Raw genomic sequence first — 72,089 nt, 5'->3', positions numbered from 1 at the left:
CATGTTTGGTTCTCTTCCAAACCACAAAATGGCACCAAGATTTTAGGTCCCTGTAGAAAAAAGGGAACTCCTGAAAGAGGAGAAATGTACTGATTGTTAGGTGATTGTGAGTCCCTTTTGTTTTCTCTGCTCTTCTAAGTCTTTTGCATCTTCAGCATTTTTATAGGAAGAAAGTCTGTCCTTTGCATGATATTTGCTCTATTTGGCTTCTTACCTTGAGTGCTTATATCAGATTTGGGGGACCCCATAACCGACATCTGTAGTTCTAGGTACAAATCATATTCTGTGATTTCTCAGAACAATTGTTGGGTAAGGGAAGTATGAGTTCAAGAAAGTGATATTTCTGGAGGGTATCTCAGATTATATTTTATTCACCAAAACCCAGGCCACAGATTAAATTTACAAAGTATACATCATCATAAGCTTGTCCATATAGAGTGTCACAGTATGTCAGATATACTAATATGTATAAAGCAATGTTTTTTATCTTCTATTCCTCAAAGGGGAGCCTCCTGTGATGAGCTACCAAATTCACTTTCTTGAAATCGATCCTGACAATTACCCCTACATCAAAAAGCAATGCCTCCTTTGGTTTTTGTAATTTCCAATTATTTTCAGAGTTAGAAAAATCTCAAGTTCTAATAGATGTCATTTTTTGCTGATTTATACCCTGCTGTAAGAAATAATTGAGGTGGTAAACCCATATTCTCCTGTAGGTTGTTGAGGAATAGTTGAGCCAATATCTGATTCTGATTTCAAACATAAATTGCATCTGCAATACAGAACATAAGGTACTAGAAATCATCATCCAAAAATACAATCTCTACAATTTCATAGCCTAAGGCAGAGGTGTCAAACTTGACTCAAAAAACTTCCAAATGTGGTATACATCCTAGAAAGTGTTAATTTGTGGCTTTACAAGTCCATATGTGACCCAGCCAGGTTTTTAATTGAGTTTGCTACTGTTGATCTATAGGGTATCTTCCAGATTTAAATCCTTTAAGCCCATGAGCTACAATATTAACAATGACTGTGTTACTCAGTTTTCCTATAACAAGAGATATGGAATAATAATAATTCATCCAATAGAGTCTATCTCTACTACCTCACTGTGCCATGGAAGTAACATTAGGCTCTTTGCCCTACCCAGATCCTGGCTGTACTCATCTCTGAACCCATAGGTCATTTTCTCTCATATCTTAAAGAATTCAGCTACTTCTCTGCAGTTTTCTCCACCTCAAATACACACGTTGACATCCCTTCAAAAACTTATCTTTAGGGTCATTACCTTCCTCTCCCCTCATGATCCTCACTTTCATTCTATATCATTCTAGACAAATGCCTTTAATCTCACCATCACCATCACCATCACCATCACCATCACCAGTTCTAACTAATGATCTAGAACTTTGAAACTCTTCTTCTAACTGCAGCTGCCTTTCTTTCTAGCTATTTCTCGACCTCGCTCTTCCTATAGCCATCCTTCTTGGATTGCTCTACCTTTCTCTGTTCTCCTAATCCATTATCCTTGTTCTTGTCTTTTCATTTTCCTTCCTTCAAATGTTAATTCAGAATTAAGTTCATTTTGTACTATTCTCTACTCCCAACTCCTTGCCACCTTGAACATCCATTCCTTGCCAAACTCCAACTCATGGCCTGGGCTTTGGTGAATATAATCTGATATAATTACCCTCCAACTTGCCAAACTCCAATCTCCTGGCCCTAGGACCTGCTTTCTCCATTCCTTCATTTATGGTGCCAAATGCCACTGGCAGGGTTCTTAACCTCAGCTCTAGGAATTTTAAAAACATATATTTTAATCATTTCATTTTAACACAATTAGTTTCATTTGTGACCCTATATTTATTATTTCATGCATTTAAAAAAATTATTCTGATAAAGAACCCATAAGCTTCACCAGACTCCAAGAAGGGTCCATCACACAAAAAAAGTTAAGAGGGAATCTCATACTTATGCCAACTGGGGTTACTGCCAATTTATATCATTATACTCAGATGAGCTCTCAATGTGCATAGAAAATTTTTTTGTCTTTAATTGACTATCACATCCCCCAAATTCTCTCTTTTCCACTGAAACCTCCCACACAACCCTCTTTATCAACAAAGGACTGCCTTTCCTACTTTTTCAAAAAAGACAGGGGATATCATTTGTGAACATCCCCTTCTTCCCTATTCTATATCTAAAACCCCTCAACATCATTCCCTATTCTCTCTGCCTTTGCACTAAATTCTGACCATAAGGTCTCTCTTTGCCCTGCTAAGTCTAATCATTTCTCTACATTTGCCCTTGATTCCATCCCTCCCATGTTCTCTAGTAACTTTCCCCTTCTATCATTCTCTCCCCACCTCAAATCTTCATTTCCTCCTATGGGATCTCTATAAGCACTCCCATGTCTCCCACATTTAACTAAAAAGTTCCTTCAAGTTAGTGATTTGTAGTTTTCCTCCCTTTCAAAACAAAAGTACTAGAAAAGTCCCTTACTAATGACTATGAAGGATTCAGAAAAAACTTGTCAACACATGTATATATAAACTGAATGCATAGTGAAAGGAGAACTATTTACCACATAATTACAATAATGTGAAGGAAAATAACATTGAAAGACTTCAAAGATCTGGTTAACTCAGTAACCAATTATGACAACAAAAGATTTGTGATGAAATGTGCAAGAATAAAAGTAATACACTAGAGAGATTGGGAATAAAACATATTTTCAGACATGGCTACTAGGTTGATGAAGGTTTTTTTTAACTATAATTAATTGTTTCAAGGGAGGACTTTGTAGGTTTAGAGAGAAGAAATCATGAAATAGATTTTTTTAAAGAAAGAAAACATTTTAAAAATAAACAGATGAAAACAGACATTCGGAAAAATACATGAACAGTGCAATTTTGTCATTCCCTTGTTAAATTGATTTTATTAAATACAAATTAGAAATAACAGAAATGTACAATTTCATATGTAATCTTTTTTGCTCTTTGTATGATAAAGTGTTTGCATATACCGGTGGTAGTTAACATTTAAAATCAAAGAGAAAATTATTAAAAATGCATCTACTTTTATTTCTTCCATTTCCTTTCTTCCCTCTTACTTTTCAGCTCTTCACAATCTGGCTGCTGACCTGATCACTAAATTGAAATTGCTGTCTCTAAGGTTACCAACAATCTCTTAATTGCTGAATCCAATGTTCCCTTCTCATCTTCCACCTATTCAACCTTTGAAAAATGTCACACTGTTGGCCACTTCATCTCCTTTGATTCTCTGCCCCTTTGTTTCTCCTGATACTGTTCTCTTATGGTTCTATTCCTACCTGACTCATTCTTATCCATCTCCTAAACACGGATATCCTGTTATCCTCTTTCCTGGGAGCTCTTCTCAATCTATAATTTCTCTCAGTGATCTCTTTAATTTTCAACACTTTATTAGCTCTATGTGGATGATTCCCATATTTCTCTTCCAATCTTTAGTTCTGTACTATATGTTGGATTTATCTAACTGACTGTCCTCTAGGCACCTCAAATTCAATATGTACAAAATGAAGAGGGAGATTTCACTCTTCCAAGGATAATGAACTATAATCTTAATTTCATTCCTGATTTTGAAATAGGATGTTCAGTCATTTTCAGTTATGTCCAACTCTATGATATTATTTGGATTTTCTTGGCAGAGACACTGGTAGAGAGTGATTTGCCATTATCCTCTCAGTTCATTTTGCAGAGGAGGAAACGGAAGCAGAGTTAAATGTCTAAGGCCAGATTTGAACTCAGAAAGGCGAGTCTTCCTGACGTCCAGGCATGGTACTCTAACCACTGCACCACTTAGCTGCTCCCCTTGAAATAGAATACTCACTCCCAATTTAATATTTTGAAAAACAAAAACATGGCTACTTATTTACTCTAGTTTCCCAGTAAAAGTTTTAGAACTCCTCTCAAACTTAATCCAGGGAGACTTCTCATTACCTTTGTAAAGCTATAGATCTTTTTAGCAGGATAATTTCAGAAAAGAAAGACTTACATGAATCGATGCTAAGTGAAGTGAGCAGAATCAGGAGATCATTATACATGGAAATAGCAAAATTATACGATAATCAATTCTGATAAATTAATAAATGACTCTTTTCAACAATGAGAGGATTCAGGTCAGTTCTAAATGCTCTTATGATGGAGAGAGCCGTCTACACCCAAAGAGACAATTGTGGGGACTGAGTGTGGATCACAAAATAGCATTTTTATTCTTTTTGTTGTTGTATGCTTGCATTTTGTTTTCTTTCTAATTTTTTTTGCTTTTTGATCTGATTTCTCTTGTGCAGCATGATATTTGTAGAAATATGTATAGAAAATTGCACATGTTTAACATATATTGTATTATTTGTTCGCTAGGGAAGGGGATAGGGTAAGAAAGGGAGAAAAAATTGGAATATAAGGTTTTATTATATTTTTATCATTATTATATTTATTTTGAGTGAATGTTGAAAACTATCTATGCATATGTTTTGAAAATAAAAAGCTTTCTAAATAAAAGAATTAAAAAGCTATAGATCTTTGCAAAGACACCTATAGTCCTCAAAAATCATAGCTGTCCTCTATACCTATACCATTAAACTATTAATGCACCCAGGGTTGACCCTCCTTCCCTTACCTGTCTCCATCAAAGTAAGATTCTACAACCTGTGTTTATGGATTCAAAAGAGCTTACAATCTATTATTACATTCAAAATACTACAACGAGAAAACATTATAAAGACATTCATTTAACATTTAGAGTGAACTGAAGAGAAGATTCAAAATTTAGATAAGGTCCATATTCTGCCCTCATGAATCTTGTAGTCTAGTGGAGCCATGGAGTAAAACACATATGAAGATCATTATAATATCAAATCCTAGAGAAAATTATATATAACAGGCTAATTAACACATTATAAGTGTCTCAACAGAGGTGTAAAACAAAATGAGGTAGGGAAGGAACAAAGTAAAACTGTTATAATGGACAAAATCTTAGTATATTTTAGACAATTTCTCAGCTTCTTTCCAGCTCTAAATTCTACAATCTTATTTGCAGTAAATGTTGAATAATTTGAGCTTTAAGTTATGTGTAAAATTCAGCTCTGGAAGTACCTTTATAAAGTAGTTTTATAAAAAAAAAAAATGTGGCTACAAGCTACTGGTCTTGCCAAGCAATATATTATCCTAAACACCTGCATCTATTTAAAAAAAAGTGTGCTTTGAATCAATTCCAAAGTAGATTTCTTTTAAAAATTTATCCCTTCACACATTTGCTTCAGCAGAACAATTAAAATACATTCCCCAATGATAAAAGTCCATAATTAATTCAAACTTATACACAACAAAAAATATTCTCCCTTACAGTTATCAGAGATTCTTTTTTCCCATCTGGGGTTCAGGAAAAAATAAATGTTCAAAACTTCCTTCTTTGACAATGTTATCCTTTCTTTAGAGATTACATACTTTATTCCAGAAAATAAATTTAAATAATCTGTCTTTGGGAGAGTACAAAAGTCAGACTTTGTCTGAAAGGTTATCCCTTCATATTTGCCACCAAATAATGTTATACTATCAGCACCATTTTAGCTCAAGTTCAATATTGGGACAAAATGAGGTACTCACAAGTCAGTGAACATTTAACAATGGAAGTTTACTTTGCCTTAATATAGAAAAAATATATGACAAGGATACAATGGAACTTAACTTTTTTGGATGTGTACTACCCTCATCTCCATCTGGAAACATGTTTAATCGATAAGTTGTCAGCACATGGTAACTCATATGGTCTTAAGTACTGACCAAGTATAAGAGACCCAGACTTTACACCACAAAGATTTTTGATGCTTCTTGGCCAGGAAGCTGTATCAAGGAAACTGGACCAATGAGGTTTCATGAAGGGAGAAATATGGGGCCATCAGGGAAAATGGAGCTAACAGAATTTGTAGTGGAAAACACTGGTCCTATCACATGACAGATTCTAGAGATGGAGAAAGAATATAACTGATGCATTTCTATCAATTAAAAGGTTTATTTGATGTGTCACCTCCATATAGTCATTCTTTCAAGCGTGCATGCATCTTTACAGTTGTCACAAGTGGTTGGACTAATTTGAGTCACTAATTTGAGTCAAAGAAATATAATACCTGTTTAAAATCTAAAACTCCTAAATTCTGCTCCCATCTTCTCCACTGTAACTTTCTTCTATTGTTCTTTTTCCTGAGTTTCACTAAGCCCAAAAGGCTGACATTTAAAAATAAATAATTGTTTTGATGGGAGACTTCTTATCTAAGGTTACATTTCATGGACTCTGTATATATCTTGTACATATTTAACTATTTCCATCTTATCTTCCCTATTAAAATGTGAGTCCCTTAAAAGCAAGGTCTGTTTTTGTTCTTCTTTGCATCCCAGTGTCCAGCACATAGCAAGTGCTTAAGAAATGCTTAATTAGTCAGTCAATCAATCTTATTATCAATTAATTGTTCATTGTCACAATTTAATAGTCTTTATACCACAGGACCTTCATGCATAGGTCAATTCTTTAATACTTCAAAAGGTTTGTGAAACTTTAGTAGACAGCTTAACAAGTTACTGTGGCCCAAGAAGATTCAGTACTTAGTAATAAGACTCTCAAAATTTAAAACTAAACAGGGTTTCAAATAACAGGTACAAGCCTTTCAAGTTTGGTGACTGAGTTTTACATATAGCACTTAAAAATCTACAAGGTTCTTTGCGTAAATCATCTCATTTTGATCCTCCAAATACCCTACAAGGTAAACTCTAAGGGTATTTTTATCCTCATTTTGTAGATTAAGAAGCTGAAAAATAACCTTAATGATTTATCTGGGGCCCAGAATTAGTAAGCAGTGAGATTTGGAACCAGGTTTTCTTTACTTTAGGTCTGACACTTTGGTCACTATGCCATACAACCTCCTCCCAGAAGTAAGTGCTGGTTTGCCAGCAAGTATTATTACCAACAGGTATTATTCAGTGCTTAATATGTACCACCTACTGGGCTAAATATTGGAAAGGTTAAAAAAAAAATTACTTACCCTGAAGGAGCTCACATACTAATAGGAGAGATGACATGTCAATAACCAGGTATACAAGATGTAGAGAGAATAAATAGAAGGTAAACCCAGAGTAAATAAAGGGAACAAGAAAAGGCCTTAGTAAAGGGTGAGATTTCAGCCATGAGGTCAAGGTGAGCAGGAAGCCCACTCTAGTTAGGCAGGACCAACAGCCAGTGTAAAGGATGTAACTGAGAGATATAGTATTATTTTTGAGGGGCAGCAAGGAGGCTAATTTCCCTGTGTGTAGAGGAGAATGTAAGAAGCTTGGAAGAGGAAGAAAGGACAAGGGGATGAAGAGTTTAATAACAGACAGGGTTATATTTGATCCTGAGAAAAGAGAGAATCAGTGGAGTTTATTGAGTAGATAAGGGGATAAAATGATCAGAAATACTTTAGAAATCACTTTGGCATCTGAGTAGATTGCAGTGGAAAGAGAGAAGCCAATTCAAAGGCTGCTGTTGCAATAATCCAAACAAGAGATAATGAAGACTTGGGGAAGGGTAGCGGCTGAGTGAGTGGAGAGAATCACAATGAAATATCGGTAATCATGGAGTCCCAGAGAACAAATTTTAGTGCAGGTTTTCCTAGGAAATGCTTCAGACCATTTGCTTATATACATTGAAGTATTCATTTTATAAGCATACAGTTTTGCTCTCTGTAACATTTTCTTTGCTCCCTTCAGTAATTTCTCACTTTGACTTGCTTATATGCTCATGCTTGGTTCATACCACTATTCTTTTTGTTTTTTAATTAAAAATCTTTCTGGCTGGATGAATCAGGTTTACCCAGGAATAATGACTTTACAATGAATGATTACTTTCTGTACCAGTCCTGTGATTGGGATTACAATAAATAAACATTGCTTTAGTCAGGATGATCAATCACCTATTAATGACCAGTACCTGTTTGCATTATTGTCGCTGTTCCAAGAACCACTCAGAACCTAGACCTGAACTGGAAGCTTTCTCTGTGCACTAGGATAGGGTATTTTTCATCCCCATCCTGCTGGGCATTCCAGGAGATGAGGCAGCTCCTGCTAGCTTCTTCCTCTTACTCCCCACTCCCTGACATTAGATAACAATAACACACATTTCTATAATGCTAATGAGAACATGTAGGTTATGGGAAGTGAATTAATTTGTCCACAGGTCACAAAAGGAACAAATCCCAGAATCAAAATTAAAATTTAGGTCTTTCAATTCCAAGATGAATGCTCTTTTCTCTCCAGTTGGATGACTTTTCTGGAGTGGCTGACTTGCCAAACCGGCAATAAAAATCTTGTCTCCAAGACCTAGAAACTTGTTCTCTTAGTAAGGACCCCTTAAATTCAACAAATCTGTTTTCAACATCTAAAACATAGAAAGCTCTGTACTAGGCTCAAAGATACACTTTTAAAGGCAACAGAGTATACCTAAGTCCCCAGTCTAATGAAAATAAAGACGTGTACAAAAATAATGATGAAAGAAGAGAGAGAAGGCCCTGTCAATTACTATGAGATATCATTTTCCCTGAAGAAGGTTCAATAATGAAGGCAGAAAGGAGGAGGGTCAAAGAAGGTATAATACAGAAGATGAGAAAATGAGAGGGAGGGACTCCAAGACTGATACTGGCTCAGCAGTCACAGTTTCACAAATTTCCTGTATTCTTGAACAGTTTGTTAAAACCTGATGACAAACTCATTAAGAGCCATTCTCTTCTTACATATATTGTTTTCCTGGTTCTCCTCACTTCATTTTACAACTCGACAGACTGCTCAGAATTCTTTAAAATCATCTCTTATAGTGCAAGAGTATATTTTTATGGTACAATCACATGCTTATATACTAAAATTTGTTCGATTCCTCAGTTGATGGGATAGCTTCCTTAATTTCTAACTCTTTGCTTTCATATTTTTTTTCCAATTCCCCTTTCAGGATCTGGAAATTACTTTTGCTTTATTGTTAACTCCCTCTTAACTGCTCCCTCTCCCATCTCTGCTTTTTTTCCCTGTAGAATTTGATGGATTTCTATGCCAAATTGTATATGTTCAATCTCCCTTCATACATTTTAGGTAAGAGTGAGTTTCATTTGATTTTACTTCATCCGATCTCTTCTTTCACATTTATAGACACCTTCTAATGCAGTCCCACTTATAAAAAAATAATTTTGTTTCTTTCTCCTTTTTATACTCTGGTATTTTTGGTTTTTACCTTCCCTTCTTTTTTTCCTCTTAAAACCTCAGAACAGAACAAATACACCCTAGGATCTCTATTTTTCTCATTCAATTCCTTCAAAAACATTTGAAGACATTTAGATTCGGAAAGAACACTTGTTCTCCCCTTTTAGAATATTAATATTATCTTATCATACAATTGTTCAAATAAATATACATTTTAGTTTATATTGACTTTTGTATTTAGAATTTCCTTTCTGATCCTTTCATCAGAAAATGAATGAATTCTATTCCATTAAATATACATTCCCAGGGATCCACATGTGCAAAAATGTCTGTGGCAGCCTTTTTTGTAGAGGGAAGAAACTGGAACTGAGTGGATGCCCATCAGTTGGAGAATGGCTGAACAAGTTATAGTATATGAATGTTATGGAATATTACTGTTCTGTAAGAAATGATCAGGAGGATAATTTCAGAGAGGCCTGAACTGATGCTGAGTGAAATGAGCAGAATCAGGAGATCATAGTACACAGTAACAAGAATGATTATATGATGATCAATTCTGATGGACAGTTTCTTTTCAACAATGAGGTGATTCAGGTCAGTTCCAATGATCTTATGATAAGAGCCATCAGCACCCAGAGAAAAGAACTGAGTGTGGATCACAACATAGCATTTCACTCTTTTTGTTATGGTTTGCTTGAATTTTATTTTCTTTTTCATTTTTTTTTTTTTACTTTTTGATCTCATTTTTCTTGTGCAACAAGATAATTATATAAATATGTATGCATATTTTGGATTTAACATGTATTTTTATCATGTTTAACATATATTGGATTACATGCCATCTAGAGGTGGGAGTGGGAGGAAGGCGGGGGAAATTGGAATATAAGGTTTTTCAAGGGTCATTGTTGAAAAAATTATCCTTATATAACTTTTGAAAATAAAAAACTTCAATTAAAAAAAATGAAGCTACATTTCCCTGTCACTCTGAGATCATATTCAGCTTCTCCATACACACACACACACACACACACACACACACACACACACAAACAACCTTATTCTAGGTTTTAGGCAGATTTTTTTTTTTTTTTTTGGTTTTAGAAATTATATTGGAAGCTTCTAGGTCTTCTGTGACTCCAGCTCTAATTTCTTAGTACTTAACTGCTACAATGTCTTTTAACCTGGAAGCTTGGAGGCTGCTGGGTACAGTGGATAGAGTGCTACGCCTGAAATCAGGAAAAATCATTTTTTAATTGAAATCTGGCCTCAGAATTCCAATAGACTTGTGATGAAGAGATCCATCTGCATCCAGAAAAAGGACTGTAGGCTCTGAATGTGGATCACAACATAGCATTTTCAACTTTTGTTGTTTGCTTGGGGTTTTTTTTTTTTTCTCATTTTTTTTTTCATTTTTGATCTGATTTTTCTTGTGCAGCATAATAAATGTGGAAATATGTATAGAATAATTGCGTATGTTTAACATGCATTGGATTCTAGTTGTCTAGGGGAGCAGTGGAGAGAAGGAAAGGAGAAAAATTGGGACCTCAAAGTTTTGCAAGGATGAATGTTGAAAACTATCTTTGTACTGGATTACTTGTCATTTAGAGGAGGGGGTGGGGGTTGGGGGGCAAATTGGAACACAAGGTTTTGCAAGGGTCAATGTTGACAAATTATCCATGCATGTGCTATGTAAATAAAAAGCTTTAATAAAAAAAGAAAACTATCTTTGCAGTTATTTGAGTGTTTTTATATAAAGCTTTTTATTTTCAAAACACACGCATAAACGAGATCAACCAAATCATTTCTAATGGAGCAGTAATGAACTGAACTAGCTATACCCAGAAAAAGAACTCTGGGAGATGACTAAAAACCATTACATTGAATTCCCAATCCCTATATTTATGCACACCTGCATTTTTGATTTCCTTCACAAGCTAATTGTACAATAATTCAGAGTATGATTCTTTTTGTACAGCAAAATAATGTTTTGGTCATGTATACTTATTGTGTATCTAAGTTATATTTTAATATATTTAACATCTACTGGTCATCCTGACATTTAGGGGAGGGGGTGGGGAGGGGGTAAGAGGTGAAAAATTGGAACAAGAGGTTTGGCAATTGTTAATGCTGTAAAGTTACCCATGTATATATCCTGTAAATAAAAGGCTATTAAATAAAAAAAAAAAAAAAAAAAACACGCATAGTTTTCAATATTCATCCTTGAAAAACCTTGTGTTCCAAATTTTTTTTCTCCTTCCTCCCCACTCCCTTCCCTAAATGGCAAGAAATGCAATATAGGTTAAACATGTGCAATTCTTCTATATGTATTTTCACTATTATCATGCTGCACAAGAAAAATCATATCAAAAAGAAAAAAAAAGAGAAAGAAAACTAAATTTTGCATTTATTTTAAAAATAAAAAGCTGTTATGTAGAAAAAAATTTTTAAAAAGAAACCTAGCTTCAAGACACTTATTACCTATATGACTAGGCAAATCATTTTAGCCCCACACATTTGTCTCAGTTCTTCATCTGTAAAGTGAACTGGAAAGAGAATTGGCAAATCAATATAGTATCTTTCCCAGGAAAACCTCAAGTGGGATCACAAAAAATCAAATACAACTTAAATAACTGAACAACAACTGGATTTTTGTTATAACATTCCAGGGTCCTTTCCTATATAGGGGTTTCTTTCAGGTGGTTAATAGATTCCTTCTATCTTTACCTTATTCCTTTGTTCTAATAGATCTAGGCAGTTTTCTTTTTATGATTTCTTTAAATTTAGTGTACAAGCTTCTTTTTAACTGCAGCTTTCAGGGAGGCCAATAATTCCTAGATTATTCTTCTTAACTTGTTTTCCAGGTAAATTGTTTTTATAACAGACTTTTTATTTTCTTCCACATTTAATTTTTTTTATTTTGTTCTAATATTTCTTCTTATTTAATGGAGTCATTGATTTCTTGTTCATCTACTTTAGTTTTCAGGGAGTTTAGTGCCTGTGTAAGGTACTAGTTTTTATTCTAAGCTATTGATTTTTCTTTCCAATTTCTTGTTCCAAGGTTTTATCTCATTTTTTTTATTTCTTGATTCACTTCTTATAGGTATTCATACAGTTCTGGTAGAAAATTCATTTTTTCCATTAAGGGTCTGCTTGCAGTCATTATGAAGCTATTTTCTCCTTCTGGGTTTGATTTTACAGTACTTCTAGACCCATTATAATTCTTTATAATGGTCAGTGTCTTAAATATCTAGTTACTCTGCATTTTAAGGATCTTTGGATCTTCAATAATTTTTGTACTGGTTCATGTTTACTTTATGTCTCCAGCTTCAGCTCCTGCATTTGGGGCACTGGATCAAGGCTGATTTTCTCCCTTTTCTAGATTTTAGATCTCAGACTGAAATCCACGGGTTTGGGAGAATCCACCACCTGAAGCTAAATACTCCCAGGCTAGATCTTTGAGGTTCAGTGTACTTTCTCTTCAGGGCTCTTTATGGTGTCTTGGAACAGAATTCTTGGGACCTCAGACACAAGGTTGCCTGGGTCACTCAGTCTGAGAGGGCTGCCATGCTATTCTGATTATTACTATTCTCTGGGACTTCCAAGGTCCTTGACCTGTCTTTCTCGGGGTGCTCTTACTCTCAGTGTCACTAGACTCAGAGTTTTCATGTTATGTGGGTCTCCAGTCTATTGCTGAACACCTAGGCTGTCTCTATTTTACAAATAAAGAACCTATAGCCCTGAGAATTTAAATGACTTACCCAAAGTCATACAAATGGATATTAAAATAGAATTTGAACCCAGACTCTCTGATTATTGATCCAGTTCTTTTTCTATTATAGTCTACTTTCCAAAGATGATCCCTGAGAAATTAAAATAATTTCAATAGGACTAGAGATGGGGAAGGAAGGTATTCTTTGCCTAATGGTCCTGAATGAAAACAAAGAAACAGGAAAGGCAGGATGAACTTGAGAAATAGTTCAGAGAGCAACTTCACTAGAATGTAATTTCTATTCTAGTGCCTTCCACATTATAAACACCTACTAACACAATCTGAATAGAGCACACAAGCAGAAATAAGGTGAATTCAATGTCACAAATATTCATTAAATACCTACTCTGCACAAGATTGTGATAGGTATTAGAGATATAAGAGATTGATCAGATAGGTGAAGTAAAATTGGGAAGGTAGATTGGCTCTTAAGATATTTAATTTTAACCTATGTACAATAGAGAACTAAGAAGGGTTCTCAAGCAGGGAAATAATATGGTCAGAACTGAATGTTAGAAAGATAATCGGGATCAACTATATGAAGAATATATTGGAGATGAAAAAAGATAAAAAATGAGGCAAAGGAACATTAGGAGGTTAGTTCTAAGGAGGGAAGTAATGAGTCTAAATTAGGGTTCTGGAAGTGGAAGTGAAGAAGTGACTGATGAAATATTGTTCAATATTGTTATAAATAATAGAGCTTTCTTCAGCTTTGCCTTCTGAAACTAAGGAATTCTCCTGTATTCAAAACTCAGTTTGCTGTGATTATGCATTAAGAAATGTTTATTTAATGACTTACAAATGATGTTAAAGGAAGATACATGAAGGTCATAACCTGCTGTTTTCCTGTCTGTTATTTCTCTTTTCACATCCTTCTGAGAGAAGCTCATTAGCCAGTTTTAAAAGGAAGTTCATTTATAAGGAACAATCAGAAAGTCATGGGAGGTTCTTACCTCATATCAACATTTAAAATATCAACATTTTAAGTCAACTGTTCTTTCCTCCTTTTAATCTTTTCCTATTTGATGTGCAATTATTTGTTTTTACTTTAAAATAAAAATGTTAGGGAAAGAAAATTCTCATCTTGAATATAGGTGTATTACTTTTGTTCCCTTTTGGAACCTAAATAAAAAGAAGCATTTTAATTGGTCTTCCACAAAAGCCTTTCTCTGATGCTTGATCATTTAATAAAGGTATCCCTGGGCCTTAAAAGTTAAGATGGACAACACACACTTTGATCTGTGACAGAGTCTTCAATGTTCAAAGGTCAAGATTATTACTGTTATTGATGATGATCTTTCATTTTTGAAGATCACTGATATTATCGATGGTGTCTTGACTTATGTATAAATTGGATTTAAGTGAGGCAGAGTGGTACAAAATCATCAGACATACACTTTCTTCCTGAGCCATCAAAGTCTCCTGGCAGGACAAAAGTCAAGACAAATGGCAATGAGCCAAGGTGCAGTGGATGACTTTGACATTTTCAATGTCTGACCAAACTCTACGGGCTCCACGGCACCTACTTCAGCCGCCTTCAAGAATGTTAGAACAAATTTTCTCATCCATTCATTCTGCTAGGAAAAGTCTTCCCATGTTTGGGGTCAACATCACTCTAATTCATTAGATAAACTTGGGTGAGCCCATCTGTCAAGACAGTTGATTGAAGTATGGTCACTGTGGTGATTGCAGCTTCTTGGAGCCACAGGTGAGAGTTCAAAGGCCAGTTTAGGCTAAGTCAAGAGAAACATGACCACAACTAGTTAATGAATTAGATTATGGTATGAGGTGAAGATGTGAGCATCCTCTAAGCACTTGCTGTGTGTCCAGTACAGTGTTAAAAGTTGGAGATGCCCCAAAGAGATCAAGGGAAACGGAAATAAAACACTATGTACATGGAATTCTTTTTATGGTGGTGGAAACTGAGAAGAAGCTCATCAATTAGGAAATGGTTTGAACTGAGATGGCGTTCTATAAGAAATTACAAGGGTCTCAGAATAAAAACAATGCAAAATGAAATTAAGAAGAACTGAGGGATCAGTGTGGACAATAACAGCAAAGTTGAAATAATGATCCTTTGTGAAAGATTTGACTACTTTGATTAATGTAATGATTCAAGACAATTTTGTAGGACTCATGATAAAAAAATGATGTCTATCTCCAGAGAGATGAACTCTAAGTGCAAATTGAAGTGTAATTTTTTTCACTTTCTTTTTTTGTGACACAGCAAATGTGGAAAAATGTTTTACATGATATCACATGTGTAATTGATAACATTTTGCATTATTTCTCAGTGAGTGGAGGAAAAAAGGGAGAGAATTTGGAACTCAAAATTTATTTTTTAATTAAAACTTTTTATTTTCAAAATGTATACATGGATAATTTTCAGCATTCACCTTTACAAAACCTTGTGTTCTAATTCTTTCCTTCTCTTCCTCCCACCCTTCCCCAGAAGGCAAGTGATCCAATATATAGTAAACATGTGCAATTCTTCTATATATATTTCCACAAATATCCTGCTGCATAAGAAAAATCAGATCAAAAAGAAAAAAAAGAAAACAAAATGCAAGTAAACAACAAAAAGAGTGAAAATACTATGTTATGATCCACATTCAGTTCCCACTGTATTCTCTCTAAGTGCAGCTGGCTCTCTTCATCACAAGACCATTGGAATTGGCCTCAAACATGTCATTGTTGAAGAGAGCCATGTCCATCAGAACTGATCATCATATAATCTTGCTGTTGCCATGTATAATGATCTCCTGGTTCTTCTCATTTCACTCAAGTCTCTGCAAGAGACTTGAAATCATTCTGCTGATCATTTCTCATAGAATAATCATATTCCATAACAATTCATATAGAATAATTTATTCAGCCATTCTCCAACTGATGGGCATCCACTCAGTTTCCAGTTTGTGGCCACTACAAAAAGGGCTGCCAAACATTTTTGCACATGTGGGTCCCTTTCCCTCCTTTAAGATCTCTTTGGGATATAAGTCCAGCAGAAAACATTGCTGGATCAAAGGGTATGCACAGTTTGATAGCCCTTTCTCTTTCTATTTCTTGCTGGTGGGCTTTGTCAGTAATATATAGAAATGATGATGATTTGTGTGGGTTTGTTTTATATCCTGCAACTTTGCTAAAGCTGTGAATTATTTGCAATAGGTTTTTAGGTTATTTTCTAGAATTCTCTCTATATATCATCATAACATCTACAAAAAAAATGATTGCTTTATTTCCTCATTGCCTATTCTAACTCTTTTCATTTCTTTTTCTTTTCTTATTGCTAAAGTTGACATTTCTAGTATAATGTTGAATAATAGTGGTGATAATGGGCATCCTTGTTTCACCCTTGATCTTATTGAGAATATGTCCAGTGAAGTCCTAATACATAAAAGTTAAGTTTTGAGCCCTTTTCCAAAAACAGTTTTTCTTACTTTCATTATCCATCTTCTTGTTCTGTCACCCTAAATCCTCACTCTCTGATTCATGACTCTTATAATCATGTGGTCTCTTTTTTTTTTCACTTTTCCTTTTACAATCAAGGTTTTCAAGATATCTATTCTAGATTCTACCATCAAGGTGCTTTCTGCCACTGATTTGAAGGCCTTACCCCATGAATTTTCCTTTTCCACTATGCCTCCTTCTCAGATAATGGCTATTATTCCAACTATCAGAGAGATATTGCTCTGTTAGTATTCCACACACACACACTGGTCTTGATCCTTTCTGGTTAATCTTTTTTTTTTCTCTATTTGCCTGGAAATCTCATGCTCCTTTATGTGTCAGCGACCCTCAGTGGCTCCAATTTCCCCTCTTCCAGAAAAAAATAGACTTTTCAGGTACTAAATTTCCAGATCTCATCCAGTATAAGGTTCTCATCTCCCTTCACTCATAGGAGTGAATTTCTCCTACCTTCAAAGTAAGGCCTTCTCTCTTTCTTCACTCTTTTTAAATTTCTGCTGTTAAAAGGACCTGATTAGGGAAAACAGCATCCTGAAAGTGAAGAACTAGCTGTCCTTGTCCACGTTGCCTGGAAATTTTTACCAACCTAAGAAGTTTTTTAAGTGAACTCTGCTTTGTTGTCTAACGACATTGAGAGCTGAATGGACAACTTGACACTGACCAGAGAACAAACCCAAAGAGCTCTGCCGTTCCTAGATTAATGAAACCAGTTACCATCACTTCCTCAGCAACCTTTTTAAGGGTGACCGTGAAATAAAATAGCTTATCACTCTTTCATTACTTTGAGATTAGAGCAGTAGCAGATTTGACTTAAGGAGAGTGATAATGGCCAGAAGGGGAGCAAATAGCAAAGAAGAGGCTTTGTAAGGTGAAGGTTATTTGTGAAGAGACCAAGAACACCGAAGTTTGCAGTTCAGAGCTGTGGGCTGCCCCAAGCACTCGGACTGACCTTCCTCATGTGTGTCTCTGCTAGGTTTCTTTAAATATGTGCCCGATTGATGGGAGAATGCATCCAAGGTTTAAGGGCTTAACTGTAATGCAATGATTATTCCTAATTTGTTTATATTGAACAACCTTAATGTATTGATTATTATTTATTTTATCTCATTTTTAAAAGTGTTCCATGTTTGAGAGTTTAGTGTCACCATTGTGAATTACTGATTTTATGTATGGGAAGCATGTTGTGGGTGCTTAGGGACCACAGTGGAGAGAAGGCAGAATGTTATCCACCCTTTACAATGTTTTCCTAGGACCTTGAGAGAGTTTAAATTATAACTGTGTGGTAGTGATCCTTCTCTGGGATCCAAGACTTGCCAGTAAGCAAGAACAGAGAAAGAGAATAGGGGAGAAACTTGGGAGGGGGGGGAAATGGGACACCATATACCTGTTACTACATGATTCAGAAGAAAGGAATAAAAATACCAAAGGCTTGCAGGTTATTCAAAAATTCTACACTTCTCTGAAGGCATTTGAACATGATGAACACCAAACAAAAAGACAAACACACACAAAATGAAGTTGACTATATTTAATAGATGAAATTACTATTTATAATGTGTCACAGCATATAAATAATAATTTCCTCTATTTTTTTCTAAATCTTTCAATAACTTTGTGGCATCAATCAGGTTTTTCATCTGCGGCATCAGGTTATTCAACCCTTCCAATGTGGAGTGTATTATTATTTATTATTATTCAAAGGCCAATAGAGAAAATGTCTGCTGAGTGAAAGCCCACCATAGCATATGTTGGAGGAAGTCCTAACATTATCATTTTCTTAGTTCAGGTCAATTGTGAGGTGAAATGAGTCACTCATAAAACAATTTATAACTGACAAAAAAAAGGAGATTTATTTTGCCCTAACACAGCAAGAATATGCAACAAAGATGCAGTGGCACTTATCTTTAGTGTAAGTAACTACACTAAAGCCCCCCTTACCTTCCTTCTCACAGAAATGCCTCTGGTCAGAAGCTAGCAGAGTACAGCAAGTTGTGTAGTCTCAGTCACCTTCCAAGAGTGAGAAACCTAGACTCCACATGGCTGAAATTCCTTAATAGCTAATAAAAAAGCTTCCTCAGGGAAACTGAGGTTGGTCATATATTGTGGAGTTTTGTCTCCTTTTAGTGAAAACCACTATAGGTCACAGGAGAGGAGGAAGGGCTTTGTAAGGAGGGAGGAAACAGTGGCGTATCATTTGCATAATCAATCATAGCATATTGCTAAAATGACTTGTGCACAAGAACTAGGAAAAGGGGAGGGAATGAATATTTATTAAGCTGCTACCACATGCCAAGCATTATGCTAAGAACTTTATAAATATTATCTTATTTGAAATAACAAAAAATAAAATATTGAGAAACTAAAAACTTTGGAATAAAGATGAATTTACAATTTCCAAATGTCAATAATCACTCAGCTTGTATTATCTCATTTGTTCCTCATGACAGCCTTTTGAGACAAGTACTGTTATCATCCCCTTTTTTTCAGAGAAGGAAATTGAGGCAGATAAATGTTTAGTGATATCATAGATTTAGACCTGAGAGAAACCTTAGAGGCCTTGGCCCTCCCCCTTTATTTTATAGAATTTAAATGATGTGTCCTAACTAAATGCCCAAATTTGGCATTATGCAAATAAAATGAACAAATGGTCTATGTCCTTTGAACCAGAAACTCCATTGCTGGGTTATACCACAAGGAAGTCACTGATAAAGAAAAGTCCTGATATATTCCAAAATATTTATAGCAGCACTTTTTGTGATAGCTAAGAATTAAAAGGAAAGTAGATTCTAACAACTGGGGAAAGACTAAACAAATTTGTAGTACATGAATGTAAGCTCACAAGCTCACACAGATAGCAAATGTCTAAGCTGATATTTGAACCCAGGTTTTCTGATTCCAAATCCCATGTTATTTTACACCTTACACAGCCAGAAGCAATTCAAAGATACTTTCAAAGTTTCTCTAGAAAACTCTGAAATTGTTTGCAGGACATGGGAGATATCAGCAAAAGATCATCTCACATGACATACCCTCAATAGAGAAGGTGCTGTGCTCTATAAACAAAAGTGAATTGAAGTAACTCCAAAAAAAAAAAAATGACATGCACAAATTTAAAGAATCCACCCCAAAATTTCACATGGATCATGTGTGCCCAACTGTGGTGCTAGAGCATTCCAAGTTCATGTTGGTCGGATCAGACATAATCAGACACACTATAACTTGACTCTTAACATTTTGGTCCTTCTGGAAAACAAAGGACAACAAATTGTGTGTATATAAATATAAATAATAACCATTCCTCAATAGATAAATGGTCAAAAAGATAATTATCAAAAGAAAAACAGTAAAATATTCATAATCACTAAAAAAAGTAAAGTTCTAAATCATTAATAAGAGAAATACAAATCAAAACAGCCCTGAAGTTTTGCTTCATACCTTTAAAATTGCCCAAAATGACTAGTTAGTATTGAGATTAAAAAAAAAAAAATAGATACACTAATACATAGTTGACGGAGCTGTGAAGTAGTTTGGAAGGCAATTTGGATTTATGAAAATAAAGTGAAGAAATTGTCCCTACCCTTTGAACCAGAAAGTCCATGACTGAGTTATACACAAGAAAGTCACTGATAAAAGAAAAGTCCTGATATATTCCAAAATATTTATAGCAGCACTTTTTGTGATAGCTAAAAATTAGAAAGAAAGTAGATGTCCAACAACTGGAGGAAGGCTAAACAAATTGTAGAACATGAATGTAATGAAATGTTACTGTGCTAAAAGAAATGATTTGTGTGATAAATACAGAGAAGCATGGAAAGATCTATATGAACTGATGCAGTGAAGCTAGGAGAGCCAAGAAAACAATATATATAGTAACTACAATGTAAATGGAAAGAGCAATCCATAAACACACACAAAATCAAAACCAAACATAACAAAATTATTATAAATATCTAGGAAAACTCAGATGAAGAGTCATGAGAATACATACCTCCTCTTTCATAGATGGGGGAGGTCTAGAAGTATTACATACCGAATATGTTTTCAGACTTTTTCAATATATTATCAGTTATGCTAACTTTTTTTCCTCTCCAAAAAAATCCCTATTTGTCATATTGAATGCTTCTCTGAAAGTGGAAGAGAGAGAAATATATGGAATACTATTGTGATGTAAGAAACAGAAAGTATCAATAAAAATATTTTTTTAACTTTTTTATTGGCAGCAGGGATCACAAACACTGGACAAAAGTTGCAAAGTAGCAATTTTAGGTTTGATGGAAGGTAAAATTTCTTAACAATTAAAAAAAATCCTAAAACAGAATTTCACAGGGTTGTGAGTGAAACTTTGCAAGATTGTGGTGAAAATCAAATGAGATAAAGTTTGTTTAAAAATAAATAAATAAAATAAAATAAAGCACTTAACACAGTGCCTGGCACATAGCAGGTGTTTATTCTTTTCCCTTTCCTTTTTTAGAAAGTAAGATCATTAATGCATATCATTTAAAATTGATATAGTTACTATTTAAGAAATTTAATAAATCTTTAACAATAGCTGATATTTACATAAGCACTTTAAAGTTTCCAAATGCACCACTATGACATATAGTGGTCTAAGAATTATAGTCTCAAGAACCATTACATTGAATTCCCAATCCCTATATTTATGCCCACCTGCATTTTTTATTTCCTTCACAGGCTAATTGTACAATATTTCAGAGTCTGATTCTTTTTGTACAGCAAAATAACGGTTTGGTCATGTATACTTATTGTGTATCTAAGTTATATTTTAATATATTTAACATATACTGGTCATTCTGCCATCTGGGGGAGGGGATGGGGGGAAGAAGGGGAAAAATTGGAACAAGAGGTTTGGCAGTTGTTAATGCTGTAAAGTTACCCGTGCATATAACCTGTAAATAAAAGGCTATTAAAATAAATTTTTAAAAAAATTGTAGTCTCAGAAGTGTTAGTGGGGAGCTTAGACCTAAAACTAAAATTTGCCATTCTTGTCTATGATTCATTACTTCTATAGTCAGTCAGAAAAAAATTATTTTTTAAAATAAGCTTTTATTTATATTTTCAACTCCTACCTAAAAGAGGAATCCTTTCTAGAATATCCCAAACAAGAAACAAATAAACAAATCAATCCATTCTATTAACCAAGCACCTACTAGGTGCCAGGTGCTCAGACACCAAAACAAAAAGGCAACAAACCCAGTCTTCAAGGAGCTTACATTCTACCAGGGCAGATAACAAATGTTAAGTACATAAAAAAATCTGTTCAAAGTAAATGTAATGTGAAGGGAGGGGGACATTAGCAACCAAGGTAATAAGGAAAGACCTGCAGATAAAACCAGGGAGGGACTTTTCTTTTGCATTTGGGTCCCCATTAGTAAAGTGCATGATACATGATGAGAACTTAAGAAATATTTTTTCATTCACTCAGAAATTTGCACAGCCAAAAAGTATTGTTAAAATTCCAGTTGTCCTGAATTCACTAGTATTCTGCTGATTTGGTCAAAGGAAGTAATGATCTCTTCCAAAGCAGAGTTGGACACCAGTTTCCTCGTTAAGAGGCATTTGAGAATACACAGCAAGTCAACAGGAAAATGATACCTCTCACTTTTGGAGAGGCATACTACAGTCTCTTTTGTGATGACATATTTTTGAAATATAACCTCTAGAATGAAAATCTTCCATAAAAATCACTATTTTCAATTTTGTTTGTGCAGCTAAGGGAGGGTTCAAGTTAAATATTCATCTTTGCTCTCTGCCTTTACAGTATGTTATCCTTTAGAGAATGGGTTTTGAGAGGCCTGATTTACCACCTCTGGTGGTAAAACCTACAATTCATTCTTTTATTTGTTTCTTCCTGCCTGCAATCATTCATTCAACACACCCAGAGAATGAATTAGCTGAAATCCATAGCATCACATCACCGCCAAGCCGACAGATTTCTCTAATCACTAATTATCTCCTCCACTTTGCATCCCCTGAGATTGCCTTCCACCTGCCTGGCATTTACCTTATATACACAGTCATTTACATGTTGTCTCCCCCAAGAGAATCTGAGTTCCTTAAGGTCAGGAATCGTGTTTTTTGTCTTTCTTCACACCTCCAGCATTTAGTACCTTTATAGCAATAGTAAGGGCTTAATAAATTAAAAAATTTGCTGATTAATCTTCATGTTTGGTGCTCATAATTACCACCCTAGGCACAAATTGACCTCATGTTCTCCCTCCCACTCCTTATCCCTACCTAATTTAGCCTTATCCCTATACAGGCCAACTCCATTCCTATTCATCCTTCACTCCATGATCCAGCTTCTCAAACTGTGTGGCAAATGGGGTCTCATAACTGCCTAACTGGTTTATTATCTGCAAATGTTTGATTTGTACACCTATTTTATTAAGCTATATACCCGGGATCGTATAAAAAATTCTTGGGTAAAAAAGGGTTGTTAAGTGAAAAAAAGTTTAAGAAGTCCTGCTGGATGGAACATATAATCTATTCTAAGTAAACTTTCCTAGATCCTCCACCTTATCAATAGACTGTCTTACCACTCTGTGAACCTTTCTGAAAATGAAAACTAGTTTTCTCCTGGTGACAATAAATACCTTATCATATGGTTCAGGGGAAGTTATTTCTCCACTTTACAATCTTCCTACTCCATCCTCAGTCCCTCCCACACACCAAGAAATATTGTTAGGTATTCCTTAATTTTCTGCTTCTTTACAAACACTGACCTAATAAGCTCTTCTTTTTTGAAGCTTGTGTTACAGACTGCTAGCTGGTGCATCACAAAGAGAATTAGATCTGGAAGATTTGAAATCAAATTAAATCTGGGCCCAGGCACTTACTGTTAGATTCTAGGCAAGTCACTTACCTTCCGGCACCTACGCCACAGGGCCATTGTGACCATCAGATGAGATAAGAGTTGTAAAGAGCTTAGTACAGTGCCTGGCACAAAGTGGGTACTTTATTATTTGTACCACTACAGTTAATGTTATTATCTACTGGCCTCCAGAGCACTTTCTCCCTTTCTAAATGATTTTAGCATCTAACTCATTATCTTTCCCACTCAATACTTTCCCTCCATCCACAGTGACTTCAGTATCTCATTAACTGTATCATCACTAACAATTCTTTCAAAAATCTGGTTCTACACCAAAATAACAGTTTGGACATGTATACTAATATTGTATTTAATTTATACTTTAACATATTTAACATGTATTGGTCAACCTGCTATCTGGGGAGGGGGTGGGGGGAATGAGGGGAAAAATTAGAACAAAAGGTTTGGCAATTGTCGATGCTGTAAAATTACCCTTGCATATAACTTCTAAATGAAAAGCTATAATCATTTTTAAAATCTGGTTCTATAGCATCTGAGCTCCTCCCTTTTATGTATCCCATTCCACATTGGGCCTCCACTGGAATAGTCTTATCTTGGACCTCTACAAAGGGATAAATAAAACAGTTAATATACCATACAGGAAACAAACATGGGTCTAATGAAACAGATTACATGAAGAGAAATTTCGAGAAAAGGGGATAGATAATATAGATAAAACTCAGAAACGGGAAAAGGAGTGTCATTTGTATTGTAGGCAGGCCATATGAACAATAGAGTATGTGAAGGGGGTAATAGAGAATAAGGCTGAAAGGGCAGGCTGGTACCAGGTGACAAAGGCTTTAAATGCTAAACAGAGTAGTAGAGAGGACCTAGAACTTTTTAAGCACAGTATGGCATAATCAAATACTGGAAGGGATGCAGAAAATGCATAATAAAAAGTTTTTCATTGCACATGTTTAATTTCTATTGGATTGCTTGCTGTCTTGGGAAGGAGGGAGAGGGGAAGAGAGGAAGAAACATTTAGAACACAAATTTTTGCAAAGGTGAATGTTGAAAACTATCTTTGCATGTATTTAGAAAATAAAATACTATTTAAAACAAAAAAAAGTGTTAAAATCATAGGGAATTGGAGTCAGAAGTAAACATCTAATAATCACTTAATATTGTCAAAGGATTGTGGTAAGCTCTAAGGATACAAAGAAAGGTATCAAGACAATCCTTGTTCTCAAAGAATGTAAAGATCAAAGAAGACCCAAGCTATGGCTTGTCTAAATGAAAAATGAAGATAGCAGTGATAAAAAATAAGTAAAGAGGGAAATAATGTGTTTAGTTATAGACATGTAGAGTTTGAGGTAGAGACAAACTTTGAAGTGCACAAGTCTATTAGAATACTGGAGATTTAGAACAAATTTGGAACCCTAGTAAGGACTAAAAAATAAATTTATTAATAATCCAAGTAGAGAGAGTAGTTGAAGCCATGTAAATAGGTCAATCATCCTGAAAAAGGAAATACACAAAATGAAAAACAGAGATCCTGTAATGAAAAAATGTAATTTTGGGGAAAACCCAAAATTAGGGAGCAGAAAGAATAGCAGCAAAGGAAACAGAGTGAGAGTTATTCTATTCTTAAAGAAAAAGAGGATATTGCCTTATTACAAAGGCCAACAGAGAAGAGAATTTCAAGGAGGAAGGGGTAATCCCTTTGGTGTCAAATGCAGCAGAGAAGTTGAAGAAACTGAGTACAAGCAATGAGTCATTGGGTTTTACAATTAGAAAGACATTTTATCAATAAAAAATCATTTGTTTTTTTCTTACAACATTTTTGTTACTGCTGTTTTCTACTCTGCAAGACCAGCAGCTAGCTGGCATAGTGGATAAAGTTCCAGGCCTGGAATTAGGAAGACCTGAGAACAAATATGACCTCAGGTACTAACTAGCTATGTAAGGTTTCATCAGACACTTAATCCTATCTGCTTTAATTTTCTCATCTGTATGATGAACTGGACAAGGAAATGGCAAACTATTCTACTATATTAGTCCAGAAAAGCCCAAATGGAGTAACAGAGTCAGACACTAGTAAAGTAACTGACCAACAACATCTAAGAACCAAAGATATGAATATATAGAATTGTTTTAGGAACATGGAACAACAAAAGAAGAATAATGATGTAGTCAAGGTTGGTGGCTCTTGCCTGTCATTTCTGCTGCAGCTAAAGTGGCTGAGATTGGTGGATCAAACCTTAAACTCAGGAGTTCTGAGATCCAGTAGGGCTATGGAGTGTCCACATGACGTTCAGCACCAATATGGCAAGCCCTAGGAACAGGGAGGTCACCAGGCTAAGAATGGGTGAACTGGACCAGAACCTCAATGCTCCTGTGACCATCAGCAGTGGGACTGGGCCCATGAGTGGCTACTGTACTTTCAACTTGGCAAGATTAGGAAATCCAGTTCCTTCATCCCCCCCAAAAAAAAAAAATAATGGTCAGTTTCTATTCCATTTGCCTTCCAAAAAGAATTTGGCAACTCAGGAAACAGTCAGATGTTGATAATTGTTTGTTAATAGCTATCAACAATAATGTACTTATGTGCTTTGCTATAATGGTTTTATCATTCTTATATCTTGAGGTCATGATTTATTTGATTTATTTATTTAAAATTTGTAGGAAGAAAAATATTGAGATGTTTAAAGATTTATGTTTATAGACAATCAAAACAACTTTAGAGATAATAGAACAAATATTTTTCAAACATTATTGAAATAATAGCTCTTCTAGCTAGAAGATATAAACAATAGAAACCAAATAATTTGATCAACATTTCCTAAGCAAAACAGGTTTTTCACCAAAGAGCTGTCCATACATAAAGAAATTTGAGATAAGTCTTTCCAATAGGAGATATCTCCACCTCAGACAGTATCTCAAAGGCAGACTTTTAACTGAAATAAGTATTTCCTTTAAAAATTAAATTTGAAATGGGCATGGGGATTTTTTTTCAATTTTTGTTTGCTTAGCAGAAGTGGATAATTCTGAAAGAATTCTTGGTATTTGAAGTTAAATAGCATTTAAGAAACTGTAATCACAGTTTTTAAAACTTAAAATTTGTTTTTTAAAGTTTTATACCCCAGTCATTTTCTCATCTCCTTCACTGAGCCTTCCATTTTATCAAAAAAAAAAAAAGTGACCCATCAAGCCAGTCCATCAGCTCAGGATATGCCACATTTATCACACTTCTGTTTTTATGTATGTTTTATCATCTATCCTTAGAAATAAAGGACAGAATGGTTCTATAGCTCAGTGGGAAGAGGACTAGGTTTTTGGTGAGAGTACCAAGGTTCAGATCTTATCTTTATAACTTTGGGCCACTTTCTTTATGACTTTGGTTAAGTCCTTCAATCTGTCTTGAGCCACGGTTTCCTCACCTTTAAAAAGAAGGAGACTGGATAATTTCTAAAGTCCTCTCAACTCTGTCTATGAACCCACGCAACTTAAAAAAAAACTCAATTCAATAAACATGCATTAAAGCCCTACTATGAGCCAAGAACTGTGCTAAACTCTCGTTCAAAGGCACAGAGATGGCAGATGGACCATTATATATGAGGAAGAATAGTAAGAAATATAAAGTACATCCAGTACTTTTTGTCCAGTACCTAAATGTCCAATAAGCAGTTGAATTTATAAAACTGTAGCTCAAAAGACAGACTAAAGCCACTTGGGATTATCAGCATAGAAATGAGAATTTAAAATGAGCAAATGATGTCACTAGATAAGACTATAGAGAAAAGGTGTGAGGACTTAGGAAAAAAAAAAAAACTTGAGTGACTTCCATAGTTAGAGAGCAAAGAGCAAATGAAAATGAGGTGAGGTCACACAATTTGGAAGAGAAGTTAGAAAACAACGAGAGAAAAACCCAGAGGGAAGAAAATATCAATAGGAAATTGGTCAAAACAGTGCAAATGCTTCAGAGTAGTTGAGAAGGATGAGGAATGAGGAAAGTGCATTATATTTGGCAATTGAGAGAGATCAATGGTAACTTTGAAGAGAGATGTTTCAATTGAATGATGAGGTTGGAAGCCAGTTTGTAAAGTTGAAGAACATGTGATGAGAGAGGAAGCTGATCACACTGAGAAAAAAGAAAAGAGACAGTAATTTGAGGGGACAATAGGATCGAGTGAGTATTTTTCCAAGGATAAAGGAGACTCTCTCTCTCTCTCTCTCTCTCTCTCTCTCTCTGTGTGTGTGTGTGTGTGTGTGTGTGTGTGTGTGTGTGTGTGCAGATATTTAGATAGATAAGTAGGTGGTAGGGGAGGAATTATTATATAGGATGAGCTTAAAGAGGAGAAAGGAGAATGAGTGAAAACAATACTCTAGGGAAGTTAGTTTAGCTTTGGTAAGACAAAAGAAAAACTTTTTACCAAAGGCCAGAATAAAGGAAGAGAGATTAAGACTTCAAGATGTATAGGACCTGAAAAAAAGGACCTAAAGTGAAAGATGAATCCATCAGGTACATAATATCCAGTAATAAATGACCCTAGTAATCTAGTATTTGATAAACTCAAATATTTAATCTATTGGGGGTCAGAATTCCTCATTTGACTGTTGAGAAAACTGCTAAGCATATTAGCAGAAATGAGGCATAAATCTGTATATCACAGCATATGCTAATATATGCTGATATCATAAGTAAATTAAAAGAGAATGGGAAAATGTACCTGTCAGATCTATGGATGAGGGAAGAATTTATGACTAAACAACTAGCCCAGAAAACCATGGAAAGAAAATCATAATTTTGAATACATGAAATTTAAAAGCTCTTGCACAAACAAAACCAATTTAGCCAAAAATAGAAATAAAAAAATTGGGGAAAGTTTTAATAGCATGTGCCTTTGATAAAGGCCATGCAATAAGTGGCGCATAATAGGCACTTAATAAGTGTTTTTGATGTTTCTTTAAAAATAAAAATATAAGTAAATGATTTTCTGAAAGGGTAGACTTGAGGTTTAGTATTGGAGGAAGAATAAAAAGGAAACTTTGGAATAGCCCCTGTAGAAGGATAATCTACCTTTTGATCTCACTGAGATTGACAATACTTTGGTCTCTCCTTATTTTATTTATCCCTTAAAGCTATTATATAATCTTCCTCTTTCCTTTCACTGCCAAATTTCTTGCAGTGACTATTGCCTTACCATCGCCAACACCCCCTCACTTCATAATATCTCTCCACTAAAATTGATTTTTCTACAATTACCATTCACCTCTTTGTTGCCCTATCCAGTGACCTTTTCTTAATTATCCTTCTTGATCCCCAAATCATTTCCACATATTGGCCCCTCCCTCCCTCTTGAGATTGTCTTGCCCTTTGTCTTCCATGGAATTTCAGTCTTCTTGTACTATTACTGCCCCCTTGATTGGTCTGCCTTTTTCTTTCATACCTTTTCCCTTTCTAACACTAGCCTTTATATGTGGGAACATCATAGAGCTCTGTCCTCAGTCCCATTTTCTTCTTTCTCTACATCCCCTTGCTGATGTCAGCCCTATCTACAACTTTAGTTACTCTTACTAGGTAAATGATGCCCAGCTCTCTAATTTTAAACACTGTGCTGACTGGAAGACTTTCCTCTCTTTCTAATTATTCATGAAACATGCATGAATGTCCCACAAGCACTAAACCAAATTTACTAACTTTTCCTAAAAGTCTTAACCTCCTTTATATCTCCCTCTTCCAATGGTACTTTTAGGCTTGAAACATCAATCACCTTTAAATTCTTGTTTCCTTCCATAGAATCAATCTTTTGATACTTCCTGTGACTCCTCCCTCTGCAAATTTCTTTGCATTCCCTCCTTTGCATTCCCATTATTATGACCCTAATTTGGACCCAAGTCCTTTTTCATAGGTCTCACCATTCCCAGTCTTCCACCTCCAAGCTACCCTACATATTTCTATCAAATCATTCTTCTTAATGCAGAGGTCTGCTCAAAAGCTCTTTGTTGTCCCAATGGATCTTATCCAAACTTCTAAACTTGGTATCTAAGATATTCCATGACTTGATCCCAACCTACTTTTCTAGTCTAATATCCTTGGGTATACTGACAAACTGCCTTTTTGGGGAAAGCAAAAAAAAAAAAAAATATATATATATATATATATATACATATATATATATACACACACACATCATACTAAGGTTATATTATTTACACTCTACCACATACATATGATATACTAAGTTTTCTCTCCTGCTTCCTTAACTCTAAACAATAAACAAAATGAATCGAGCCTTGATCTTTAATGTTTGCTATTTTCTAAAGTATAAATGCTCACAATAAAAGTGTATTAGCTCTCTTGAGCCAGTTTGAGCTGCTCCAGCATACTTCTACTTATATGCCACTTTTGCCTTTCAAGGGAAATACCCCAAATTCCTAACCAACTGTATTTTCTAATACTAGCTTTACCTTCACTCATTCTCCTTGCCTCACTGGTCAAGGTGGGAGAGTTGAAAAGCTTCCCCTTGCCACTTCCAGTTTCTCCCCCACCTCCATCACTGAGAAACTTCTATAAAGTTCATACTACTCATAACTACCCCCAGTGAGAATCCACATGAGTGCTATCTATGGCCCCAAAGGCCACTCCCCTTCCTTCCTCAGTGAGGTCCGTGGAGGGCTCACAACAGGTCTCTCCTTCCTACTCTTGCCCCCCTCCTAGGGGCCTTCACCAAACACACTTATTCTCCTTGAGACACCCTAGCCACTCAGTTCCTCAACTACTCACTTCCCATGAGCAGCTCCTCCACCCTACCTTGGTCACACAAGACAATCATCCTCTTGATCTTCCCACCCAAAAATACACCATTTCTCTCTCCAAGAACTCCAAAATCTCCTTTTCCAACCATAATCTACTGGCTTTTCACCTCCCCCTCTGCCAAACACTAGCCTTCTTCCACATGTATCCTCCAATCTCTTGATCCCCCCATTGTCTCTCTGGCCATTTCCTCCACACTGCCCACTCTTTTCTCTTTCCCCCATCTTGAATCTTTGATGAACTAATTCAATATATTGACAAATGTTTCTAAGGGGATGTCCAATAGACATCTTAAACTCAAAACAGAAGTCATTCTTTCCCCCAAACCTTCGCTATAACTTAGAGGTTGAGACCATCCTCCCAGGCCCTCAAGGTCTCAGTTGTGAAGTCATCCTGAACTGTTTGGTGAGTCTGCCTGCCTCAACTCTCTCGCTTCAAATGATCTCTATTCAGTCACTAAAGTGATTTTCCTAAAACACGGGGCCAATCATCATCGCCCCCTTACACCAGTGGCCCCCTCTCAATTCCAGTATCCAATACAAAACATTAATAACTCAGCCCCCTCCAACCTCTCCAGGCTTCTTACACCTAACTCCCTAATATGTGCTCCGTGATCCCAAGACTGTGGCCTCCTGGCTGTTCCTCAAACAAGAGGCATTTCTCCGGCTGTCTCCTATACCTGGAATATTCTACTTTCTCCAATCTGTCTACTGACCCCCCTCTTTTTTAAGTCTTAGCTAAAATCTCAGCATTTACTGGAAGACTTCCCCAATATTTTTAAATTATTTTCTATTTATTCTATAAATAGTTTGATATACACACACAGAGAGAGGAGAGAATGTGTGTGCATTTGTTTGCATGTTGAATTCTCCCATTAAGAATTTGAGAAATCATTTTTTTCATTTGATCTTAATTTTCTTGTACAGCAAGATAATTATATAAATATGTATGCATACAGTGGATTTAGCATATATTTCCACCATGTTTAATGTAAATTGGATTACTTACTATCCAGGGGAGGGGTTGGAGGAAGGGGAGGGAAAATTGGAACACAAGGTTTTGCAAGGGTTAATGATGAAAATCATCCATGCATATGTTTTGAAAATAAAAAACTTTAAACTCTTTAAAAAAATTGAGAAATGAGTATTTCTTTCTTATATTCAATAACTAATTATTATATTAGGACCAAGATTTTTCCCTGTTTTCTACCTCCTCAGGCCATGATCTAATAGTAATAGAAATTGTAAGTATGGCCTTAAAAAAAAAATTCCCCCATTAGATCACAAACGTCTTGAGGGCAAGAACTATCTTTTTAAAATTTTTATTCCGAGTTTAACACAGTGCCTAGCATATAGTAGATACTTAATAAACATTTATTGATTGATTAATTATTTATCTTTCCCTGAATCTGATTCCTACTATCCAACCTCTGTACTTTTCTCCATCCTATTCCTTCCTGTTGTCCATCTCTACTTTAAATATCTTTTCAATGATGCCTTTCTTAATTCTCCAAATCATCACTTAAATTCCCATAACAATGTGTCCCTTTCCCTTCACTTATTTTCTTTATCTTTATATTAAGACATGTGCCCATGTTTTCTCTTCTCTATTACACTGTAAACTCTTTCAAAGGCAGAATCATTTATATCTGTATCAAAATCGTGGCTGACATAGTGCCTTCCATATAATTGAACCCTCAAAAAATGTTGTTTTCATGAAATCAAAGATATCTCTTCACTTAAAACGTAAATTATCATAACTAGAGAGGTGCTGGAACCAGCTCATAGGAGTTCATAAGAGCTAATTGATAAATTCTTAACCTAAGCATTTACACTTCAGAAATCAGCAAATGCTACAAATTAGGCTTAATTTTTTTTTCTTTTTATTGTTTAGATTTAGGAAAGTGATGCAAAAAAGTATGTCGTGTACATTTTTTTTCCTCAGACTACCGATTGTTAACCATTTACCAGCACTCTCCTGACTATAATTCTATTTATCTGACAGTAATCTGGTGAATATTCTATTGCTGGGATTTAATTTAAGGGAGAAGTGTTTTATTTTACAACAGCAATGAAGGATATTTCCTGACTGGGTTCTCCAAGCCCACGTACACTGTAAATTAACCAAGCAGCATGTTATCACTCATTCTATTTTAAGTATAATTCTACATTTATTCTTTCAGCTAGTGGCATATGTCTAAGGGGGAAAAGAAGCAGGTCATTTCTGCAATACTGAATTTTAGTGTAAAAGGGAGCTTTATGTTAAAATAAATGCTAAATTTCACTAGTAGAGTTTGCAGAGAAAGCAAACAAAACATCCATTTCTGCTTTGCAGCATTATTCTATGAAATGGAGAAGAGTTAAGTGGAATACATTCAGGAAAATTACACAGCATTTTTATGGGTTCCCAAGGGACTCTCTCACCACCTCAAAAGCCCACATTTCTAAGACCAAGTTGTTGGAGGGCTTTTTCCCTGCTAATACAATCTTTTTTTAAAGAAAAAATTAAATTAATTTTTAACATTCAGTCTTTAATTTTTTCTTAAGACAAGTGGGATTGGTGGAGGAACTGATGGAGAACTGGCTGACGCATGGTGGCAGCTACTGTTCCAGCTGTGGGCCCTGGTTCCAGCCTCCAGCTACCGACCTTCGCTACTGCCTGTGCTCTTGAGCGTGGGTCCACTCCGGAGGCACGTGGCTCTGTGCTGCCCTAGCTGTGGTCCTCAAGTTAGGCTTTGCATTAAGAAAACTTGACAGGCAGATAGAATAGGGTAAGACTAGATTTCTAGAGTATTCATTTTTGTGAAAAGATTGATCATAGAATTATTTTTCATTATCATATTTTTAAAACAGGTTTTCATTTAAAGAAGTTTAATGTGTGCAACTTTTCTGAAGTAGGAAGGAAATTCTTGTGAAAATTAAGGTATGTGTGTACATTCTAATAAAAAGCTAAGTGCTTTGCTTTGGAATATATATAAAATGTAAAAATAGGTTTACAAATCTCAGTATTACTAAAGTGTCTTTTAAATTGTATGTGAAATAAAAAGATATTCTTGTAAAAAAAAAAAAAAAAGACAAGTGGGATTAAGTGATTTGCCCTGGGGTCACACAGTTAGTATCAGAGGCTGGATTTCATTCAGGTCCTCCTGACTCCATAATAGGTACACTATCCACTGTACCATCTAGCTACCCCCCAGTTTTTTTAATTTTGAGCTCTAAATTCTTTCCCTCCTTCTCACTTTTCCCCTACCCATTGAAAAGGCAAGCAATATAACATCTATAAATGTGAAGTCATGCAAAACGTGTCTCAATATTTAGCCACGTTGTCAAAACAAACAAACAAACAAACAAAAAAGCAAGAAAAATAAAGTGAAAAACAGTGCTTCGATCTGTATTCAGAATCCATTATTTGCCCTTGGTGGAGAGAGAGCGAGCATTTTTTTGATGATGCAATCTTGACTAAAAATCACATAACTCCACAATTTCAGAATGACCAGAATTATTTCAGGCAACCCAAAAAAGGATAGCAAAATAGGTGTAAGTGAATGGCAATGAAATGAAATAAAGATATCCTCAGAGTCAGCCACTGTAAGATGAGGTAAGATGGTTAGGGATAGAAAGTTATATATAAAAATTTTTTCCACAAAATATTAAAAAAAAAAAACACTCTAGAACAAAGCAGCTTTACAGTGTAGTGGTTAGATCACTGGACTTGAAATCAGGAAGACCTGAATTTGAGTTCTGACTGAGACACTTATTAAAAGTTACTTAACTTCTCAGACTCAGTTTCCTGATCTGTAAAATGGAGATAATAAATAGCACCTATATCAAAAGGGTGTTAAAAGCGATATGAAGCTAGTATACATAATATTCTTTGCAAGTCTTAAAAAAGTCATTTAAATGCTAGCTATTATTATTAAGGCTCTCCAGTAGAATGCATAAATCTTCTGTGGAAGATTTACTAAGAAGGCATAAATGGGCTGAATTCTGCATTGATCAAGGAAATACTCAAATCAATGAAATCATGATTCTCTCAAAGTGACTAAGTGTACTCATATTGTATTCCACAGAAAGCAATTAGAGATTATTTTCACCATTCCTGTTGCCTTACAGTGATCTGGAAGATGCAACCACACACACAAATACACACACACACACACTTACACAGGATTGCAGTCATATACAAAGTATTTCCACTCAAACACAGAATTCCACAATTCAGAATTGGAAGAGACCTAAAGATCACTTGATCCAACACCCTCATTTTATAGTGGAATAAGCTGAAACCCAAAGACAGCTCAATGGCTTGCCAAACATCATATGGATAATAAGGGGCCACCAGGGGATTTCAAACTGATGTTTGCTTATAAATCTGATATGTCCACAGACCTCCTTGGATATCAAGGATTATGATGATTCTTTGAGACCACACTTCATCTCACTGTATGAGAGCCAGCCTGGTGTAGTAGTAGTTGTTGTTCATATTTATACAGCACCTTAAAATCTGCAGAACACTTTATAGCCATCATTTCTACTAAAAGGCACGGAGACATATTTAGTAGAGTACTGGACTTGCATTCAAGACTTGATTTCAAATCTTTCCCCTACTACTTACTATGTGACCATGGACAAAGTGACGTTTCCCCAGCTATAAAACAATGAGGTTGAATTAGATGGCTTCAACAATCCCCTTCAATTCAAAATTTATATAATTCTACGATCATCTCCAAGCTTCAGTTACCTCATGTATAAAACGGGAAGGTTCCTCAAGAAATCCTTTAGGGTCCTTTCTGGTTCTGAATCTATCATTTATTGGGTGTAGGACCCCGAACAACTCAATTATTTTCACTGAGTCTCAGGTTCACCCGTCAAATGCAGAAAATAATCATTGCAGCCCTTCCATGGCAGTGTTATTGTAAGTAATAAATGGGATAAAATGCATAAAGCTGTTTACAAATCTCCAAGTGCTGTAGGAGTCAGTTGTTAAATTGTGTTTCAGGGCAAAAGTTCTCATTTACAACTTAATGTGCAATTTCTCCTAAGCCTGGGGGCACATTTCTGAACTGCAGACCTCCTATAGTGAAAAGCATTTGTAATTTGAAGAAAAGACAGATTCATGGTATTTCACTTCAGAAAATTTTCCAAATGAAAATATAGGGATGAAAGAATATTTATAGATTGAATTTATTGGGAGCATACACTTGGCTGCTTGCTAATTTTCTGCATTGTCATCCATCTAAGGGCACAGGTTGGTGGAGGGCTACCACCCGGATTGCGGGGCACCCCCCTCCTATTATAATTCCCTCTTCCTTAATTCCCTCCAGCCAGATGGGTTCTCTTCTGAGCTCATATCAATTGGTTCTTTTCAATGTGCTTACCTTCAACCTTGTAATAGTTATTTGTTGCTCCGCCTTGTTCGCTAATAAAGTTTCAACTCTGGGAAAATTAGTCAAAAATTAATCCAAAATGATCAGAATCTCACAATGATTTGGTGAGTGCTGACTAATTTAGAAGAAAGTAGTCAATCAACCAGCAATTATTAAATACCTACCATGCATTAACTCTAGTAACAATCTTGATTTGGTTTGTAGTAGCAAGGATATAATTTCCTTATTATGTACTGTCCAAAATAGCATAAAATCCTTCTCCAATGCTGTGACATTGGAGTCACAAGGTTAGGCTAGCCCTGGCAAGCCCCATGTTAGACTGTTCCTATTGTTTGAGAATCAGCCTATTTAGGTGCAGATAAGTTCATTGCTAGAAGGCTGACTCTGAGGTGTGACTCTTTGGCCAAAGCAAATAATAAAGATTAAGGTAGAGAGGCTATGTCATCTGTTTTAATGGAGTGATTACCAATGCCCAAGAAAATGCTCATCTTTTAAAATATTAAAGCATGCTGTTTAAGGAACCAGTGTTGAACAAGATGATACAATATGTTTTTGTGCAAAGTCCTGCAACCAATATCAGTTCATACCTGGAATAAAATTCTTGCTCTATCATTTACTACTATGTAACTCATTTTACTATGCAAATCATTTAATTTCTCCAAGGTCCAGTTTTCTCCTCCACAAAACAGATAACAATACCTCTGGTAACTACCTCATAGAACGCTAAAACACAAATAAGAAATTGAAAACATTTGAAAACATTAAGGTGCTACATCATTTCCAGCTATAATTGTTGACACCAGCCCTAATTTGGGAGTGTGTTTTTAACATCTGTTGTACGTGTGATTTCTCTGCCAAAAATGGAAACCTTCTGGATGGAAAGAAATCCTTCTATAAAATCACTATGCTGCACTTCCATAATCGTCAACATTAATAGGAGGGAAAGAAAAAAAAAAGTTGATGTCTAATGATGACATTTCCTTATGACAAGCAGTACAGGAAATTACTTGAAATTATTCAGACACTTGCCGATTAAATCAATCTTGATTGAGTGCCTATATCACCTTAGACCCTGTCACAGCCTTGGAGAGCCCTCTGTTGCTTTGGCGCAGGCAGCTAGATTGCAGATTTCCTTTCAGCTTTTAAATTAAATATAGGGGAAAAAGAGTATTGTATTGAATTTACTTGGGACTTGCTGACTTTTTGTCTTGTCGTCACCCAAGAGCACAGCAAGGTAGAGCAGGGGAGGCTTGCTGTGTTCTCAGGGACATGGGTGAATTCTGCACTCTTCTTCAGTTGTCATGCTAACACAGTTCTACTTGATTGAGTCATTTCTAGGCCTGTTTCCTCATCTATAAAGTGAGCAGTTTACCTAGAGAATCTTTTAAGATCTTTTCCAACTCTAAACCTCAGTCTCTCTTCACCTGATCACTAAACAATAACATCAGATTCTACTTCATTCTCTACACCCAAGTCTGGGGAATCACCTCTTGGGGGAAACTATCTGGCACTGTTGAAATTCTCTAGGTCCAGTGGAGAGAATGTTTTTTAATAGAAGGGACTTATGTTTTATTTGCCCCTCCTCTTACCTATTCCATATCAAAGCTCCAACTATAATGATATACACAATTGCAGATTCAAACATAAAAAGACAATAGACCTCTTTGGCAGTGATGGGACACTATTCATAATTTCATAAATGTGAAATGATTATATTTTCATCAAATACTAAAGAAGGGGGTGAGAGAGACTGGGGATTCAGCTAGGCACTTTCAGGAAATTTCCACAGTAGGCACAGGATTACCTCTTAGGCAAAACTTGTCTGATCATATTATCAAGGAGAAAAATCATAAAATGTACTTAAAAGGATCAAGAATCTAACATACTAAGAAAATGAAGGAGGATCTTAAAAAACTGCATGGGTATAAGAAAGGTATGGAGACTGGAGCAGTCTATTCAAAGAATAGAAAATAATCTAGTTTAGTCAAACTATGTTGTAGAAAGCTGATAGCCATTCTCCACTTGATAAATGGTCAAAGGATATGAACAGACAATTTTCAGATGATGAAATTGAAACTATTACTACTCATATGAAAGAGTGTTCCAAATCACTATTGATCAGAAAAATACAAATTAAGACAACTCTGAGATATCACTACACACCTGTCAGATTGGCCAGAATAACAGGGAAAGATAATGCAGAATGTTGGAGGGGATGTGGGAAAACAGGGACATTGATACATTGTTGGTGGAATTGTGAACACATCCAGCCATTCTGGAGAGTAATCTGGAACTATGCTCAAAAAGTTATCAAACTGTGCATACCCTTTGACCCAGCAGTGCTACTACTGGGCTTATACCCCAAGGAGATACTAAAGAAGGGAAAGGGACCTGTATGTGCCAAAATGTTTGTGGCAGCCCGGTTTGTAGTGGCTAGAAACTGGAAAATGAATGGATGCCCATCAATTGGAGAATGGTTGGGTAAATTGTGGTATATGAATGCTATGGAATATTATTGTTCTGTAAGAAATGACCAGCAGGATGAATACAGAGAGGATTGGCAAGACTTACATGAACTGATGCTGAGTGAAATGAGCAGAACCAGGAGATCATTACATACTTCAACAACGATATTGTATGAGGATGTATTCTGATGGAAGTGGATTTCTTCGACAAAGAGAAGATCTAACTTAGTTTCAATTGATCAAGGATGGACAGAAGCAGCTATACCCAAAGAAAGAACACTAGGAAATGAACGTAAACTGCTTGCATTTTTGTTCTTCTTCCCAGGTTATTTATATCTTCTAAATCCAATTCTCCCTGAGCAACAAGAGAACTGTTTGGTTCTGCACACATATATTGTATCCAAGATCTACTGTAACCTATTTAACATGTATAGGACTGCTTGGCATCTGGGAGAGGGGGAGGAGGGAGGAGGGGAAAAATCGGAACAGAAGTGAGTGCAAAGGATAATGTTGTGAAAAATTACCCTGGCATGGGTTCTATCAATAAAAAGTGAAAGAAAGAAAGAGAAAGAAAGAGAAAGAGAAAGAAAGAAAAAGAAAGAAAAAAAGAAGAAAGAGAAGAGAAGAGAAGAGAAGAGAAGAGAAGAGAAGAGAAGAGAAGAGAAGAGAAGAGAAGAGAAGAGAAGAGAAGAGAAGAGAAGAGAAGAGAAGAGAAGAGAAGAGAAGGAAAGAAAGACAGGAAGAAAGCAGTGATATGAAATAAGGCTTGAAAGGCAGATTGGTATGTAACTGTATTAGCTTACATTTTTATAGTAGTGCCCACTATAATGCCAGGAACTGTACTAAGTGCTTTACAATTATATTTTGATCCTTACAACCAGCCTGGGAAAAAAGTGCTATTATTATCCCTATTTTATAGATAAGGAAACTGAGGTAAATAGAGGATAAGTAACTTGCCCAGGATCACACAGCTAGTAAATGTTGGAGGCCAAATGTAAACTTAAGTCAAGGCCCAGTGCTCTGTTCACTGTACCACCAACTACCTCACAGAAGAGTATTAAATATCACTGCCTGGTATTTAATACCTGGCAATGAACTTTATTTTACCAGGCAATGAGTCATTTAAGATTTTTTAGTAAATGAATATATCTGTGCTTGAAAAAATATTTTTTCCTCCAGATTCCACCATACAAGTCTCAGAATCTTCTATTTCTCATATTAATTAATTTAAATTGTTTTTATTTCATGATATTTTATACATAAAGGATTTTTTGATACTTCTGAGACTTGTGCTGGCACTCTTCTGAGACTTGTGTTGGCACTCTAAAAATTCTGTAGCCAAAAAAGTTCCCAATAAAGCAACCACAGTAACTTTGATAAAAGTTACCGTTTACAAGACATATTTAAAAGAAAAACAAAACCACTTCTTTTTCCTTAAAATCAGGATTTCAATCACTATAGCTACATACAACTTTTTCTGTACTAATGTTGATATTGCATCCCCAACTAGAGTATCAAAAAAAAAAAAAAAAAAAATGGAAGAGAAGAAGAAATAGAGATGGAAAGGGAATAGGATGAAATAGTTGGTGGAAAGCAATAGCACAGAGTTTCAGAAAAATGGAAGGGAAGATTATACTTGTTAGCAACTCTTATCAAGGAAAAAAGAACAATATTTAAATGCATATTATTGGTCTAACATCTTTATTTTGTGCTTCATTTTTCAAAAGGCCCCTTCACCAAGAAAAATTCCTTCATATCTCTCTACAGGGTTCAGGTGTGAAACCAACCCTGTCATGGGCAGCCACAGGCAGTGGTGAAACTTTCCAAGAAAAGCCAAAAGCCGAGATTGCATTCCAGTCCATTCTTGGGGCGCTATATTTTCAGAGATCACCAGGGCAACAGAAAACAGGGGAATGGGCTGAAATAGCAGTGTACCCCTAGAAAACAAACTGTTAGGAGAGTGTTCAGGCACAGCTGAAGCCTGCTTAAGTGCAGGTGGAAGAACATGGGAATTCAAGAAGAGACTCCAGGATCTGCAGAATGCATCCAGCTCAGTCCAGAGTGCCTGAGAAAACAAAAGGCAAATGAGAATAAGGTAGGACTAGCAAAAAGCTTTATTCTAACCTGGCTCCAACCTTTGGCAATAAAAGCAAAGAGCCACAGAAGGCCCATGTCTCACCCACTTTGTAATCTCTCACCACCTAGCCCAACATCTGGGCAACCAACAAATGTCTGCCAAAGGAATCACTGCTTGAGGAGAGAAATGTTTTTGAGGCATAAATATGCAAACGGTTTCTAAAGATAAGGATGGGTTGCCCTGGGCTCAAGAGAAAGGATAAAACCAGACATCTCACCCTGCAACTCTTCACAGGCTACTATGAGAATCATATGAGACAGAAGAAGGGAGTCATGAAAAAAGAAGATGAGCTCATGGACATGAAGGTACGCACCTACCTAAGGGCCAGGGATCATACAATGGCAGAAGCATAAGCAGAGCCAAGAAAATACACCCAAACAAGAAGCTCTTCTAAAACTTACTCAGTGATGGTCATCTCCCTTGGGTTTTAGGGCCTCTAATTTCCTCAGCCCACCCACTTCCTTTGGCACAAATAGTTAAAAAGTAGAAAGCTGTTCTAACTGTTTGGAGGATAAATATTTACGATAGAATGTACTTGGGAGTTCAGAGGTATGGGAAGGAAATTTCTTCCATCAGTGCAGATCAACCCCTTCTCTACAATCTAATCTCAGAGAATTTTTTGGATTCCTTTAAAGTTAAGTGACCTCCCCAGAATCATACCACTAGTAGGTTCCAGAGGTATGAGCTGAAGTCAAGTCTCCCTAACACCAAGGCAGACTTGCTATCCATTCACTATATGCTGCCTCTCAGAGGAAGGTGGACAACATGATTACAAGCATAGGTAAAAAGATAAGCTTAAGAACTTTCCTTCTAATTAACTGCCTCAAAATAATCATTTTAAATGCCACTTCCTTGAAAGGGAAAAATGGGCTAATAAACAATGACTAATAAAACTGCTAAATTAACAATCAAGTCTACATCTAACATTAGAAATAGGAGAAAGATAACCTAGGTCTGAAGATGGGGAATAAATTGAAATTAGTCAGATTCAGTGAGCTTTTCATCTCCTGTCAGTCCTCAATTATTAGTATTTTTCATGAAGAAGTTGCAGTTCCCCAAATAAGGAATCTGAGAGTTAAAAGTCATTTCATCAATAAGAAAAAAAATCTTGTCAATGACTATTATGAATTTTGGAATTCAAATATTAACATAATTATTAATATAAACTGGCAGAAAACTCACCTTCTAGAAAAGCAAATTCATCCACAGCTTCTATTGCATTATCTATAACATAAGGTGAAAGGAAAATACAATTGATATAAGCAGGAAAAGCGTCCTTAATTCTCTTGACAACAAAAACAAAAGAAATCCAGATAATATATATATATATAAAATCTATTCCATTTGATCCTGGAATGGTAATTCTGAAGCATACTCTTGTTCCTTACCATCACAGAGATATTAGTGAGCATAAGAAGCTGTAGGTAACAATGAGAAAGATAGGAAAAGAGGAGATCTCTCTATAAGACCATTATAGAATTTGAATGCAAATCTGTACCTTCTTTAGTCTGAAAGTCATAAATGGCAAGTTTTAAGGAAGAAAAAAGAAGCAGCAATGGAAGAGGAATTGGAAAATGATATAGACAAAGTATAACAAAACAAAGGACAGTGAGACCACAAAGCCTCCAAATCCAATTACTAGATTAACATGCAATATCAACTGTGGTCCTGAGGCCAGCCCTACACAAAATTTAAAAGCAGATGAAATGTTCCTGTGAAATCCCCATACAGCTTTGTCATCATTCCTTTTATCAAAGACACCCAGAATCTTCATTTCCTGACCTACTTTGACCCTCCTATGTCCTCCTCCCAATGAATTAAATGACATTAAAAGTGGGCATCGCAGCCATGTAACCCAGTCACCCTCTGAATACAAAGAATGAAAAAAAAAAAAAAAAACCAGTGCAATGAGACTTTACCCAGGTCCTTCCTCTGTAGAGTTTTCCTTTTCCCTTGTTGGGCAGAGAAGTAGGCATCTCTTGCAATCGTCTCCACAAACAGTTCCTGTGGCAAAAGCAAAGAAAAGATCATAGAACCAAGTCCCAACATGAAGTAGGGAAGTCTGCTTCTTGCTGACAAGTGGAGGCAGGCCAAAGAAGATGGGGGATAAGAGAGGGATGTGGTGAGTTCTAAAGCACCAATATAGGTTATTACCATTCAGCACTCTTTCCCTATAGTTACTGACTAATTTCCCTAGCAGTTGATTCAAACCTCTCCTCAAGCTTCCAATCGTACAAATGACCCAGCAATTAGAGCAGATAACAGTGTTCTGTTTTACTAAGAAACTGAGGCCATCTGATAAGTTGTTGTTGTTCAATCATTTCAGCCATCTCTGACTATAGTTTGCGGTTTCTTTCTCCAGTTCTTTGACAGGAAAGGATGGTTCAGCTGTGGCAAAGCACCTTGTAGCCTTGTTTACCAATGCAGTCTATTAATTCACACTGCATTTATGTGTCTGCCTTGGTCTTAAACTTCCATGACTTCAAGTTCATACCTGGTATCTAAGAGCCAACCTTCAAGACCATCTCCTCCTCCTAGTATTGTTCAGGGACCATGTTCAGAGAGGGACCCCAAAATACCTGCCAATTAGGAAGCATTTGAACTCAACCACCAATACAAAGGTATACATGTCAGAGCTGAGGGACCTTAAAGCCTGTGCAAGTGACATACTTGAGATCATATACTGGAATCACTGGCAAAACTGGGACCTGAATTTCTTATTTGAGGTTTTTTTGAACTGTTAGTCTAAGGCTCTTCCATTTATACTGTACTTCCCATGTAATCATAAAGTCTTTATTGTTTAAACAATAAATTATTCTCATATTAATATTAGAACATAACACATCTACTGAGAGACATGTGGATAGACAGGAGGCATCAGAATTACTAAGGTCCGGTTCTACATCCGCCTTGGACACTCTATGAGACTGGGCATGTGCATGTAGTTCTTGGTATCTCAGGCCTCCAAGGTCACTCTAGGGATCCTGATTTATATCTTGCCACTAGACGCAGATGGCTTCAGAGGAGAAAGTAAGGCTAGAGACTTTGCACAGCCCTTCCTCACTCAAATCCAATTCACTTCACATCATGTCCCTGACACCATGATACTTTTTAACAAGGAAAGACAAATAGACTGAGAAAGAAGAGTCTTCTTGACTTCTGTCCCGGCACTTTATCCACTGTGCTACCTACCTTCCTGACCAAAGCCTACTAAGATACAAACAAAATCCATGTTTCTTGCCTGAAAATTCAAACAACAGAGCATTTAAACTGAGAGGGTCAAACAGTAACCAAGAGCCAGCAAAACTATTCCAATCCATATCTAAAAAAGAAATCATCCAACAACAAAATTCAATTCATTAAGTTAGGCTTATTTCACTTAATTGACTAGGGCTGTTAGGCTTCATCTACTGGTTCTGGGGTATATTCCATGTGACTGAGTAAGTCACAATTTTTGAATGCCAGAAGCAACAGTTAATTGTTTAAGTATCTATTTATATTTAAAGTATTTATTATATTAAAGAATTAATTTAATAGTTTAAAGTATTGAATTTAAAGTTTTAATTGTAGAAAAGTAGCTGACAGAAGAAATATTCTCATTAGGAGTACCCCTATGTGAATGAAATCAGATGTGCCAACAAAATTTTTTTTTTTTTAAGTGCAGAGGTGGAGAAACAAAGAACTATTCTTGACCCAAAAAATACCAACTGAAGAAAATCAACAGTCCCTTCCTTTAAGGAGTTTATAGTTTAGCTATGCCCAGAAAAATAACTCTGGGAGAGGACTAAAAACCATTACATTAAATTCCCAATCCCTATATTTATGCACACATGCATTTTTGATTTCCTTCACAAGCTAATTGTACAATAATTCAGAGTCTGATTCTTTTTGTACAGCAAAATAATGTTTTGGTCATGTATACTTATTGTGTATCTAAGTTATATTTTAATATATTTAACATCTACTGGTCATCCTGCCATCTAGGGGAGGGGGTGGGGGGGGGGGTAAGAGGTGAAAAATTGGAACAAGAGGTTTGGCAATTGTTAATGCTGTAAAGTTACCCATGTATATATCCTGTAAATAAAAGGCTATTAAATAAAAATTAAAAAAAAAAAAAAGAGTTTATAGTTTACCAGAGACAATAACACGTACACAGTTAAGTGCATAAAGTAAATATAGAGTAAATATCCCAAAAAGCAATCATCCACCCTCTCTCTGACTAGTTCCCTAAAGAGAGAGTCTGATTACATTTTGGATTATTCTAAAACGAAGTTTTTCTTCACGACAAACCTAAATCTGCATCTTTGGAATTTTATCCTTTGCTCCTCGTTCTGATTTCTGGGGCCAAAGAGGATAATTCGAATCCATATTCCACCTAACAGCCATTTAAATACTTGTAGAGAACTACCACATTCCCATATACTCACCTTCTGTTCTCTAGACTACACCTCTCTAACTCCTTAAATTATTGTCACTGGACATGAACTTATCTGTTTGTCCCCCTGGACCCTCCAATTTGCCAATGGAGGTAATTTCTTTAAACTTTTTAAAAGTTTTTTAAACTTTTCTTTAAACGAGCAGTACCTTTAAAAAGCAGGACCTAGAACAACTTATTTTGGAGACGCTAATGGCAAACCATTGCGTCTTAATATTTTTGCCAAAAAAACGCAAATGTTTTGGGGGTCGGTGACTTTAGCATTATAATTTCAGCTTTCATAGAAAAATCCCAAATTTATCAACCCAAAGTCTTCATTTTTCTCTCTCAAGACCTAATATTTACAAATAAGGAGTCTAAAATCAAGACCCCACGATCCTGACAATTGCCTGCAGGGGACGCGAGGACTCCAAAGCATGCGCAAATTCAATATTCACAAAACTGAGCGGACAGCTTGACTCTAAAGTTTGATGCTCCTTCCAATGTCACTATTTCTATCAGCTGCATCATTATCTACTTCTCAAAAGTTAGTGTTAAAAAAAAAAAAAAAAAAAAAAAAAAAAAAAAAAAAGAAACTTGGTGTTACCTTTAACCTTCCCAGACCTTCCGTCACTTATTCAAAGTTACCCAGCCTGCCTCTAACACGCCGGTTTCTCCATCCCCGCTAAAGGACTCAGCGGCCCGTCGCCGCCCATCCTACTCTACCCCGCTCCGAGGCTTCCCCCCGAGCCTCCCCACTTGGGCGAGAAAGGCTTCGCAGCGGCTTGGAATCGGGCGGCCGGGCAGAACTGGCCCACCCCCGCCGCCAAGTCCCTCCCAGGCCCGCCCCGGGCCGCCGGGTCCCGCCCGCGCGCACCGCGGCTCGAGCCAAGATGAAAATGGCTTCCTGGCCCGCGAGCGACACGTCTGGGTCCGCCTTCACCAGCGCCTTCACCCGCGCCAGGGGCAGCCGCGACAAGCGGGGGCCGGCCGGCGGCGCCGGGGCCTGCGGCGGAGGAGCCGCCGCCGCGGAAGCCTCTCCGCCGGCGCCCTCCTCCTCCGCCGGCGCAGCCGTCGGGCCGATGGTCGCCGCCGCCGCCGCCATCCCGAGAGCCAGCGCGCACCGCGTCGGCTTTGCTACAGTCTGGGCGCGGGCGCGCGGGCGCTTGCCCTTTTCCCGCCCTGGGCCGCTGGCCACGCCCCTCCGGGCCGCTGGCCACGCCCCCCGGTCCGCAGGCCGGCCCCCGCTCCTCCCCCGGCCCCCGGGGCCGCTGTCAGGCCGCATTACCGTATTTACTCCTCCTAACTAGTCCCGGCAAATCCTCCGCGCGGTTACTTTTGCAATCGGCCCGGCCCCGCCTTGAGATCCGTCCCAGGGCGCGCAGACGCGGACGAACGTAGAAAACTGCAGCTGTCTGCTCTGGATGCTGAGAATCAGGAACGGTCAATGGCCTTGTTTGGCGCATTCAGTCATGACGTATAATAAATAAGTGAATAACATTTACATCCGGGAAACTGAGACCCAGACAAGGGAAAGTGGGGGATTTGGCAGCCGGGACGCCGGATTGCAAAGCTCCTTCCGGCGCATCGCGTTCCCTCTGGTCCCGTTCAGGGAAAAGGTTGAGGAATAAATGTAAATTGTTTTTAATAGTAGCAAATGCATGGGAGAGATTCGAAACAAAATGTCTTGCGAGGTGACAGCAGCCGGGTCGCTGGCTCAGGAGGGGAAAAGTTCTGCCAAGATTTCGTCTATGTTTGACCTTTAAAGAAACCGGAAAAGGAGATAATTTCTACAGCTCAGCGACTTTCCCCAAGGTTTCCGATTAAAAAAAAAAAAGTTTTAATAATATTTTATTTTATTTATTAATTTATTTATTATTATATAATTACATTGTTAATATAATTAAATTTGTGTGATTTGTAATTATATAATTTACACATTTTATTTTAATAATATTGTGTTTATTTTCAAAATATATTAAAAAATAGTTCTCAACATCCAGCCCTGGAAAACCTTGTGCCCACATCCCTCTCCGTCCTTCCCCCCATGCCCTTCCCCAAGACAGTAAATATAGATTAAACATGTGCAATTTTTCCAAACACACTTCCACATTGATCATGATGCACAAGAAAAATCAGATCAAAAAGGGAAAAAAAAAGCAAACAACAGCAGAAATGGTGGAAATACTATACTTTGATCCACATTCAGTCACCATAGTTCTCTCTGCATGCGGATGGTTCTCTCCAACACAAGTTTATTAAAATTGGCCTAAATCATCTTGCTGTTGAAAAGAGCCAAGTCCATCACAGTTGAGCATTACAAAATCTTGTTACTGCGTACAATGTTCTCCTGGTTCTACTGACTTCACTTAGCATCAGTTCACGTAAGTCCAGGTTTTTCTGAAAATCAGCCTGCTGATTGCTTCTTATAGAACAATAATATTCTATTACATTCATATCCCGTAACTTATGTAGTCATTCCCCAAATGATGGGCATCCAATCAATTTTTAGTTCCTTGCCAGTCCAAAAAGGGCTGCTACAAATATTTTTGCACATATGGGTCCTTTTCCCTTTTTTTTAATGATCTCTTTAGGATACAGACCCAGGAGAGACACTGCTAGATCAAAAAGTATACAGTTTTATAGTGCTTTGGGCATAGTTCCAAATTGCTCTCCTGAATGATTGGATCATTTCACAACTCCAACAACAATGTATTTGGTGTCCCAGTTTTCCCACATCCCCTCCAACATTTATCACTATCTTTTCCTGTCCTCTTAGCCAAACTGAGAGGTGTTTATTTCTCTAATCAATAGTGATTTAGAGCATTTTTCCATATGACTAGAAATAGCTTTAATTTCTTTGTCTGAAAAATTGTCTGTTCATATCCTTTGACCATTTATCAATTGGAGAATGCCTTGTATTCTTATAAATTTGAGTCTATTCTCTATATATTTTAGAAATGAGGCCTTTATCAAAGCCTTTGGATGTAAACAAAACTTTGTTCCAAGTTTTCTGCTTGTCAGGTTCTCCACTTTAAGGCATGATTGAATGTCAATCAAAATCCAGTCCCTGCTGAGTGCAGAGGTCAGCATGAAGAGTGGCCATCAGGAAGTCAATAAGACAGATTATGTGCTACACCTGGAAATTTTTTAACAAGCACAAAAAATGTTAAGCACAAATGGAGCCCTTCAATGTTGAAGGAACAGAGAAAAGTGATAATCCTAGAGGAAATGAGTTTTGAGGCAGTTTTTCTTTCATCTCTTCCTTTAATCCTACTTTTACAATTTTCTGTCATTTTCCTCCTTCCTGCCTCCACCTTTTTTTGTTCTTCTCAGTTCTTTAATTTAGCATGGGGAAAAGGCTAAGTACAATCAATCAGAGTACCTGATTTCAACTTCAAGTTCTACTATTTGCTATCTTTGTGACCTTAGAATAGTCTGAGGGTCTTTGGTCCCCATCTGGGTAGAACTATACAAGAATTCCCTAGGTATACTACACCAAAGGTTTTACCTCTAGTAATGTCGAAGGGAATCACACCTTCACAAAAATTAGATGAAAAATAGGTTCATTACAAGAGGAATGGACATGCATGTGGAAATCAAAGCCAGAGCAAAGAATTCACAGTCTTTGCAGAAGTTTTCATCTTTATGATAGCAAGGAAGGAATGGATACCAGAAAGGGGAGTGACATCGGAAAGGGTTATTTGTCCTTGAGGGAAGAGGACTGTGACAATGGGAAGGGGAATTTAGCCGTCTTATAGAAATTGTGTGATGATAGGCTTCAGAAATGTGGAATATTGAAAAAATAATGCTACTACCTCAAAATTTTCATTCATATCTTTCATCATTTTTCATTTTTTTCATCTATCTATATGGTCAGTCACAAACTAAAGGTATTTTTTTTTTTCAGCGTAGGCCTCCTTTATTGCAATAAATGCCATTTTTAAAAGTCAACAATTTCTTTGCTTTACTGAAAGCAAAGAGATCAAGGCCCTCTTGAACAAACAGTCCTGAGAAGCTATAATCAACCAGCTTCAAGGGGGCATATGGGGTCTTGTAGTTCCCAAATCCCAGTTTTCCATAGATAAAATATAGAGAGATAGCAAGATCAAGGAATTCAAATAAATAATCCACAGGGAATTTGTGTTTAACTCATCTTTCCTCTTGCCCTTTAGTGTTCAATCAATGGAACAGATATACAGGGATTAGGACTATAAACATTAATAAGTGGCTAAATTCTGAGCATTACAATCAAAAAAGAAAAATAGTCCTTGTCCTCAAGGAATTTATATTCTAATTGGGGAAGACTGGCAAGAATCTGAAGAGGGGAGGGGCTATGGAGGAGAGCCATGACTTTGTTGGGATCCAAACCAAGTAGAGCAGTTGATAGCAAATGATATTAGCTTGATGAGTCTGAGCATTCTTAAGGGGAAGTTTGTTGTTGGGTCATTTACAACTCTTTATGATCCAGTTTTGGAGTTTTCTTGCCAAATGTATTGGGATGGGAAAGCCAAAATGGTAAAGTGAAACCAGGAAGCTGCTCAAGTTCTCCCAGTTTCCCTTGAAAAGCCCATGGAACCAATCCTCTAAACAGAGTCTGATGAAATAAAACTCCTTCCTGGCTTAAGTTAGAATGGAAGGACTTCAAGAAAGGACATTCTCTCTGGGGTGAAAGGGGTATTCAGCCCAGCTCAGACGGGTCTGGGAAAGCCAGTAAGAGGGCCTTAATCACAGCAAATGAGCACCTAATACTCTCAGGCCTGGCTCAGCACACCAGTGAAGCAGTCTTTAGTCCTAGCTGAGAAGGCAAATTCTGAGAACATAAGCTTTTTCCTGCAAAGAGCAGGTCAGGTTGCCCTCTGCTGTAAGCAAGACAGCAAACACAAGGGACCCCTGTGCTCAAACCCAGGCTCAGAACTTCACATGAAGCTGGATCAGATTCCCCTTTAAGCTAGGGACAGAGCTCAAACATAAAAGGCACAAGAGAAGAAAGAAAAAAAGAAAAGGGAAAAAAATGAGCAAGAAACAAAAAAGAACCTTAACCAGAGAAAGCTACTGGTGACAGGGAAGATCAAAACACCAACTAAGGCAAAATGTTCACAGGGGAAATTTCAAAGAGTGATATGAATTGGTCTCAAGTCCAAAGAGCCTTCTTGGAAGTGCTCATAAAAGACTTTAAAAGTCAGATAAAAGAGGTTGAAGAAAAAAAATGAGAAGTATGCAAAAAAGAGTCAACAGCTTGGAAAAGGAAGAACAAAAGTTGACTGAAGAAAACAATTCCTTAAAAAATACAGTTGGCCAAAGGCAAAAAAAATCTACTTCAAGAATCAATTCCTTAAAAATCTATGGGACAAACTACACTCAAAAAGTTATCAAGCTGTGTATACCCTTTGATCCAGCAGTATTTCTACTGGGATTATATCCCAAAGAGATTTTAAAGAAGGGAAAGGAACACACATGTGCAAAAATGTTTGTGGAACTCTTTTTGTAGTGGCTAGAAGCTGGAAAATGAATGGATGCCCATCAATTAGAGGATGGTTAAGTAAATTGTGGTATATGAATGTTATAGAATATTATTGTTCTGTAAAAAATGACTATCAGGATGATTTCAGAAAGGCCTGGAGAGACACCAAGTGATGCTGAGTGAAATGAGCAGGGCCAGGAGATCATTATATGCTTCAACAACAATACTATATGATGACCAGTTCTGATGAATGTGGCCCTCTTCAACAATGAGATTAACCAAATCATTTCCATTGGTTCATTAATGAACAGAACCAGCTACACCCAGCAAAAGAACTCTGGGAAATGAGTGTGAACCACTACATAGCATTTCTAATCCCTCTGTTTTTGTCTGCAAGCATTTTTGATTTCCTTCACAGATTAATTGTACATTATTTCAAAGTCTGATTCTTCTTGTGCAGCAAAATAACTGTATACTTTAACATATTTAACATGTATTGGACTACCTGCCATCTGGGGGAGGAGGTAGGAAGAAGGAGGGGAAAAATTGGAACAAAAACTTTTGCAATTGTCAATGCTGGAAAAATTACTCATGCATATATCTTGTAAATAAAAGCTATAATTTTAAAAAAAAAATTCACCATTAAAAAAATGGGCCAAATGCAAAAAATCCACTGATGAAAATACCTTGAAAAATAGAGTTAGTTATGGAAATGGATTCATGGAAATGGAAAATGGAAAATGAATACAAAAGCTAACTGAAGAAAATCACACTTTAAAAACTAGAACAGGACAAATGAAAATTAATGATTCTATGAAACATCAAGAATCAGTCAAACAAACAAAGAATGAAGAAAGAGAAGAAAATTTAAAATATCTTACTGGAAAAACGGCTGTTTTGGAAAATACATCCAAGAGATACAATTTTAAAATTATTGGCAAACTTGAAGTCCATGACCAAAGAAGTTCCTGAATAGCATTCTTCAAGGAATCATCAAGAAAAACTGCCCTGATATTCTAGAAACAGAAGGGGAAATAGTCAGTGAAAGCATCTATCGATCACCTTCAGAAAAAGATCTCACAAGGAAAACCCCACAGAACATTGTTGCAAAATAACAGAAATATAATCTCAAGACAAAAATAACTGCAAGCTGCCAGACAAAAATAATTCAAGTATCGAGGAACAACAGTCAGGATTAGACAAAATCTAGCAGCATCTACAATAAAGAATTAGAGGGCCTGCCTTTTTAAAATGACAAGAAACTGGAAACTGAGTGAATGCCCATCAGCTGGGGAATGGCTGAATAAGTTATGATACATAAATATTATGGAATACTATTGTTCTGTAAGAAATGATGATTTCAGAGAGGTTTGGAGAGACTTACATGAATTGATGCTAAGTGAAATAGAAGAACCAGGAGATCATTGTACATGGCAACAAGAAGATTATATGATGATCAATTCGGATGGATATGTTTGCTTGCATTTTATTTTTTTCTCTTTTTTTCCTTTTTGATCTGATTTTTCTTGTACAGCAAGATAACTGTATAAATATATATATTCTTATATTGGATTTACATATATTTTTACCATGTTTAACATATATTGGATTACTTGCCATCTAGGGGAGAGGGTGAAGGGAAGGAGGGGATTAAAACACAAGGTTTTACAAAAGTCATTGTTGAAAAATTATCATTGCATAGGTTTTAAAAATAAAAAGCTTCAATAAAAAGATTTGGGGGAAAAAAAGAGAATCAGAGAACCTGGAACACCATATTCTAGAAGGTAAAAGACTTGATTATAATCAAGAATTAATTTCCCAGCAAATTTCCCAGATTGACCCTTAGGGTCATCTTTCAGAGAAGGCAATGGATTTTCAATGAAGAGGCTTTCAGTCATTTCTATTGAAAAAAGCAAATAATCAAACAGAACAGAAAATTTGATCTTCAAACACAAAACTCAAGAGGAACAAAGAAAGGTAAACAGGAAATATATATATATATATACATACATACATATATATATGTATGTATATATATATATATGTATGTATGTGTGTGTGTGTGTATAATTTTAAAGTTAAGCTGTTTATGTCCCTAGATAGGAAAATTATATCTGTAACTCTTGAGAATTTTATCTGTTATTGGGCCAGTTAGAAAGGGCTTACATGAGCAGAGAGTGTGGTTGTAAATGGATTCTGATGTGATAATATTAAAGAAAAAGACATTAAGGAATGAAAAAAGGACTGCACTGAGAGAAAAGGAAAGAAGTATAATGGGACAAATTAGATTACATGAAGAGACGCAAAAGAGCAATTACAATAGAGGGAAAGTAGGAAGAGGGATGAGCATTATCTGAAGCTTAATTTCATCAGTTTGGGCTCAAGGAGGGAATACATAATCACTCAATTAATATAGAAATTTATTTTACCCTATAAATAATTAGGAGGAGAAAAAAGAAAGAAAAGGGAGGAGATGAATAGAAGGGAGGGCAGAAACACTAGGAGGAAAGGATAAGAGGAGATAGTAGGGGTGATAGTAGGGGTAGAGCAGGTAGAAGGGGTGAGTTAGAAACAAAACATTACTAAGTACAGAGAGGAAAGAGAACAAAAGAATATATAGGGGAGAATATAAAATGGAGAGAAACACAGAGCTGGTAATCATAACTGGGAATGCAAATGGGATGAACTTTCCCATAAAATGGAAGCCCATAGCAGAATGGATTAAAAAACAGAATCCTTCAATATGTTGTTTACAAGAAACACTTTTGCAACAGAGATACTTACAGAGTAAGGGTAAAAGGCTAGAAGAGAAATTATTATGCTTCAATGTGTGTGGAATGGAGAGAGAAGGTGAAGAATTTACAGGAATGTTTAAATTCTTTTTCTGTATTTCTATGTCTCTGTGACCTACATAAGTATGGTGTGTGCAAGCCAATATTTACTTAAAACGTTAGATATATTTACTTAACCAGAGACGATGACATTTATCCTTGTTCAATGTTATCAATATTTAGACTATTAGTTTAAATGATGTCAGTTCAGTAATCTGAAGTTGGAAGGTCTGATTGGTGATTCCTCTTGGAACCAGGGGAACAAAGCATTCTGTTCTAATCTGCCTTTGGCACCAAAGTTTAACATTCAGTTAGGGGAGAAGGCACCTATTTCTCAATGCTCCCCAACTTATGATGTAATCCTTTGTAACAGAGCCTATAAAACCTGCATATCTTTACTACTTCTTTAGCCCTCCTACCACAAGCTTTCTCTTTCTTATCTTGTGATGGGACGGCTCATCCTCCAGAGGTATAGTCAACAACCTTTCTGCTTTCTACTGAGTGATCTCTGAGTGTTCATTTTGGGTAAGGGTCTTCTACATCCCTTACAATTGGGGGCTTTCTGAGATGGGGTCTTTGGGGGAGATGGCTGTGTGCACCCTAGACAAGAACAGGCGCCCATGGAATAGTTTCCTCCATGGTCTCTGGCTCTGGGTGAGCAGCCTCTTCCCCTCTTAGACAACGACCTGAGGCAGGGATACTCAGTGGAAAGCAGAATTGAAGACTGAAGGAAGCAGAGTCCTGATGGCCAGCATTGCAGCCTGAAAGATATGTACACATGTAAACTCGAGGTAATGCTCTTGGGGGGTTCTGGGGGTCCATTGACTGGGTCGAGGGAGACCCCGGGGGATTAGCCTCTCAAATTTGTTTTTGTGTTGGGACTACTGTGGACTCCAATGATAAAGGACTTTCCTAAGGAGGCTCTCAAGTAGCTGCAGGGGCATGAGAGTAACAAAGGACCTCCGCCTGGGTCGTGAGGATAATGAAGGGCCAAACACCTGGACTAGGTCCAAGATGGTAAAATGGGATAGAAGCAGTCCAAGAATTTGTATCAGGACGTTAGCTAGGGAATTCAAGACTGTGATGAACTTCCCAGATATAAAAGGGAAGAAAACTGGGAGGATGTATATCCCAGGAATATTTGAGTATGTCAGACTTAAATCTGGATGTGAAAAGTGAAAATAGAGTTCTGCATGTGTCTTTGTGTGTGTGTCTGCTTTGTATTTTGTTCTGTGTTAAAAGTTAGCAAGCTCATAAGAGAAAAGAATTCAGCCTCTGTGTTACAGGCTTAGAAAAATATCAGGCGGAACTGTGGGAACTGGATTCATTCAGCCACACTTTCAGAGTGGCTCAGAATGTATTGGTCTTAGATCACGGTAAGGTAATTTGGGAACTAATTTTGGGCTTCTCAAGATTGCACTTCTCAAATGCAAGAAAAGAAAATCTTTTTTCTCTTTCTCTCCCTCTGCCTCTGGCAGCGGCTTTGTAGGAAGAGGGGGAGAGAAGGAGAAAAATAAAAACATAGATTGAAAGTTTGGAAAGTTTTGAGAAAATAGAAGAGCAGTGTGCTATGTATCATTTTAAAAACTGTAAGCAAGAAGCCTGTATCAGAATTCAGGCTTGTGGAATCCTGCCAGGAAAAAAAATCTCAGGGTAAAGCAAGGATTGGTGTTTAACTCTTTCCTGGCTTACTAAAGAAAAGAAGTTTGAATGGAATATCTAGATGGATTTTAGGAAATTTCACAAACTAAAGTACTAGTTAATTTTAAAATAACTTTAAATTGCTATGTGTGTTAAGATTTAAACTTAAGATTGAAAATAAGAAATTGCAGATATTTGAAGGGAGGAATAAAAATAGAGTAAGAGAGGTAAGTAGCTGAACACAGGGACTCTCTGACCTGTTGGACCTGTGGGAAAACTAGGCATATTTCTAAAAAGAAAAAAAATTGTCCCAGGAGAAGAAAGAAAAATCATTATTAGCAAGTTTGCTTTCATGTAATTAGAGAACAGAAAGTTTAAGAAGGCTAAACTGGGTAATTTTCTGCAACATTTGATTAAGAATTTTGGAAGGTACTATAATTTTGAAATTGGGGGAAATAATTTTACTGTTGCCTTGCACATATTAGATTTATTAAGAGGATAAAATCTTAAGAATTGTTTGAATATTGTGGCCTTTACAACTGAAGAAAAAACTTTTTTTATTATTTGGTTGGACTTCAAATTAAAAATATAGGTTATTAAACAAAATGCTAGTAGCTTACCTTAGGGGAGGGAGGTCATGTTTGTATCTCCCTACTTGAATAGCATATTTCTTTTTTAAAGTATTGGGTAATTTGTAAACTATATTATAAGTTTTATGAAATTTGGTTCAAAATTAATTGTGAATCTTAAAGTTTAAAAAAGGTGATTTAAAGACAAGTGACAAGAAAGATTGATTTACAAAAGCAATTAATAGTTTAAATAGAGCATCTAGTTAGAAGAGTTATTGGTTTGGGAGTGTTTAAAGTATGTTAGAGGTTTGAGCAAGTAGGAATTGGGAGAGAGAGACAGAGATGGGACAGGAGAATGAAGGTGATTTTAGAAGGATTGATTAGTTGGAGCAAATGATTTCAAGAAGAAATCGGTGGGAAAAACAAGGAAAGGGTAGTCACAGTGAGACGGCTGTGAGAAAAGACTGGAATATATTAGAGAGAGATGATCTTGATGGTAAACTGTATAATGTATAGATATGTTAACTGATTTTGAACAGTGTGTAAGTTCTTCATAAAAATATGATAAAAAATCATTTACATATTACAAGGGGGAAGTTGTGTGGAATGGAGAGATAAGGTGAAGAACTTACAGGAATGTTTAAATTCTTTTTCTGTATTTTATTTCTTATTATTTCTATATCTCTGTAACCTACATAAGTATGGTGTGTGCAAGCCAATATTTACTTAAAACTTTAGATATATTTACTTAACCAGAAATGATGACATTTATCCTTGTTCAATGTTATCAATATTTAGACTCAGTAATCTGAAGTCTGATGGTCTGATTGATGATTCCTCTTGGAACCAGAGAAACAAAGCATTCTGTTCTAATCTGCCTTTAGCACCAATGTTTAACATTCAATTAGGGGAGAGGGCACCTATTTCTCAATGCTCCCCAACTTATGATATAATACTTTGTAACAGAACCTATAAAACTTGCATATCTTTACTACTTCTTTAGCCCTCTTACCACAAGCTTTCTCTTTCTTATCTCATGATGGGACAGCTCATCCTCCAGAGGTATAGTCAACAACCTTTCTGCTTTCTACTGAGTGATCTCTGAGTAGTCATTTTGGGTAAGGGTCTTCCACATCCCACACAAATGGAAGCAAAAAAAGCACAGGTAGCAATTCTGATAACAAATAAAACAACAGATCTAATTAAAAGTGATAAGGAAGGAAACTACATCTTCTTAAAGACATCATAGACAATGAAGTAGTATCAATACTAAATGTATATGCACCAAATGATAGAGCATCCAGAATTTTAGAGAAGTTAGGCCAGTTATAAGAAGAAATAAACAGGGTGGAGGGAGAGAGGGAAAAAATCGGAACAGAAGTAAGTGCAAGGGATAATGTTGTAAAAAATTATCCTGGCATGGGTTCTGTCAATAAAAAAGTTATTAAAATTTTAAAAATAAATAAATAAATAAGAACAAAATAAAATAAAAGAAGAAATAAACAGCAAAACTATATTGCTGGGGGACTTCAACCTCCATCTCTAAGAATTAGATGAATCTAACCACAAAATAAGCAAGAAAAAAATTAAGGAGGTTAATAGAATCCTAGAAAACTTAGATATGATAAACCTCTGTTGAAAATAGAATAGGGACAGAAAGGCATACAATTTTTTCTCAGCAGTACATGGCACTTACAAAAACATTGACTATATATTAGGGCATAAAAGCTCACAATCAAAAGCTGAAAGGCAGAAATAGTAAATTCTTCTTTTTCAAATCATGGTGCAATACAAAGTATATTCAATAAAGGGCCAGGGAAAGATAGACTAAAAATCAATTGAAAATTAAATAATCTATTTCTAAAGAATGAGTGGGTCAAACAGCAAAACATAGAAACAATCTATAATTTCATCCATGAAAATGACAATAATGAGACAAAATATCCAAATCTATGGGATGCAGCCAAAGTAGTCCTTAGGGAAAATTTTATATCTCTAAATAATTATATGAATAAACCAGAGAATGAGAAGATTAATGAATTGGGCATGTTAGAAAAGTTAGAAAAAGAACAAATTAAAAACTCTCAAATAAATACCAAATTGGAAATTCTGAAACTCAAAGGAGAGATTAATAAAATAATTAATAAAATTGAAACTAAGAAAACCATTTAATTAATAAAACTAAGATTTGGTTTTATGCAAAAACCAATAAAATCGATAAACCTTTGGTTTATTTGATTAGAAAAAGGAAAGAAAAAAATCAGATTACCAACATCAAAAATGAAAAGGGTGAATTTACCATCAATGAAAAGGAAATTAAAGCAATAATTAGATGCTATTTTAACCTAAGTGTATGCCAGTAAATTTGCCAATCTAATTGAAATGGAAGAAATTTTTAGCTCATTTTTATTAAAGGTTATTATTTTCAAAATATATTCATAGATAATTTTCAATATTTATCCTTGCAAAACCTTGTGTTCCAAATTTTTCCTTTTCTCTCTTCCCCCTCATTACTCTCTCCCAGCAAGTAATCCAATATGTTAAACATATGCAATTCTTCTATACTTATTTCCACAATTATCATGCAGAAAAAAAAAATCAGATCAAAAAGGAAAAAAATGAGAAAGAAAACAAAATGGAAGCAAACAACAACAAAAAAAGTGAAAATGCTATGTTGTGATCCACACTTGTTCCCCACAGTCCTCTCTCTGGGTGCAGATGGCTCTCTTCATCACAAGACCATTTGAATTTGTCTGAATCATCTCATTGCTGGAAAGAGCCATGTCCATCAGGATTGATTATCATATAATCTTGTTACTGTCTACAATAATCTCTTGGTTCTGCTCATTTCACTCAGCATCAGTTCATGTAAGTCTCTCCAGGCCTTTCTGAAATCAACCTGCTGATCATTTCTTACAGAATAATAGTATTCCATAACATTCATATACCATAACTTATTCAGCCATTCTCCAATTGATGGGCATCCCTCAGTTTCCAGTTTCTTCCCACTACAAAGAGGGCTGCCACAAACATTTTTGCACATGTGGGTCCCTTTTCCTCCTTTAAGATTTCTTTGGGAAATAAGCCCAGTAGAGACACTGCTGGGTCAAAGAGTATATATAGTTTAATAGCATAGTTCCCAACTGTTCTCCAGAATGGTTTGATCAGTTCACAATTCAAAATGCTCTAAATCACTATTAATCAGAGAAATGCAAATTAAAATGACTCTGAGATACCACTACACACTTCTCAGATTGGCTAAGATGTCAGGAAAAGATAATAATGAATGTTGGAGGGGATGTGGGAAAACTGGGACACTGACACATTGTTAGTGGAATTGTGAATACATTCAGCCATTCTGGAGAGCGATTTGGAACTATCTCCAAAAGCTCTCAAATTGTGCATAACCTTTGATCCAACAGTGTTTTTATTGGGTTTATATCCCAAATAAATCTTAAAGGAGGGAAAGGGACCCATGTGTGCAAAAATGTTTGTGGCAGGTTTCTTTGTAGTGGCTAAAAACTGGAAACTGAATGGATGTCCATCAGTTGGAGAATGGCTGAATAAATTGTGGTATATGAATGTTATGGAATATTATTGTTCTGTAAGAAATGACCAGCACGATGAATACAGAGAGGCTTGGAGAGACTTACATGAACTGATGCTGAGTGAAACGAGCAGAACCAGGAGATCATTATGCACTTCAACAACAATACTATATGATGATCAATTCTGACGAATGTGACTCTCTTCAACAATGAGATGATTCAGACCAGTTCCAATTGTTCAGTGATGAAGAGAGTCATCTACACCCAGAGAGAGGTTGTGGGAACTGAGTGTGGAACACAACATAGCATTTTCACTCCTTTTGTTGTTGATTGCTTACATTTTATTTTGCTTCTCTTTTTTTTTTTTTTTTACTGATTTGATTTTATTTTTCTTGTGCAGCACAATAATTGTATAAATATGGATGCATATATTGGATTTAACCTATATTTCTATCATGTTTAACATATATTGGACTACTTGGCATCTAGGGGAGGGCATGGGAGAAGGGGAAAAATTTTCAAACACAAGGTTTTGCAAGGGCTAATGTGGAAGAATTGTCCATGCATATGTTTTGAAAAATAAAAAGCTTTAATAAAAAATAAATGAACAGAGAAGGAGTACTGCTAAATTCTTTCTATGACTAAATATGGTACTGATACCTAAACCAAGAAGAGCCAAAACAGAGAAAGAAAATTACAGACCAATTTCCCTAATGAATAACAATGTAAAAATTTTAAATAAAATATTAGCCAAGAGATTACAACAACTTATTCAGTAGATTGATATACTATGAACAAGTGGGATATTTATCAGGAATGCAGAGCTGGTTCAATATTAGGGAAACTATTGCCATAATTGATCATATCAATAAAAAAACCAACAAAAATCAAATGATATTCTCAAGAGATGCAGAAAAAGCTTTTGAGAAAATACAGCACTCATTCATATTAAAAAAAAAAAAAAAAACTGGAGAGCACAAGAATAAAGGGAGTTTTCCTTGTAATGATAAGCAGCATCTGTCTAAAACCATAAAAGCTGAATGCATTCCCAGTAAGATCAGGGGTGAAAAAAGATGTCCATTATTATCACTATTATGCAATATTGTACTAGAAATGTTGGATTTAGCAATGAGAAAAGAAAAAGAAATTAAAGGAATTAGAATAGGCAATGTGGAAATAAAACTATCACTCTTTACAGATGACATGATAATAAACTTAGAGAATTCTAGAGAATCATCCAAAAACCTATTTGAAACAATTAACAGCTTTAGCAAAGTAGCAGGATATAAAATAAACACACAAATAATCAGCATTTCTATATATTACTAATTAGCAAGAGATAGAAAGAGAAATTGCATTTAAAACAACTGTAGACAAAATATTTGGTTGTCTACCTGCCTAAACAAATACCAGAACTCTTATCAACACAATTACAAAATATTTCTCACGCAAATAAACTCTTATCTAAACAATTGGAAAAATATCAATTGCTTACTGGTAGGCCAAGCTAATAAAATAAAAATGACAATTCTACTTCAATTTTTCTACTTGTTCAATGCCATATCAATCCAAATGCCAAAAAATTATTTTATAGACCTAGAAAAAAATAATAATAAAATTCATCTAGAAGAACAAAAAGTCAAGAATATCAAGGGAATTAATGGGGAAAAAAATACACAGGACAATGGCCTAGCAGCAGTTATCAAAACCATTTGTTACTGGCTAAGAAATAGAGTGGTGAATCGGTGAAATAGATTAGATACACATGACACAACAATCAATTATTATAGTAATCTAGTATTTGATGAACCCCCAAACTCCAGCTTCTGGGATAAGAACTCACTATTTCTCAAAAATTGCTGGGAAAAGTAGAAAATAATTTATCAGAAATTCAGCATAGACCTACATCTTACACCCCATACCAAAATAAGGTAAAAATGAGTACATGATTTGGGTGTAAAAGTTAATACCATAAGCAAATTAGGAGAGCAAGGGATAGTTTACCTATCAGATCTTTGTAAAAGGAGGAATTTGTGATCAAAGAACTAGAGAACAGTATGAAATGATAAATGGACAGTTTTGATATCATTAAATTAAAAAGTTTCTGCACAAATGATTGAAAGTGAAGTACAAAGCTGGGGAAAAGGTTCTTTGTTTCTGATAAATATCTCATTTCAAAAATATATAAAGAATTGTGTCAGATTTATAAGAATACAAGTCATTCCCCAGTTGATAAATGGTCATAGGATATGAACAAACAATTTTTAGAGGATGAAATTAAAGCCATGTATAATCATATGAAAAGATGCTCTAAATCACTATTGATTAGAGAAATACAAATTAAAACAATTCTGAGGTACCACCTCACACCTCTCAGATTGGCAGACAAATGACAGAAAAAGATAATGATAAATATTGGAGGGGATGTAGGAAAACTGGGACACTGGAACATTAATGCATTGTTGGTGGAGTTGTGAAATGTTCCAGCCATTCTGAAGAACAATTTGGAATTATGCCCAAAGGGCTATCAAACTGTGCAGATCTTTTGATTCAACAGTGCCATTACTAGGTCTTTATCCCAAGGAAATCATAAAGGAGGGGAAAGTACTCACATGTGCAAAAATGTTTGTGGCAGCTTTTTTTGTAGTGGCAAAGAATTGGAAGTGAGTAGTTGTCCATCAATTGGGGAATGGCTGAATAAGTTATGGTATATGAAATAATGGAATATTATTGTTCTATAAAAAATGATAAATAAGATTATTTTAAGAAGTCCTAGGAAGATTTACATGAACTGATGCTGAGTGAAACAAATAGAACCAGGAATACCCTGTACACAATAATAGCAAGAATGTACAATGAAAGACTTGGTTCTTCTCAGCAGTTCCGTGATCCAAGGCAAACCCACTAAACTTTGGATAGAAAATACCCTCTGCTTCCAGAGAGAGAACTATGGAGAATGAATATAAATTAACAATACTATATTCAGCTTTTTTTTCCTTTTACTTCTTTTTTTTTCCCTCTCTCTCTCTCTCATGATTTTTCCCTTTTGTTCCGATTTTTCCCCCAACATGATTCATAAAGAAATATGTATTTTAAAAATATTAACATACATGTATAACCAGAAAAATAAAGAAAATAATAAAAATAAATGAATTTGACCCTACTTAACAAATTAAAGAAAAAAAGACTAGTCGTCTATCCAATACAAGTAATATATATATATATATATATATATATATATATATATATATATATTCTTTAAACTTGTTTTGTGAACAATCTATAATAAAATCTTCTGAAGTTAAAATATATATATTGGAATGGTTTACCATTTCCTTCTTCAGCTCCTTTTACAGATGATGAAACTGAGACAAACAGTGTTAAGTAGCAGCTAGTAAGTGTCTGAAAGCCAGATTTTGAATTCAGGAAGATAAATCTTCCTTATTCCAGACCCAGCACTCTTATCTACTATACCACCTGGCTGCTTAAGAGAGGTTTAAGGAGGAATTTATTTCTCTAACCTAGCCTTTTATTCAGAGGAGCTATATCCATATAAAGTAAATTTTAAAATATATACAGTTTAAGGGATGGAGATATGTGAATTAATTGGTCTACTCAACTCCCAAATAGGAAAGTTCCCTGTACCATTGTAGGCTGGTCTGTATTCTGAAAATTGCAATCTTACAATGCTGACTAGAGCTGCCCAGAATCAATAAGACTTTTTTAGCATAAGGAAAAATCAGGATGGCCATAAGGAAGTAAAAGGAATGAGTTTTGGAGGAAAGATAATTAATTCTATTTGGACATAATGAAGATAACAAAGTAAAAAGAAAGTTGAAAATGTAAAAAGAAAATAGATTATATACAAAAATGAAGAAACAGAAAATCAATAGCTATAAAGTATAAATAACAACCTTCAAAAGATCTTTAAGAGTCTTGGAAAGAAAATGTGTTCTGCACAAATATTAAGATTAACAAAGTTTGGGAATAGGGAAAAAATATGTAAAGATGAAGTGATAGCAACACATCTGGTCTCTGAATGTAGAATATAAAGAAACATCCAAGATTATGTGCAAGAAACAATGGGCAGGCTATGGCTACAAAGAAATTGCTCATAAGAGATTTTTGAAAGGAAAGGAAAAATAACAAAGCTCATGATCTTGGGTATATGTCTTTTCTAGCAAAGTAAAAATTTTGAAGCAGATAAGGATATAAATGACCACACAGAAAAACTAGAGGATGATTGAACATTAAGGAAAAAGGAGGAAATATGAAAACAAATTTGATTATAAGAAATATTCAGCTAATTTAGATTTTATGGAAACTTTTGTTGGGAGCAAAAAAATAATTATAAAGCCAGTAACAGTCACTTTTAAAATGAGGTCTCTACAGGACCAGGAGATCATTATATACTTCAACAACAATACTAGATGATGACCAGTTCTGATGGATCAGGCCATCCTCAGCAACGAGATCAACCAAATCATTTCTAATGGAGCAGTAATGAACTGAACTAGCTATGCCCAGAAAAAGAACTCTGGGAGATGACTAAAAACCATTACATTGAATTCCCAATCCCTATATTTATGCACACATGCATTTTTGATTTCCTTCACAAGCTAATTGTACAATAATTCAGAGTCTGATTCTTTTTGTACAGCAAAATAATGTTTTGGTCATGTGTACTTATTGTGTATCTAAGTTATATTTTAATATATTTAACATCTACTGGTCATCCTGCCATCTAGGGGAGGGGGTGGGGGGGGAAGGGGTGAAAAATTGGAACAAGAGGTTTGGCAATTGTTAATGCTGTAAAGTTACCCATGTATATATCCTGTAAATAAAAGGCTATTAAATAAAAATAAAAAATTATAAAAAAATAAAAAAAATAAAAATAAAATGAGGTCTCTAAGTATTCCTTGGAAGAGAATCAATCAATCAGCATTTATTAAATGCCTACTATGTATCAGGGACTGTGAAGACAAAGCCAAAAATGAAACCCTTGTTCTCAAGGAGCTTACATTCAATTTGGAAAAACAATATGTATATAAAAAAGTGTATACAATGAATGTTAATTGAGTGAGGAAGGCACTAGAAAGCTTATAGGAATCGGGAAGGGTGATGGAGAAGTGCACTTGAGCTTTAAAGGAAACTAGGAACTCTTAAGAGGCAAGGAGGAGGAGAGAGGACATTCCAGCCAAGGTAGATAGGCTTACAAAAGCAAGGAGATGGGGGATGCACTTAAATCCAGTGTTCTATCTACTACCTCAAAATTAAAGATAAAATAATTATCATAATTATCAACACCTACAAAGACTAACAAAATTATGCTACAAATCACAAAATGTAAGAGATCGATGGTACCCTGGAGATCATTTTGTACAACCATTGTACAAAACATTTATACAAATCAGTTATACAAACAATATTATACAAGCACAAAATTATGCTACAAATCATAAAATGCAATTTTAAGCTTCAGTCATTTAAAACTGCACTAAGATTTAGCAAGCAGAGACATTCAAAATTATTTCATTAAACTTTTTTTCCAATAATAGTCATTATAGAATCTATGTATTTTAAGGCACCATGAAGAATTTTAGCTCTGATTAAAAGCAATCTTTTTCATCCAGTATTCTTGTTCTTATTTTCTTTGTTTTTCTATAGCTTCCTCTCTTCCTTAATTTTCATTAGTTTCTGTTCCTGTCAGGAGCAGCTAACTTCTCAACATTAGAGAGTCCTCTGACATTTGTAACCTGATTGAACCCCCTTACAAATTGCTGAAGAAAGAAAACTAAATCTGGAGCGAGGAGGTTTGCACAGGACTTTGTACTGTAAGGTTCTGTTCTCAGAGTGCCTGGGATCTCTTCCTCAAGTGGTCCTTTCTGGGATGTCTCCAAAGGCCAAGGGGGGACCTCTCACCCACAAAAGTTTGAGACTGATAGACTTGGTTCATCCTAGGGGGGGATCTCACCCTTAAAAGAGGAACAAGCTTTTTCTTACATTCTCCTATTAATTATGCTTCCCACCCCACAATCCCAAAGAAGATCTTAAATAAATCTGAGGGATGTATCCTATCTAGGGTCTCTCTGAAAGGAATAAACAGTTTCTTTTATAAATGTTTCTCAACGTACAAAGTAATTATTGTTTGTCCTTTGTTTTTGAAAAGAATTATTTTATATTTTTTATATTTTATATATACAGGATATATACGAATATTTGTATTTTATACATACAGGGTGGTTCTTGACTTGGTGAATTGTAAGGAAGAGCTCACAAAAGTCATAAATCTTACTCCTTCCTTCAGAGTCATCAAAATCCAGTGGCAAGCAAAAGCCAGGACAACTGGCGATGACCCCAAAATGCAATAGATGACCTTGATGTTTTTGATGTCTTCTGAGCCTCAGTTTTTTAATCTATTAAATGAGATAGCACTTGCAATTCCCTCTTTACATGGGAGAGGCAAATGGGATAATTCATGTCAGGTGATTTGTAATTATAGAGTGCTGCCCCAGTATGGGAAAAAATCCAACTTATTGACAGGTTTGAGGCCATTGGCTACCCTCAACCCAGTTTGGTTTGTCTGCTTAGGTGTGGCCCCTTCACATGCTGCAGATTCGTTTTTTATTTTTCTAATCAAACAAATATAATAATCTTATTTATTTTTTGTTTTTTCCTTTTTTCTTTTTTTATTAAAGCTTTTTATTTTTTTTAAAAAAATTGCATAAACAATTTTCAACATTCAACATTCATGTGCAATTCTTCTATACATATTTTCACAATTATCATGCTGCACAAGAAAAATCAGATCAAAAAGGGGGGAAAATGAGAAAGAGAACAAAATGCAATATTATAGCTTCTTAAGAGTCATAGATAAGAGTTGAGAGCCAAGCAGAGAGCAAAGGTAAAAAAGTATCCCTGAAAAGGGCTCAGCAAGTCCTCATACCATTGGGCATACCATACCTCCTTGATATCCCCTATCACTGTAGGGCAGGCACTTATTTTCTTCCCCACAAAAGAAATGCCTAAAACTCAAAACACTAATAATAAATGTAAATTAATGCATATCTAAAATATGAATTACAACCAATTACCTCTATTTTCTCTTTTAGAAAAGACTCTAAGAAGACTTGTGGAACTACTGAATAAACATCCCTTTCTGCTAAGTTAGCACTGAGTATTTATTCAAGATTCATATCTTATGACAAGCCAGAGGAAGCATTAGGCTTTAGCCATTCAGCTCCTGAATTCTGCAACCAATGATGCTCTTCTCCTCCTGAGAGTTACCTCCTACTAGTAACTAGCACCTGCCTAAGCAACTCCCAAATTCTGAAGTTCACAAAGTAGCCACCAAGTCTAGAAATCTCAGGATCGTTGTTAGGGCATTTGTGCCCAGGGGGACACAAAACAGAAAAGCTGCAGAGATTTAAAATCCACTCCCAGACTCACCTGGGCAAGCACATATATTTGTTGCCATGTGCAGCTAACACTGTAGCTATTAGGGGGTCAGGGAAAAAAAATACCCTCCTTTCTTTTTCTGGAAGTCCAAAAGAGAGCCGTGATCAGTGATGTCCCAACAAAAGGGTCACCTCAAAGGAGAAGAAAAGTCATTTTCTTATTTCAGCAACTTATAAAGCAGCTACTCTTTCCTAATCACTAATCATCTGGAACACAGCACTTCTCTTTCCCCCATCATGAGTAACAAGGGACCAACCAGGAGTCTTAATAGTACGTGTCCTTTTGCAAGAGGTAAAAAAAATATAGACCCACAAAAAAGAGCCAAGCTTATTCCCATGAATGCTTCATGGGATGGCTCCTGCTACAATAAGTTTATATGTTTTTCCAGGTTAGAGCCTCAGGCACCAGTGAAGAAACCATTTGTCCCCTTATGTCCTTGAGGAAGTAAGGGGAAGAGGGAAAAAGAATCTGATAACTTTTATCTATCTACAGGTAGGCAAAATTAAGCTATAATGAACTAGTCATGTTATAAGAGGTAATAAACAATGATAAAAACTACTACCACATTAAACTATGTTGTAAGAATATAATACTGAGGTTCTCTTCTCTCAATCATCAAGGAAAACTACCTAGGAAAAAGACAGCATGGCCTCCTAGTGATCATCTGCTGTTAAAATTAGGAGTGTTCTAAGAGATCATCTTGACAAAAGACAGACTGAGATGAGTAGAAAGGCTTAGCAGTATTTTTGTTGTTTTTGTTTTTAACTGCTTTGTTCTATTGCTTTAAATGGGAATTCTATTTAACTAAAACTTTGTAGACTAAATTAAACACAGTATTTTGCTAATTCTGAATATACTTTAGTTATCTTTTTGTACTAGTTCCTTTCCCTTACCTACACCAAAGCAGTACACTTGTATTCATGCGTCTCTTTAGAATTTTGTATTTGTCACTTTCTATCCTCTCCATAACATGGATCAGCTGCTTGTATTCCAGACACTAAGTGAGAATCAAGAGAATAATAAAAAATAAGATAGTTAATGTTTCATTTTGCTTGGTTTACTGTTTAGAATTGGATTAAATGACATTTGGGCTCCTTTCCAGATCTAAGATTCTATGATTTTATGATATATGAAATTTATTTTCATTATTTAGTGAGTGAATAATTAAATAAGCATAATCAAGGGTCACCTAGAAAACTGGCTTGAAGCCATAGCCCCTACTGACCTTTTTTTTCTTTTTCCATCTATTAAAAATATTTCTGTAGTGAGTAATTCTATAATTCTATTAGTTATGGCCTTTTAATGTGATCCTTTTACATCTTTGTTGTTGTTTCCTTCCCTACCCAAAACACAGAAAAAAAATGAACTGGGGGTCAATAAGAAAGATTTATTTATTAATCCCTCCACTAACCTAGAAAATCATTTCTGGAAAAAAATGCTTGCTGTTATCATTTCTCTGCCTTACAGGCTTGAATTCAAGGAAAATATTTTATACCCATTTTTACAGATGAAAAAACAGATTTGCAAAGAAATTGATAACTTTCCCTGAGTCATATAATTGGAAACTGTTAGAGATAGAATTTGAATTCAAGTTTTCCTGCCACCAAGTCCATCCCCATAGCCACTGTGCCATGCTAATAGCTAACACTCTATCCACCAAGAAATAATGAGCATCACAAACACACACACACACACACAACTGTGCAATACAAATGAACTTTGTTTCTGCTCACAACAAAAATATAATCCAGTTGAGAGGTTAAGCTTTACAAACACAGAGCTTATAAGGGACCCTGAAGATGATGTAGTCCAAATCCTTTAATCTATAGATGGGAAAATGAGAGCTAGTAGGATCAAGCCTTAGCCCAGCTCTGCCATTAATTATTTTTTGACTTGCCTGAGATCATGCAAGTAATTAATGGCAAAGTTTAAGCTAAAATCTAGGCCTACTGACTCTCTAACCAGAGTCCTTCCCAATGCACAAATTTAAAAAATGAAAAAATGTAAAATGAACCGATGATTATGAGCCATAGGCAACAAGTAGTGGAGTGGTGAGGAGCCTCTGAAGCCTCAGTGGTATGCCAAACACCCATTCCTACCAGTCTTAGACATACAGGATGCCCTAGGCCTTTGCTGTTCCTTAGTTGTTTCTGTTATCAGTCACCTATTTGTGGCTGAGTATTCAATGGCCATGCTTACAATGGAGAATGAAATAAAGAATTGCTTTTAATCATTTTGACTTGTTTTTTTTTTCTTGAGAAATTAACTGCTTCTATAAGGCACTGACCTTCATCAAGAGATTTATTTGTCAGCATTGTCCCTGGCTCCATCAAATTTATTAGCCCTTCACAAAAGATGTTGAAAATTTGATTTAAAGAGGAAAAAAGCCAAGAGCGCACTGCTTTTCTAGAAGAACAAATCTACAAATTTTAAAGTGTTTTCCTTAGCATTTTGTCTGGTTAAATTTTATAGTATTGCTAGCAGAATAATTGAGAATTCAGAAGCAATTTCTTGGCATGATGAGGCAGGCAGGAAGGGAGGAAGAGTAAGAAGAAGGAAGGAAGGAAGGAAGGAAGGAAGGAAGGAAGGAAGGAAGGAAGGAAGGAAGGAGAAGGAGGGAGAAAAAAAGGAGGGAGAGAGGGAGGGGAAAATAAAGGAAATAAAAGAGTTAACAACCAGATAGTTATTTTTACAACAGAAAACAGATTTTCTACTAAGAGATGGGGGGAATTATGATTTGAGTCTACCTACATTGAAAAAACTATGGTTATTTGAAACATCAAGATACGAATTATGCAATAATACATACAGCAAGCCCAAAATACTGTGCTGGACACCGTCCAGTAGAATAGGAGATCATAAAATTCTCCATTGGAGAATGGAAAAAGATAAAAGAAAACATTTAGTCATAGGAGCATAGATACATAGCTTTAAAGAAGCTTGGAATTCATCCTATCCAGATCTCTCCCTCTACAGATGAGGAATCTGAAGCTTAGAGAGCCTGGCCTGGGTACCCAGGGAATGGACTGAACTCACGCATAGCACCAGCTCAGCAGATGTCCATCCATAGACTGAAAAGAGTAAGACATTCACAGAAGGTATCCCACATGCGGACCATTCCCTCAGCTCTAAGCCAGGCTAAGTATTCAAGGCCCAAGCCTTTTTAGTATTTGGTCTTGTGTCTGAGGCTCTGGTTGATTAATGCTAGGGCTGTCCAGCAGCAGACATGGTTCTGATGCCCTGATTTTATACTGCTTGGCCTTTTGGCTTAACAGATTAATACAATTCAAGTATCTATCTATTCAGCCTGGGATTGATTGCTCTATTATCATAGGAAGGTCCTGAGGTGATAGTAACTGACTTGTGTCAATGTGTTTCCTCAATGCTAACACAATTCAGTTCAAAATTTCAATAATTCATTATTTATATTATTTATAATTATTGCTTAATAAGTATAAGACACAATGCTAGATGATACAAAGAAGATAATGTCTGCCGCAAGAAGTTGATAATCTGGTACAATAGTAAGGGCTCTGCACAAATAACTATAACAAATTAGAATGTAATAAGTACATAATGGAAGTCAAATAGACTGTGAAAGCTTAGGGAAGGGAGAGATCATTCTATCTAAAGGTACCAAAAAAGTAATAAGTAGAATTTGACCTATTTTTTGAAGAAAAAAAAAAGAATTCTGGCAGTTACAAAATGTTGAGATAAACCATTCTAGACCCAAGTTACCACATATGCAAAGATTTCCTGCTGTTCCTAGAGAATGTCCCCAACTGGTGATTTCATTGGTAAAGGAAACTCCCTGGAATACAGATCTGCTGTAGAAATGAAAGCTTTAAGTAGTAATCTAGAACCCAGCTTCTTAAACTATGGTGCATGATCTCATAACCAAATGTGGGGAGGAGGATCACAAAATTATGATTTATGATCAGTAAAGGTTTGATTTATATACCTATTTTATATACCTTTACATTTGGAGTCACACCAGGCCATCCTCAGCAACAAGATCAACCAAATCATTTCCAAAGGAGCAGTAATGAACTGAACCAGCTACGCCCAGAGAAAGAACTCTGGGAGATGACTAAAAACCATTACATTGAATTCCCAATCCCTATATTTATGCCCACCTGCATTTTTGATTCCCTTCACAAGCTAATTGTACAATATTTCAGAGTCTGATTCTTTTTGTACAGCAAAATAACGTTTTGGTCATGTATACTTATTGTGTACCTAATTTATATTTTAATATATTTAACATCTACTGGTCATCCTGCCATCTAGGGGAGGGGGTGGGGGGGGTAAGAGGTGAAAAATTGGAACAAGAGGTTTGGCAATTGTTAATGCTGTAAAGTTACCCATGCATATATCCTGTAAATAAAAGGCTATTAAAAAATTAATTAATTAATTAATTAAAAAAAAAGAAAAAATATTTGGAGTCACATAAAAATTTCTCAGACAAAAAAGAGTCAGGAGTGGGAAAAGTTTAAGACACTCTGCTCTAAAACATTGAGAAGGGACTTGCCTAGAGTCCTCGTGGTACCAATCAGTGCTAGTCTTGCACCAGGAACCTTCTGTCTTCAAGTCCAGTGCCATGCTACAAAAGTTCAGAAAGAATAGTAGTAGGTAAGGGAAGTTAAGGAAGGAAAAATGGGGTTTTGGTTTCTAGCTATATTGGAAGAAAAGGAGAATGAAGAATAGATGGTTATTTGCTTGAGGCAAACAGGGTGATAACTCATGTCAGAGAAAAATCAAAGCTGCTCAATGCTTATTTTCTTTGTTTTCTCTTTAAGTAAGGAAGACCTTTATACAATAAATAACAGAACAAATTGTAATGTCCAAGATCAGTAAGATCACAAATTGGAACCTATCTACAAATATCATTCCAAATTTCAAAAAAGAGACAGGGACAGCTTGTGAGCTCGACTTCGATTCATACAAAAATAATACAAAAGATCACTTAAGAGATGGAAAGTGGAAGAGGAGGAGGAGAAAGAGGAGAAGGAGGAGGAGGAGGAAGAAAAGAATGTAGAGAGGAAGAAGAGGTAGAGGAGGAGGTAGAGAGGAAGAAGAGGTAGAGGAGGAAGAAGAAGTGGAGGAGAAGAAGGAGAAGAAAGAGGTAGAGGGGAAGAAGTGGAGGAGGAGGAGGAGAAGGAAGAGAAGGAGGAGGAAGAAGTGGAAGAGGAGGAAGAGGAAGAAGAAGAAGAGGTGGAGGAGGAGGAAAAGGAGGAAGAGATGGAGGAGGAATCACAAAAAGTCAATTAGAACAAATCAGGCTATATTAATCTCATTTCCATTTTTTAAACAAGATTACTAAACTAGCATAGAAAAGGACCTAAATTTTAGAAAAACTTCTGAAATAGTATCTCATATTTTTCTTTGAGAGAAGATGGAGATATGGATTAGACAATGAGATTAATTCAGAAAGGCTTGAATGTCCAAATTCAAAGATTAGTTGTTAATTCATTTCAATATGGATAGAGGTTTACACATGCCCCAATGATCTGTGCTAGTCTCTATGTTCTTTAAGATTTTTGTCAACAAGAGGTTTGGCAATTGTCAATGCTGTAAAGTTACCCATACATATAACCTGTAAATAAAAGGCTATTAAATAAAAAAAATTATAAAAAAAAGATTTTTGTCAATGATTTAAATAAAGGCATAACAGTTCATCACATTTACAGATCAGTTTGATGAATTAGAGCAACAGACTAAATCTAGTAAGGTGAAATTCAGTAGGGATAAAGGAAAAGTAGCACTTGAATATAAAAAGTCAACTTCATAAAGTTAAGATGGAAGAAAGCATGGATATCAGTTTTAAAGGGGTCTGGGGTGTTAGTGAACTAAAATTTCAATATTAGTAATGTGATATTATAGTAAAAAAAAATTTATGTGATCTTGGACTGCAATATGAGATGTAGCTTCCAGAACAGGGAGGTGATAGTCACACTGTCCTTTGCTTTTAATAGATCTCATCTGGAATTTTGGGTTCAGTTCTGATCACCAAATCAAACCTGGAAACTGTCTAAAGGG

General features: G+C 35.9%; 1 protein-coding gene across 1 annotated transcript; it reads right to left on the bottom strand.

Annotated features, from left to right (window-relative positions):
* Positions 1-39,660: 39,660 nt before the first annotated feature.
* POLE4 (DNA polymerase epsilon 4, accessory subunit) lies at positions 39,661-45,708 on the bottom strand. The gene is made up of 4 exons (XM_031950666.1): positions 45,417-45,708; positions 42,045-42,129; positions 41,308-41,349; positions 39,661-40,053 (listed from the first exon to the last, which is right to left on the bottom strand). Exons 1-4 carry the CDS (start codon positions 45,642-45,644, stop codon positions 40,040-40,042), a joined length of 369 nt encoding a protein of 122 aa, XP_031806526.1. The 5' UTR covers positions 45,645-45,708; the 3' UTR covers positions 39,661-40,039.
* Positions 45,709-72,089: the final 26,381 nt, after the last annotated feature.

Source organism: Sarcophilus harrisii, chromosome 2, assembly GCF_902635505.1.
Source record: "Sarcophilus harrisii chromosome 2, mSarHar1.11, whole genome shotgun sequence".
Taxonomy (NCBI): domain Eukaryota; kingdom Metazoa; phylum Chordata; class Mammalia; order Dasyuromorphia; family Dasyuridae; genus Sarcophilus; species Sarcophilus harrisii.
The sequence above is the reverse complement of the archived record's forward strand: the minus strand, read 5'-3'. Positions and strand labels throughout refer to the sequence as shown.

Coding starts and splice junctions, on each gene's coding strand:
- POLE4 (XM_031950666.1), bottom strand. CDS start 45,644: ATGGCGGCGGCGGCGGCGACCATCGGCCCGACGGCTGCGCCGGCGGAG. Junction 42,130..45,416: donor TCATCTTGGCTCGAGCCGCG/GTGCGCGCGGGC, acceptor CTTTTGCCACAG/GAACTGTTTGTGGAGACGAT. Junction 41,350..42,044: donor TCTACAGAGGAAGGACCTGG/GTAAAGTCTCAT, acceptor CTTATGTTATAG/ATAATGCAATAGAAGCTGTG.